The sequence below is a fragment of the Caretta caretta genome, chromosome 2, assembly GCF_965140235.1.
Source record: "Caretta caretta isolate rCarCar2 chromosome 2, rCarCar1.hap1, whole genome shotgun sequence".
Lineage (NCBI taxonomy): Eukaryota > Metazoa > Chordata > Testudines > Cheloniidae > Caretta > Caretta caretta.
In genome coordinates, this window is record NC_134207.1 from 257,591,971 (window position 1) to 257,664,059 (window position 72,089).

The following is a 72,089-nucleotide window of genomic DNA, read 5'->3' on the forward strand; positions in this document are numbered from 1 at the left end:
AGTGCTGGAATGTTTAGCACAAGTTGGCATAGTTTTCCCCTGTGCTGATAACTTGAGTATCCACTAAATATATCATTGTTTTTTTCAAGTCCATGGGAATTTTGCAGGTGTGAAAGAGTTTATGTAACCTTGTGCTGTGTCATTAGCTGGTTATCATTTTTTTTCCATCTGTACAAAGACCATTTCCATTTTTATTCCTAGTGGGTTATCATGAGACAGTGCAGATAAATAATATTAATTACTAGTTCAAACAGAGCTTCTTATCAAATGGTTCAGTATAAAAATGTATCTCATTGGGAAAGTGTTGTCACTGCATTTTAAAAAATGATTCACTATTTGATCCTTCTTAGTTGCCTGGGTAAGTTATAATTAGAGGATTTGAGCTGGGAGAGGGAGGGTGGCTGGATTTTCTGAACAACTGCTGGAGCCTTAGAGCATCTTGTTTTTTCTTCATAATTTACAACTATCCTATGAGGTTTCAGAGTAGCAGCTGTGTTAGTCTGTATCCGCAAAAAGAACAGGAGGACTTGTGACACCTTAGAGACTAACAAATTTATTTGAGCACAACCTTTCGTGAGCTACAGCTCACTTCATCGGGTGCATGTAGTGGAAAATACAGTGGGGAGATTTTATATACACAGATAACATGAAACAATGGGTGTTACCGTACACACTGTAAGGAGAGTGATCAGGTAAGGTAAGCTATTACCAGCAGAGAGCAGGGGGGAGTAATAATCAAGGTGATAATCAAGTGATAATTTGTAGTGATAATCAAGGTGGGCCATTTCCAGCAGTTGAGAAGAACATGTGAGTAACAGTGGGGGGGATAAACATGGGGAAATAGTTTTACTTTGTGGAATGACATATCCACTCCTAGTCTTTATTCAAGCCTAAGTTAATTGTATCCAGTTTGCAAATTAATTCCAATTTAGCAGTCTCTTGTTGGAGTCTGTTTCTGAAGTTTTTTTGTTGAAGAATTGCCACTTTTAGGTCTGTAATCGAGTGACCAGAGAGATTGAAGTGTTCTCCTACTGGTTTATGAATGTTATAATTTTTGACGTCTGATTTGTGTCCACTTATTCTTTTACATAGAGACTGTCCAGTTTGGCCAATGTACATGGCAGAGGGGCATTGCTGGCACATGATGGCATATATCACATTGGTAGATGTGCAGGTGAACGAGCCTCTGATAGTGTGGCTGATGTTATTAGGCCCTATGATGGTGTCCCCTGAATAGATATGTGGACACAGTTGGCAACGGGCTTCCTGGGATAGGTTCCTGGGTTAGTGGTTCTGTTGTGTGGTGTGTGATAGGTAGTGAGTATTTGCTTCAGGTTGGGGAGCTGTCTGTAAGCAAGGACTGGCCTGTCTCCCAAGATCTGTGAGAGTGATGGGTCGTCCTTCAGGATAGGTTGTAGATCCCTGATGGTGCGTTGGAGAGGTTTTAGTTGGGGGCTGAAGGTGATGGCTAGTGGTGTTCTGTTATTTTCTTTGTTGGGCCTGTCCCATAGTAGGTAACTTCTGGGTACTCTTCTGGCTCTGTCAATCTGTTTCTTCACTTCAGCAGGTGGGTATTCTAGTTGTAAGAATGCTTGATAGAGATCTTATAGGTGTTTGTCTCTGAGGGGTTGGCGCAAATGCGGTTGTATCATAGAGCTTGGCTGTAGACAATGGATCGTGTGGTATGGTCTGGATGAAAGCTATCAGTTTCACATTTTAACTGAGCTGGGCTAGACAAGGATCCCCTCAGAATCTGTCAGACTGGTTATCTACCAGAAAATCTGTCTTTAAGCAAAGGGAGTCTTGCATCCCAAGGGATGAGCATGTTGCTGCTGTAGCATTATGCTGCAGAGGACTGTGGGAGGGAGAGACTGGGAATCAAACCAGGTCTCTTGTACAGGATGTTTATATGATAGAATTGAATTCAAGTGGGATGTACCACACGAAGACACTTTCATTGTGTGAGAAATCTCAGTATATCTGCTCACATTTCATAACTGAAAAAGTTACCTGAGCGTCCGTCTTGCTAACGTAACTGCAATGCACAGCACAGGTTTGTAGCTGACATTAAGCCAAACTGACTGATCCTGGTTAAGGATCCATATGACGAACTGCATTCATTTCTTTACACTTAGGGGCAATTTCTGGAAGCCCTCTGAACTATGCGGTTCACAATGATATGCTAACGGAGCGAGTAATTGGAGGACAGGAGGCCGTGCGAAACAGCTGGAAGTGGCAGGTAAAATTTGTATTTGAAATCTTTTGCTTAGGAAAAAAAAAGAAAAGAAGAAGGTTTGAGAACATGACAGCAAAGCAGAAATATGAGATATCAGATATGGATGAATTTTCTCTAGTGGTAGTCAAAGCAAACAAACATACAACTTTATTTAAATCTGTCAGTCCAGCACATTAATAAGGAACACAAGCTGTGGTTCACAAACTATCCCTTGACTACACCATCAGGGAGCTTCTTTGCTTGAGGTAGTTTGGTACCAAGAATTTAGAAAAACCGTATCTCCAAGATCCCATAATATAAAACTAAAATAATGGAGCTTTCCTTTGACTACGGTGCATTTTCCTAGGAGGGGATATTTTCTTCTTGTTCTTTTTAAAAAATATATGATTCTGATTAGAAGAGCGAGTAGATTTAAAATGGCATCTCCCTACTGACATGTCTGCATCTTGTATATCTCCAAAATAATTTCTGCTTGCTTCATTGTCAAAAATACTTTTTTGCTAAAAAAAATTGATTCTAGTTAGCACCAGAGAATTAATAAAGATATGAAAGAGTTAGCTGGATTCTATTCTGGATTTATGTGCCATCATAATTGTTAGCTACGTTCCAATATCTTTTATTACTCGCAGGCTTTGTCTCCACTAGGGAAAAGATGTATTTTTAACTCATGTTAATAAACACGTTAAAATCCAAGAATAGCCTAAACCCTAGGCTCCACTAATTTACCTCAACACATATTAAACTATTACTGTCTTGTCTATACTAGGGTTCTAACACATGTTAAAAGGCACCTTCTTTTCCCAGTTTGGACATGGCTGCAATTCAAGAAAGATATTGGTACATTTGGAGAGGGTTCAGAGAGGAGCCCCAAGAATGATTACAGGATTAGAAAACATGTTTTCCTGTGATAGACTCAAAGAGTGCTATATATTTATCTTAACAAAGAGAAGGTTAAGGGGTGACTCAATTACATTCTATAAGTATCCCCTCCAAGTGGGGAGAGGAAGGGGTGGGGCCAGAGCAGGAAGGGAAGGGGCAGGGCCAGAGCCTCTTCCAGCCATGCTGCCTGGGACACTGTCCAGTGCAGTGCAGCGGCTGACTGGGAGAGCGCCTGGCTGCAGCAGCAGCAGGCTGCCCCCCCCCCATCCCGGCTCAGCTTCTGGGGACAGTGGCCGAGCGAGCTGGAGTGCCCCCACCCTCCCCCATGCCCCTCCAGCATGCTCACAGTCAGTTCTGGTCCCCAGAAGTTGAGCCTGGTAACGTGAGGTGGGGAGGGGACAGGGAGAATGAGGGTTGGGCGGTGCGGGGAGGAGTCACGTGGGGAGGTCATATGGGGAGGCACCAGTATTCGGGGGCACCAGTCATCTGCTGAAGCTGGACAAATTCAGAGTGGAAATAAGGTGTAAATTTTTGACAAGGAGGGTAATTAACCATTGGAACAATTCACAAGGGTTGTGGTGGAGTCTCCATCACTGACCATTTTTAAATCAAGACTGGATGTTTTCCTAAAAGGTCTGCTCAGGGGACTGTTTTTGGGAAGTTCTCGGGCCTGTATTACACAGGAGGTCAGACTAGATAATCTGAATGATCCCTTCTGGCCTTGGAATCTATTAATCAATGAAAACCAGCGTGACTTTAAGATCCCACTTGAATTCACAGGTCCAGCATTTAGAAGAAAATCTTGTTTTGTGTCAACTAAGTTATTTAATATGAAAACTACCGAGAGACAATAAGCCTGGAATCTTTTGATGCCATTTTTACAGTCACTTTTTCAGAATATAGCCGCATTTTAACAAACTTAATTTCTCTTTAACAAACATTTGTGTTCAGTAGAAGGCTGCGACTCCCAACCTTTGTCTACATGCATAAGCTGCACTACTACAATGTGTTTTTAAATAAATTTAGTTAAACTACTACAAACCCCTGTGTGGACATACTGAAATCTATTTAAAACTACCTTATGTCTATTATCTTAATCCAGTAACTAACATAACTAGCCATTTTAGAATATCATCACAGAAATACAGATGAAATAGAACTTCTGGTATTGTGAGGCTGTAGCACTGTATATTCACATGAAAGATAATAGGCATTGTGTACAAATGTGTCTAGTATTTGAAGTGATTAGGTTGCTACCACTGATATCTCATACCCAGGTGTCACTGACAATATTTAGTCCTAAGATAAAACCAGAATGGGAAATATGTAATGCACTGTAGAAGCCAAAAATCCCCATTTTATCATAGAATCATAGAATAACAGAGTTGGAAGAGACCTCTGGAGGCCATCTAGACCAACCCCCTGCCCAGAGCAGGACCAATCCCAACTAAATCATCCCAGCCAGGGCTTTATCAAGCCTGACCTTAAAAACTTCTAAGGAAGGGGATTCCACCACCTCCCTAGGTAACGCATTCCAGTGTTTCACCACCCTCCTAGTGAAAAAGTTTTTTCTAATATCCAACCTAAACCTCCCCCACTGCAACTTGAGACCATTACTCCTTGTTCTGTCATCTGCTATCACTGAGAATAGACTAGATCCATCCTCTTTGGATCCACCTTTCAGGTAGTTAAAAGCAGCTATCAAATCCCCCCTCACTCTTCTATTCCATAGACTAAACAATTCCAGTTCCCTCAACCTCTCCTCATAAATGATGTGTTCCAGTCCCCTAATAATTTTTGTTGCCCTCCGCTGGACTTTTTCCAATTTCTCCACCTCCTTCTTGTAGTTTGGGGCCCGAAACTGGACACTGTACTCCAGATGAGGCCTCACCAATGTCGAATAGAGATGAACAATCACGTCCCTCGATCTGCTGGCAATGCCCCTTCTTATACACCCCAAAATGCCATTGGCCTTCTTGGCAACAAGGGCACACTGCTGACTCATATCCAGCTTCTCGTCCACTGTCACCCCTAGGTCCTTCTCTGCAGAACTGCTGCCTAGCCATTCGGTCCCTAGTCTGTAGCGGTGCATTGGATTCTTCCGTCCTAAGTGCAGGACTCTGCACTTGTCCTTGTTGAATCTCATCAGATTTCTTTTGGCCCAATCCTCCAATTTGTCTAGGTCCCTCTGTATCCTATCCCTACCCTCCAGCTTATCTACCACTCTTCCCAGTTTAGTGTCATCTTCAAACTTGCTGAGGGTGCAATCCACGCTATCCTCCAGATCATTAATGAAGATATTGAACAAAACCGGCCCCAGGACCGACCATTGGGGCACTCCGCTAGATACTGGCTGCCAACTAGACATGGAGCCATTGATCACTACCCGTTGAGCCCGACAATCTAGCCAGCTTTCTACCCACCTTGTAGTGCATCCATCCAGCCCATACTTCTTTAACTTGCTGACAAGAATGCTGTGGGAGACAGCGTCAAAAGCTTTGCTAAAGTCGAGGAATAACACGTCCACTGCTTTCCCTTCATCCACAGAACCAGTTATCTCATCATAGAAGGCAATTAGATTAGTCAGGCATGACTTGCCCTTGGTGAATCCATGCTGACTGTTCCTGATCACTTTCCTCTCCTCTAAGTGCTTCAGAATTGATTCCTTGAGGACCTGCTCCATGATTTTTCCAGGGACTGAGGTGAGGCTGACCAGCCTGTGGTTCCCAGGATCATCCTTCTTCCCTTTTTTAAAGATGGGCACTACGTTAGCCTTTTTCCAATCTTCCGGGACTTCCCCTGATCGCCATGAGTTTTCAAAGATAATGGCCAATGGCTCTGCAATCACATCCGCCAATCCCTTTAGCACTCTCGGATGCAACTCATCCGGCCCCATGGACTTGTGCACGTCCAGTTTTTCTAAATAGTCCCGAACCACTTCTACCTTCACAGAGGGCTGGCCACCTCCTCCCCATGCTGTGCTGCCCAGTGCAGTAGTCTGGGAGCTGACCTTGTTCGTGAAGACATAGGCAAAACAAGCATTGAGTACATTAGCTTTTTCCACATCCTCTGTCACTAGGTTGCCTTCCCTCATTCAGTAAGGGGCCCACACTTTCCTTGGCTTTCTTCTTACTGCCAACATACCTGAAGAAACGCTTCTTGTTACTTTTAACATCCCTCGCTAGCTGCAACTCCAGGTGTGATTTAGCCTTCCTGATTCCATTCCTACATGCCCGAGCAATATTTATATACTCATCCCTGGTCATTTGTCCAATCTTCCACTTCTTGTAAGCCTCTTTTTTGTGTTTAAGATCAGCAAGGATTTCACTGTTAAGCCAAGCTGGTCGCCTGCCATATTTACTATTCTTTCTACACGTCGGGATGGTTTGTCCCTGTAACCTCAATAAGGATTCTTTAAAATACAGCCAGCTCTCCTGGACTCCTTTCCCCCTCATGTTATTCTCCCAGGGGATCTTGCCCATCAGTTCCCTGTGGGAGTCAGTCTGCTTTTCTGAAGTCCAGGGTCCGTATTCTGCTGCTTTCCTTTCTTCCTTGTGTCAGGATCCTGAACTCGACCATCTCATGGTCACTGCCTCCCAGGTTCCCATCCACTTTTGCTTCCCCTACTAGTTCTTCCTGGTTTGTGAGCAGCAGGTCAAGAAGAGCTCCACCCCTACTTGGTTCCTCCAGCACTTGCACCAGGAAATTGTCCCTTACAGTTTCCAAAAACTTCCTGGATTGTCTGTCTGTGCACCACTGTATTGCTCTCCCAGCAGATATCAGGATGATTGAAGTCGCCCATGAGAACCAGGGCATGCGATCTAGTAGCTTCTGCGACTTGCCGGAAGAAAGTCTCGTCCACCTCATCCCCCTGGTCTGGTGGTCTATAGCAGACTCCCACCACGACATCACCCTTGTTGCTCAGGCTTCTAAACTTAATCCAGAGACTCTCAGGTTTTTCTGCAGTTTTATACTTGAGCTCTGAGCAGTCATACTGCTCCCTTACATACAGTGCAACTCCCCCACCTTTTCTGGCCTCCCTGAACACTTTATACCCATCCATGACAGTACTCCAGTCATGCGAGTTATCCCACCAAGTCTCCGTTATTCCAATCACATCATAATTCCATGACTTTGCCAGGACCTCCAGTTCTCCCTGCTTGTTTCCCAGGCTTTGTGCATTTGTATATAGGCACTTGAGATAACCCGCTGATCGCCCCTTGTTCTCAGTATGAGGCAGGAGCCCTCCCCTCTCACACGCTCCTGCTCGTGCTTCCTCCCGGTATCCCACTTCCCCACTTACCTCAGGGCTTTGGTCTCCTTCTCCTGGTGAACCTAGTTTAAAGCCCTCCTCACTAGGTTAGCCAGCCTGCTCGCGAAGATGCTCTTCCCTCTCTTTGTTAAGTGGAGCCCGTCTCTGCCTAGCACTCCTTCTTGGAACACCATCCCACACTTCCACAGTAAAAACAACACAATTAGGAACAAAAAGTGTCAGCAAGCAGTAATTTTCAGTCTCATTTTAAATAAAAATACAATCTGTGAATGTTAAATGGTTAAAGTGTGTTCTGACTTAGGCATTGATACAGCATGGATTATTCTACATTTGAGAAATATAGTTACAGAAAAATTATCCCCATCATTAGAGTAAATTCAGGCAAATAGCTTCCCTTAAAAATACAAGGAAAATATGAAGCAAGATATAAGCACTTACTAAATGATGTTACGGCTTATGATTTCACTCAAGATACTATTCTAACATAAATATTAAATAAACGGATGAATTTTAAATGGAAACTGCACTCTGAAGTTATTGATGATTCACTTTATTGGGCTATTTTGTACATGTTCTACATAATATCTTTTGATATTTTTGTACTCTGGACCTTAGTTATTTGTCCTGTAGTACAACAAAAACAGTTTGCAAGTTTGATATGAGTTAATATAAAGCCTAATCCTACTGAAATTATTTAAAGGGGTACTGTTGAAATTACAGTATTTTAAACCTGCCCTGCAAAACCACAGTTGTTGGTAATCCATCATTGTGAATGACTAACCCATTTGACCATCTCTGGTTTAAAGGTTATTGTGATGGGGTGTGCAGGCCTTCTGTAGTGACTCTGAAAACTCTACCCTGTCCAGTGGAATCCCCTGTAGGAGACCCGGCTGAGCTAGCCAACAATCTGGGGTTTCATGGGTTAACTTGCAGCCAGGTTTCAGAGCGAGCTCAGGGAGACACTGCTACCTAGGAGCTAATTAAGTACAGCTAAGCCTATTTAGACACATCTTTCGATTAAGGGTGTCTACATCTAGGTGATATCCTTATTTTATTGCTGGACAAAATGAGACACAAAGAGGTTAAAGTCATGGATGGTTCTCTGCAGACCCATGTGAGGGATTCCCATTACAATCCTCACATGGAAACTGTTGACCTCCCATGTGTAATTTTTCTTTGAACTTTCATGCCAAATAATGTTTTTCCAACCCCATAAAGTTTATTCACCCCTATTAATTATACACAAGCATATAGATCCTGCATATATTAATGATAAAGATGTTCCACATCCCAACATTTCACCTGCACACTAATCCTGAAGGAGTGGCTTTCTGTAGCATACTACTGTCAAGTGTTCAGATGCTAAAGAGTTAATGGTGGTGTTGTATTGCTCTGGTAATCTGAACCCTCAATCAGGCCTTGCTTCCACAAGGTAAAGTGTTTCTTTCAATCAAGTTAGCTCCTAAAGGTGTTAAACTTGGTCTACATTGGTGGTAAGTAAACAATTGAGTTAAGCCATCTTGATTGATCTGACTCAATTCAAAGAAGTACCTATTCTTCCTAGTTTAGACAAGGCCTTGGAGAAGACTTACTTTCTACCACTGGACTAAGGGCAGCAGACAATTAAGCAGACACAGAAAGCAAGCTCCAGTGAGGGGTTGGGTGGGTTGCGGGGTATGTAACTGATCGAAATAGCACTTGTAAACTGCTGCAGAGTCTGGAATGGAACACTGAGATTAAATATTTTGCCATTTGATTCAGGTGTCCCTCCAAATATCTGATGCAAATTATCCTGATTATTTTTCTCATATCTGTGGTGGCACCCTTATTCATCCCAGCTGGGTCATGACTGCTGCCCACTGCATTCAAATGTAAGTAAAAATAATATGAGACTTCTAACTCTTGCTACAAATCCCAATCTGCTTCTCACTTTGGACTGCTACCGGGCCTTTCAAACACTCACAGCCTTCAACACATTCATTCTCTGTGAGACAAGCAAGTGTGACTAACCCACAGTTAGTTTGTGACCTATGGTAAATATTATAAGACTGAACCATATTTACCCATTTCTGCCAACTTCCTGGAAGCAAAAAACAGCGGATTGCAGATTTACATAAATGCATATAAATGTGCATACATGTAACTATTTAAAATAAATTTAAATATGCATAAACCTGCACAAAGACAGAGTGAGGAAGGAAACCCTGCCTACCCCCTCTGCATGCCATATCTGCTTATATGATCCATAAAGCTCCTCGCACATTTTTTACATGCATCTGAAGAAGTGGGTATTCACCCACGAAAGCTTATGCTCCAATACGTCTGTTAGTCTATAAGGTGCCACAGGACTTTTTGCCGCTTTTACAGATCCAGACTAACATGGCTACCCCTCTGATACTCACACATTTTTGACACCATATAAACAATACATTATAATATTAAGAAGAAACATATCTTTAGCTACAGATGCCCTTAGCAAAAATATCCTTAAATAAAGTATCCACAATAAACACATCCTTAACATTCCACATATATATTCCATAATTTTATATATTAAACTTTAAATATAGATGGAACATGAACAATTCCAGATTCTGGTTTGAAAAGGTTATGAGCAGCTGAACAAGGAGGTCAGATACAACAGGTGCAGTTTCCCACATAGTAAAATGCGGATAATACTTCCCGAGCTCACAGGTATGTCTGTTAAAGCACTTTGAAGGTCCTCAGATGAAAGGCGCTGTAGAAATGACTATAACAAGAGAAAGATCCTACTGCTGCAGAAGCTATCATACAAAGGCACCAATGTGGAGCAAAGGGGGTGCTTTATGGTAATTATTTTTCAATTCATTTTCAGGCCAATAGGAGCAACTTACCGAGTGGCTCTGGGCGAGCACAATCTCTTTGAGTTGGATGGCACTGAATATTTTATTGGTGTGAACAAAATATTTATTCATGAAGACTGGAACCCCTATGATATTGCAAATGGGTAATTTGTTTTTGAACATGACGTTGGCATGGGAATGAATACTGATGTCCTTACTTAGGGGCCAGTCCTGCAGATGTTTATGTACATATTCTATTCATCACCCACTGAGGTTAAGGATGGCCTTGTAGAAAATACTGGACTGGGACTCAGGACATCTGGGTTCAGTTTCTAGTCTGTAGACTTTCCGTAAGACTAGAGCAAATCACTTAATCCCTCTGCACCTTCAGTTCCCCATCTGTAAAATGGGGTTAACAACACTTCCCTACCTCACGGGGGCATTTTAAGGGTACATTATTAATCTTTGTGAGGTGTCAGATACTATGGCAGTGGAGGCTATATAAGTGCCTAGATAGGTAAGTAAAAAGTGAGCAAGGGTGTTCGGGATTTGGTCATGACTAACTCAAGAATTTTGCCTTGTGGCATCTGAAGGGCTAATCTTTGTGTCCTATTTCAGAAATGACATTGCCCTGCTGTATCTCTCTACACCTGCCTATGCTAATGGCTTTGTTGAGGTAGCCATGCTTCCGGCTGAAGGAGACATTTTGCCTAATGATTATCCATGTTATATTACTGGATGGGGACTGGCTAGTGGTAAGTGGGAAAAAGTTGCTCCTCATTCCAGAAAGACTGACCCAGATCAGAGACCCAGCACAACTCTTTTTGTAAATAAAACCTGTGGCTATGCAACATCTTTGACAGCTCACGCAGGATGTAAGTGGTGCCGGGTCTTCTAATGGCTCTCTGCAGGGGGGTGAATGCCGGGATAAGCTCTTGTAATCACATGATGCATTTTCCCAGAGTAAACATTTCTTAAATAGCATGATGTTTGGCACCATTTAGCACTCAGTGTGGACAAGCACTGTCGTGTTTAACATGTCAGTGATAGTGGTTCATCCTGGGATCCACCCGAGGGTTGACCATGACCAGCTATCATGATTTAAGTGGTAAACACTTATTTTAATCACTAAACTCAGCAGATACGACTGACTAGACATGGAGGAGATCCCACGAGTGAGCAGGGGACATATTACCCTCATCCTGGGCCCAATCCCACTACAGTTCCGTTGGGCTGTACTTTGCTCAGTGAATAGTATTGTTGATCCCGATGGAACTAGTCATGCATAGTTCAGTACTATTCAACGTGAATAAGGGTGGCAGAGGTGGGCCTTTATTTTTAATTCTAGTGTCTCTTTGAGCAGAATATTGCCCTTTCTCCTTTAGCTGGTGGCAGCATTCCCGCTAGACTTCAAGAAGCGATACTCCCAGTGGTTGACCATGCCATCTGCTCTCAGAATCACTGGTGGGGCTCTCAAGCAAAGGAGAACATGGTGTGTGCTGGTGGAGATGGCGTGAGGGCCGGGTGCAGTGTAAGTGCCATATTTTCTCTTTTCCCCCTTAACTCTTTCTTTCTTATACAACCCTGTTCCTACAGGAATTGTGAGTTACTTACAACACACTCCCCCAATGCTTGCAACATCTCAGGAGTTCAGGCCTTCCTGACAAGTCAACTACTTCTTCTTGAGTACCATCCTCTTAATTATTATTGTTCCTGCTTGCCCCCTCCCACAAGAGAACCCATGGGAAGGGGATAAAGGAGAGGAAAGCTTCAAAGTTCTTCTTCAAGTGCTGTCCCTTTGGGTGTTCCACTTCAGGTGTCAGTGCGTCCTTGTGCCATTGATCAAAGATTTTCAGTAGCAGTGTCCATCAGGGATGTGTGTGCGCAGTAGTTGTCTCACAGCACTGGTGGCACCTTGACTACTGCGTGCACGACCTGAACCCCTCAATTCTTCTTTGAGTGCTGTCCCTGTGGGTTCTCCACTTTAGGTATCGATGCGCCCCTGCGCTCGTAGCCGGAGATTTATGGTATCAGTGCCCGGTTGGGTCTCTCATGTGTGGTCCCCATCTCGTGCTGTTTCAGGTGTTTAACTGGTGCTGTGTGACCAACCCCCCCTCAGTTCCTTCTCTACCACTGTTGGCTCAAGTTGGAGCACTCAGCAGTGCCTCGCAGCTTAGGAATACCCTTTCTTCAATTAGTCTTAGGTTATAGATTTTAGTGAGAACAGATTCAAATACATAACCTTCCTACTTATCCCCATCCCTTTAAAAAGAAATTATTTTAATTCTCCTCCTAGGACTGTAAGTTTCCATTCTGTTCTATCGCAGCAGCATGATATCCGTACCTCTCTCCATCTTACAGAGAGCGTATGCTCCCTAAGGGGCATGCCTGGCTCCCCAGGGTTCAAACACTGCACAATCTTCAAGCTGTCAATACCCCTTTCAGATGGGTATTCTCAGTGCGTCTTCTGTCTTGCTGAGGCACATATACCTGAGAAGTGCTCGCACTGTCACAACTTGAAAGCCCGCACCAGAAAGGCAAGAGATCTCCAACTAAAACTTTTCCTCATGGAGAAATCTCTTTGCCAGGCATCTGACCCTGAGGTATGCACCCCTCTTGCCAGTAATCGCCGACTGCAGCCTTGGACAAAGGCCCCTCTTCTATGGAAAGGGCTCCTGACCAACCTGCCAAGAAGGCAGCAAAAAAAATGGGGTACCATGTTCCTGACTCCAGAGTCAACCAAGAAAAGGTGCTCTGATACTGGTCAAACTCTTCCGGTATCAACCACTCTGGCCATGTCAATGGTTGACAAAATGGGTCCCCCTGGCACCATCGGTACCAAGAAACTGAGAGCTTCTAAGCAACCAAACTCCACCACAGACACCAAGGGGAAAGTGAAACCCCATGCTGCAGTACCGTCAACTGTGATCAAGCAATCGGTACCAAGTATACCGGTACTTCTGCCATGAATGCTGCCACCTAGTGCTGGTGTTATGCACTCCAGCCACACACTGTCACCAATGAGCACTCTCCAGCACATGGTACTGTTTCGTATCACCCCAATGGTACTGATCCTGGGCACTTCACAACAATTCCTCTCTCACAAAGATTTATCTGTTTCATCGGTACTGGAGTCTCCTCTCCTCGGCACCGATTGTACCTTGGCACCTGTGGTAATCAGCCAGCCCAGCTCCCCACATCTCTCAGCACCACAATTCTCTAGCGAAGAGGAATATAGAGAAGAGAATGTTGGACACTCTTCACAACATTCCTCTCCTGTGGCTACTCCCACCGCACATGCCCTTTCAGGCACGGGCTTCCCTGCAAACCTTCCGAACCAGCCCTGGTATGGGCAACCTTGGATGCCCACAGTGCCCTTCCAACCAAAATGGCCATTCTGGCATCCATGGACTACATACCACAACAGCAGCAACAGGGTGCACCTACTGGTCTGCCCATAACTCGCACACACCAACCACCTATATTAAAATCATAGGCACCGTCTGGCACCTCTGAACATGGGGCTCAAGAACAGGAGGACCCAGAGGATCCAACTGATTTTCATTTCTCATCATCCTCACTGGTTGACACAGTTATACCCCCACCTCCCAACACAGCTGATGATTTAAAACGATTTCAGGATCTCTACAAGAGAGAAGCCACTTCACTAGACATCTCTCTGGAAGAGGTCCAGGAATCTCGACACAAATTAGTGGACAAATTGCACACATCCACTTCTTCCAAAATCACCCTTCCAGAGAATGATGTGATCATGGACCCTGTGAAGTCGCTCTGGCAAACCCCAGCAATGATTCCGCCTACCTGTAAGAGGTCTGATGAGAAATATTATGTGCCAGAAAAGGGCACTGAATTCCTCTTCTTGCCTCCAACACTGAATTTACTAGTTATTGATGCAGTCAGCGAACGGGGTAGACAACAATACTACAGGAACATCCCATATGACAAGGACCGGAAATGGCTCGACCTGTTAGGCCAAAAAGCATATTCAGCAGTGACCTTACAATTAAGAATTGCCAACTATGCTGCCCTATTGGCAAAGTATGATCACAATAATTACGCAAGTCTCTCTGAATTTATTAACTTTATTTCAGAAGACAAAAAAGAGCAGTCCAAAGCACTCATCACAGAGGTCCACCTCATCAGCAGAACAGTGCTACAAGCTGCCCTTGAGTCCGCTGATTCCTCAGCAAGATACATAGCAACAGTGGTTGTTATGAGGAGAGCCTCCTGGCTTCACCTATATGGTTTTCCAAAGCCACTACAGTCCACTGTAGAGGACTTACCGTTCGAAGGCTCCAAACTCTTCGTGGACAAAACAGATGAGTCACTGCACACTCTAAAAGACTCGAGGGCCACGTTACAATCGCTGGGCATCCACACACCTAAGAACAAGAGATGGCAGAGCAATTGTCAAACTCCTCAAAGATTCTGACCCCCTCCGTACACACAACACAATAGATACTACGATTAACGGGGCGGAAACAGAAAACTTCAAGGAGACGACAATCTGCTCCTTCGCCTACTACCTCTCAGCCATCAACCTCTAGACAACAGATTTGAAACCTTGGTCAAGGGCTTGAGAATCCCATGTCTCTCAGTGTTGGCACCATCTACAACTGGCAAGAATTCTGGAGATTGCCTACTTCCATTCTACCCAATCTGGCAGTCCATTACCACGGGCAGATGGGCATTAGAAATCATCAAAATTGGTTACTCTATCCCCCTTACCTCCAAACCCCCTACCCACCCCACTTCCCTGCCCCTCTTCTGGGACCCCTCTGACGAGCATCTGCTGTGAGAATAGGCAAACCATTTCATATCTCTGGGAGCAGTAGAACCTGTACCAACCAAGTACAGAGGGAAGGGGTTCTATTCCCACTACTTTCTCACACAGAAAAAAACAGGATGTTGGAGACCTATTCTCAATCTCCAGCAATTCAACAAGTTTGTGAAAACACAACTATTCAAAATGGTCACACTAAGCACCATAATCCCAGCATTAGAGACAGGGGACTGATTGTCAGTCCTCGACCTCCAGGACACAATTTTCATATATCTATCCATCCCTCACACTGGAAATTCCTATGGTTTACAATAGCACAGGACCATTTCCAGTACAAAGTTCTGCCCTTCAGCCTTTCCACTGTGCTTCAGGTATTTTCAAAAGGTACTAGCTGTAGTAGCTGCCTACCTATGCAGAGAGAGAATCATGATATTCCCCTACTTAGACAACTGTCTGCTGAAAGCACCAACACTACAGACAGCCATAGACTCCACCCAATGTACAATAAATCTGTTCACCAGCTTAGGACTTCAAAGAAACATACAAAAGTCTACTCTAAAACCTGTCCAATGCCTGGAATTCATTGGAGTGGACCTCAACTCCCTTGAAGCAACTGCCTTCCTACCAACAAAATTCTTTCTGACTCGAACCACCTTGATCTCAACAGTGCGGAACAGCCTGCAGGTGTCCGCCAGAACTTGTCTACAAACTTCTAAAGAAAAGGAGTACTTGTGGCACCTTAGAGACTAACCAATTTATTTGAGCATAAGCTTTTGTGAGCTACAGCTCACTTAATCAGATGCATACTGTGGAAAGTGTAGAAGATCTTTTTATATACACACAAAGCCATGAAAAAATACCTCCTCTCACCCCACTCTCCTGCTGCTAATAGCTTATCTAAAGTGATCACTCTCCTTACAATGTGTACGATAATCAAGTTGGGCCATTTCCAGCACAAATCCAGGGTTTAACAAGAATGTTGGGGGAGCGGGGGTAGGAAAAAACAAGGGGAAATAGGTTACTTTGCATAATGACTTAGCCACTCCCAGTCTCTATTCAAGCCTAAGTTAATTGTATCAAATTTGCAAATGAATTCCAAATCAACAGTTTCTCGCTGGAGTCTGGATTTGAAGTTTTTTTGTTGTAAAATAGCGACTTTCATGTCTGTAATCGCGTGACCAGAGAGATTGAAGTGCTCTCCGACTGGTTTATGAATGTTGTAATTCTTGACATCTGATTTGTGTCCACTTAGTCTTTTACGGAGAGACTGTCCAGTTTGACCAATGTACATGGCAGAGGGGCATTGATGGCACATGATGGCATGTATCACATTGGTGGATGTGCAGGTGAAAGAGCCTCTGATAGTGTGGCTGATGTTATTAGGCCCTGTGATGGTGTCCCCTGAATAGATGTGGGCACAGTTGGCAACGGGCTTTGTTGCAAGGATAGGTTCCTGGGTTAGCGGTTCTGTTGTGTGGTATGTGGTTGCTGGTGAGTATTTGCTTCAGCTTGGGGGGCTGTCTGTAGGCAAGGACTGGCCTGTCTCCCAAGGTTTGTGAGAGTGTTGGGTCATCCTTCAGGATAGGTTGTAGATCCTTAATAATGCGTTGGAGGGGTTTTAGTTGGAGGCTGAAGGTGACGGCTAGTGGCGTCCTGTTATTTTCTTTGTTAGGCCTGTCCTGTAGTAGGAGACTTCTGGGAACTCTTCTGGCTCTATCAATCTGTTTCTTCACTTCCGCAGGTGGGTATTGTAGTTGTAAGAATGCTTGATAGAGATCTTGTAGGTGTTTGTCTCTGTCTGAGGGGTTGGAGCAAATGCGGTTGTATCGCAGAGCTTGGCTGTAGACAATGGATCGTGTGGTGTGGTCAGGGTGAAAGCTGGAGGCATGTAGGTAGGAATAGCGGTCAGTAGGTTTCCAGTATAGGGTGGTGTTTATGTGACCATCGTTTATTAGCACTGTAGTGTCCAGGAAGTGGATCTCTTGTGTGGACTGGACCAGGCTGAGGTTGATGGTGGGATGGAAATTGTTGAAATCATGGTGGAATTCCTCAAGGGCTTCTTTTCCATGGGTCCAGATGATGAAGATGTCATCAATATAGCGCAAGTAGAGTAGGGGCGTTAGGGGATGAGAGCTGAGGAAGTGGTGTTCTAAGTCAGCCATAAAAATGTTGGCATACTGTGGGGCCATGCGGGTAACCATAGCAGTGCCGCTGATCTGAAGGTATACATTGTCCCCAAATGTAAAATAGTTATGGGTAAGGACAAAGTCAAAGTTCAGCCACCAGGTTAGCCATGACATTATCGGGGATAGTGTTCCTGACGGCTTGTAGTCCATCTTTGTGTGGAATGTTGGTGTAGAGGGCTTCTACACCCATAGTGGCCAGGATGGTGTTATCAGGAGGATCACCGATGGATTGTAGTTTCCTCAGGAAGTCAGTGGTGTCTTGAAGGTAGCTGGGAGTGCTGGTAGCGTAGGGCCTGAGGAGGGAGTCTACATAGCCAGACAATCCTGCTGTCAGGGTGCCAATGCCTGAGATGATGGGGCACCCAGGATTTCCAGGTTTATGGATCTTGGGTAGTAGATAGAATATCCCAGGTTGGGGTTCCAGGGGTGTGTCTGTGCGGATTTGATCTTGTGCTTTTTCAGGGAGTTTCTTGAGCAAATGCTTCTAAAGATCTTCCACATATCTTCTAGGTGCAAGATAGCACTGCCAATTAATAATACAATAATGGAGCTGGCAGAAATAGTATTGCAAACACCGGCCACTGTTCCTCCGGCATGTAAAAGAGCTGATAGAAAATATTATGTTCCTACTAAAGGAATGGACTTCCTCTTTTCACTCCCTCCCCTAACTCAATAGTGGTAGATGCAGCCAATCACACAGGAAAACAACACCAGTACAGGTCCACCCCACAAGACAAAGACTGGTAGAGGCTAGACTTATTCATCCGCAAAGTATATTCGTCCACAACTCTACAATTCTGCAGAGCTAATTATGCCATGGTCCTCCAAAACATGACTACGACAATTACTTGAAACTCAATGAGTTCCTTACTGACATCCCCAAAGAGAAGAAGGAACAATTTAAGGCAATCCTTAACAAGGGACAGCTTGTGGCTAGAATAGCACTATAGGCATCCTTCAACGTGGCAGATATGGCCACATGAACGACAGCCATAGTGATAGTCATCGCAGAGCATCATGGCTACATTCATCCAGAATCCTGAAGGACTTACAAACAAAGGTTGAAGATCTTCCCTTTGACAGAGACAAGCTGTTCTTGGCCAAAAAGGATGAGGTCCTTCACTCCATGAAGGACTCCCAGGCAACTCTCCATACCTTAGGCATATACACACCTTCAAATAGGTGGAGAAGACAAAGACAATGACCTTACGACTCCCAGAGACCAAGACAATGCCCACAGAGATGCTGAACCCCACAGTCTCAGCCTACAGTGTCACAGACATCATTGCACAAGACACAATTTTGAAACATTGGCTGAGGGTTTGAACGACCTCCCCTGACAACCAGTGCCATCTGCACATACCCAGGTCTTTGGCCACTGACTGTGTCCATTCTATCACACTTGGGCATCCATCTCCATGGATCAATGAGTCTTGGAAATAATACGATTGGGTTATGCCATCCCCTTTACCTCTAACCCACCCACCCAACCGCCCGCCCAGTACCTCTTCAGGGACCCTCCTCATAAGCACCTTCCACAGCAAGAAGTGAACTATCTTCTACAATTAGGTGCCATGAAGCAAATCGACAGGTAGGAGCCTGTTCTCATTCCCTATGCACAGAGGCTATAAAATTATGGAACTGGTGCATAATTCATGACAGCATCATCACTGCTTCATACCTCCCAGGCTGCCAGAACATGACAGCGGACACATTAAGCAGACACTTTTCCCAAGACCATGAATGGGAACTGAAGAATAGTATCGCACAACGCATCAACCTATTTGTGACAGCACGAAACAATAAATCTCCACAAATCTGTTCACAAACAGGACTGGGAACACGATCCCGTGGAGGCGCCTTTCTCATCAGATGGAACGCTCCTTTCCTGTACGCATTCCCACCGATACCACTAATCTCAGAGTAGTACACAATATATGGACTGACAAAGCCAATGTCATACTTATAGTTCTGACATGGCCCAGGCAGACCTGGTACCCATACCTGAGGTGCATGGTGATTTGTGCACCACACAATCTCCCTCTGTGATGGGGATCTCCTCGCACAAGATGGAGGTCAAGTCCTCCACCCAAACCTGGAAAAACTTCATGTGATGGGGCATGACTCACTACTGCAGCACCTCTTGCAGGTTGTGCAGGGAATTAGCACTGCTCCCTCTTCTGGTGGTGTCTCGCCTGCTGTCACCTCTGTTCCTGGTCCCACGTCACTCCCAGGACCACAGCATCCTCTTCAGTGACACTGTCCTCCGGCTGTGCCACACTCTATGTTCCCTGCCTTCTGGAGGGACCTGCAGTCCACTGTCTAGCCACTTCCTTCAGTGACAAACTGCAGTCCACTTCCTTCAGGGGCTCCAGCACCCTCTTTGCCCTTGCATCAGAGCCTCAGTCTGCAGATCCCTGTAGCCTGACAGGAGCTGCCTTTAGCCTCTGAGTCTCTGCCTACAGCACTGCTCAGTCCAGGGTGCTTGCTGCCTTCTGCCGGCAAGGCAGCCAGTCCTCCTCCCTTCTCAAGCTCCAGGGAATGACTCCCATTGTTCTGTTCTGCAGCCCTTCTTATATGGGTCAGCCCGGCCCTGATTGGCTGCTCCTATAAGCCCTTCTGTGATTGGCTGCCTCCTGCGCAGCCTCCCTAGGGCTGCTTTTAACCCCTTTTCTGCCAGTGTGGGACAGATGCCCCATCACGCTTCACCTGAAGGCCTGGCTCCTCCATGGCTCCAGCATTATGAGTTAACCTGCTTGGAACAAGTAAAACAGGTATTAGTAAGCAGCAGAAAACCAATCACATGTACCACTTACCTCCAAAAATGGAAAAGATTCTCCTTATTATGCCAGAACAAGCACGTATCTGCGTTCAAGGCACCACTACAATTGATCTTGGGATACATATTAGAACTAAAGAACTCAGGACTCTCCACAAGCTTGTCTAGAGTACACCTAGCAGCCATTACTGCCTTTCACCATAAGGTCAATGGCGTATCAATATTGGCGCACCCCATGATGAAACCTTTTCTCACGGGCATACAAAATATGTACCCACAAATACATGAACCCACCCCACCATCGGACTTAAACTTGGTGCTCTAAAGCCTTACCAGAGCCCGATTCAAGCCACTAGACACCTGCTCCCTTCTTCACTTATCAATGAAGGTGGTGTTCGTGGTTGCAATTACATCCACATGATGAGTAAGCGAACTAGGTGCTCTTGTGGCTCATCCCCTGTACACCATATTCTTCAAGGACAAAGTCACATTGAGACTACATCCAAAATTCATACCAAAAATATCATCCTCTTTCCACCTCAATCAATTGATTCACCTGCCTACATTTTACCCCAAACCTCATGTGAATACACAAGAGACTGCCCGACATACATTGGATGTCCAACACGTGTTAGCATTCTATCTGGACAGAACAAGACCTTTCCGAAAATCCCCAAGGCTTTTTATTTCAATGACAGAGCTTTCCAAGGGGTCTGCAATATCCACACAGAAACTGTCGAAATGGATCTCCAACTGTATCCAGATGTGTTATGAACAACTCAAAACAGCATCCCCATCAGGGATCAGGGCCCATTCAACAACATTAGTATCTACCTCAATAGCCTTCTTAAATAATGTACCAATAATAGACATATGCAGAGCGGCCACCAGGGCCTCTGAACACACATTTACGAACCATTACGCAATTACTCAAGATTTGAGCTCAGACACAATGCTAGGTCTAACAGTGCTAACCTCCATTATGAATGCAACTCCAAAGCCCCTTCCATCACACAAGGGCACTGCTCTACGATCATCTGAAGTGGAGCACTCACAGAGATAGCACTCAAAGAAGAGAAGGTTACTCACCTTGTGCAGTAACTGAGGTTCTTCGAGATGTGTGTCCCTGGACGTGCTCCACTACCCACCCTCCTCCCCTCTACTTCAGAGTTTGCAGTCAGGACTCTATGGTAGAGAAGGAACTGAGGGGGTTGGGTTGTGTGCACACTAGTCAAGGCACCAACTGCGCACACACCTGAAGTGGAGCACCCAGAGGGACACACATCTCAAAGAACCTCAATTACTGCACATGGTGAGTAACCTTCTCTTCTCATTGCACATATTTCTCCCCAGCTGTTATCAGGGTGGGCAAGGTTTGCTGTCCCACCAGCAAGCCCCATTGATCAGATCCTGGGAATTAGTGCTAGGCCAGGGCCCCAGGCCGCCATTGCAGCTATGCAGTCAAGTCAAGGAAATGGTGCAAAACCCTAAAAACAAGGGGCAATACATTTGGCTTTGACTATATTTTCAGTATTAATTCATTATAAAGGAACCTGAAAAAACCCAGGGCTTTAAGACCCAGCAGGAGCCCATGGTCTGTTTATCTTTCACTTCTGTTGTTTTAGTTAGAGCCTCTCTTGTGCTGCTATCTCTTTAAATTCATGAGCTGTAGCTTTCAGTGATCCTTTGAATTTGTCTCATCTTGGGAAGAATTAGAACATTCCTGGTTGAATATGGGAGCTGCTAGAAGCTGAAGCTTCCTGCAGGGTCCAAATACCTGAAGAGTGTTCTGATTTATTTAGAGTCTAATCTTTGAATTGAACTCACTAGGAGTCTTTTGATGGACTTCAATAGGCAGTGGATAAGTGCCTTAAACATCAATTATATTGAATAGGAGGGGGCAGAAAGAGAGTGTGTTCAGTACTCCTGAGAGAATTCTGCACTTCTGCGAGGGCACAGAATCCATATGGCCTGCATATTTCTGTGCCCCCCACACACAAAAATACAAAAGAAATCTTTGGGGGGACATGTCTCTTCCCCAGCAGCCCAGGCAGTGCATCTGTTCCAGCATGCCTGGAGCAGCCTCAGAGACACAAATCACTGCAGGGGGAGAGAGGCTGGGTGTACATGCTTGTGGGGGAGACATTGATCACCATCAGGGGGCGGTGCTGGCCAACAAGCAAGAGAGACTCTGTTCCTCTTGCTTGATACTGTGGCTCGAGGAGGGTAGGTCTTTTCATTACGCAGGAGGAAGGCTCTGTCCCCGAGGCAGAAATGTAGCAGCCTACCTGCCTAGTAAAATGTCTGTAACTTCTTGAGAATTGTAAAAAACACTTAATTAAATATTAGTATCATGTTACTGAAATTTTTTTGTTTTCCAGTTAAAGAAAATAGCTTTTGAACAAAACAAAACACATTTTGTTAATGTTGCTGGTTAATTGATTTCATTCTCTGAACAGAAATGTAGCCGCCTGTCTGCAGATCTTTTTGTTTGTTAGTTAACTGTTCCCATTCTCAGTCTGTTTTAATTTTTTATGTGCAAAATTTTTAATTTTTTGGTGCAGAATCCCCCTGGGAATAGTTCAGAGAACAAATAGTTATGGGCCTGATTCTGTAATATGTCACGTACCTTCTGGGAGGTGCTGAGCACTCTTTGCTCCCATTGACTTCAGTAGGCATTGGGAGTACTCAGCATCTCTCAAAAGATCCTCAGCACGTCACAGTATCGGGCCCATTGATTGGAATGTTCATGAATTAATCAGCTGTCACCACTTTTTCCAGTTTTTCTAAACTGCTAAGAAAATTTGGGTGTAACTGTGTGTCACTTCTCTCCACTCTGATTGCAGGGCGATTCAGGGGGCCCTTTGCAGTGTAACAGATATGGTTCCTGGCAAATTCATGGGATTGTTAGTTTTGGGATTGTCCCCTACTGCAACACCTATCAGAAGCCTACAGTCTTCACACGGGTATCTGCGTACATCAACTGGATTTACAACGTAAGTTCCTCCCAAAGTTAATGGTTTAAATTCATCTTGGATGTACTCCCATACAATTAATGGAGTTATATCAGAGATAAGTTTGACCCAGTACATTCATTTATTATTATACTTATTACATTAAGAACAGAATTAAGAAACGTTGAGAGTTTAAAATCCAAAATGCTTTGGCCTTATTTTTGGCACATTCAAATAAATCTAATGAAGGAGAATGAATTCAGTCACTGTCTGGAAATACTAGGATTGAAGTACAGGAACTCCTCACTTAAAGTTGTCCTAGTTAATGTTGTTTCATTGTTATGTTGCTGATCAATTAGAGAACATGCTCGTTTAAAGTTGTGCAATGCGCCCTTATAATGTTGTTTGGCAGCCACCTGCTTTGTCCACTGCTTGCAGGAAGAGCAGCTCGTTGGAGCTAGCTGGTGGGGGGTGGGAACTAGGGTGGACCGGCAGCCCCCCTATCAGCTCCTGGCTCCCCTAAGTTCCCTGTGCGGCAGCCGACCAGCAGGATATCAATTGCCGGGCATTTAGGTGTCCCTCCCTCCACTGCCGTGTGCTGCTCCTGCCCACTGCCTTGGAGCTGCTCCCGCCCTCTGCCTTGGAGCTGCTCCCGGGAGCCTCCTGCTTGCTGTGCAAGGGACGGGGGGAAGAGGGGTGCTAATGTCAGGGTGCCCCCTCACCCCGCTCCTGCCTCCAGCTCCTGTACCCCATTTCCACAGAGTGGGGGGGGACACAACATGGCTCAGGACGGAGAGAGCTTGCTGGCAGCAGCTGCTGTCTCAACTTGCTGATCTACTTAACAAGGCAGTGTACTTAGAGTGGGGTCAGCATACTTAAAGGGCCAATGAGCGTCTCTCACACACACTGTGTGTGTCTCTATCTCTCTCTGCCATGCTGTCTCCGCTCCCTCCATTCCTGCTTCCTTGTAGAGTGTGAGGCTATATTAACAACAATGTGTTAACCCTTGAGGGCTCAGTCGAGTGCTAGTTTATCATTTAGCAGTAAGGCATTCCCTGGGAAATATCCCACCCTCTGACTTCACCACCTCAACCAAGCTTCACAATCATCATTGCTGTGTACAGTATTAAATTGTTTGTTTAACACTTATACTGTATGTGTGTGTATATATATATAAATATAGCCTTTTGTGTGGTGAAAAAAATTTCCCTGGAATCTAACCCTCCCATTTACATTAATTCTTATGGGGAAATTGGATTTGCTTAACATAGTTTCACTTAAAGTAGCATTTTTCAGGAACATAACTACAATGTTAAGTGGGGAGTTACTGTACAACACGTAAGGCTGACAAATCCGACTTGGCCATAGGTATGAAATCTGATCAGTTAGACTTTTCCTACATAAGGCAAAAAGACACTGCAACAAACCATTGGTGTAATTCTATGGCCTGTGTCATACAGGAGGTTAGATTAGCTGATCATACTGGTCCTTTTTTGCCTTAAGATCTATGAATTACCTGGTATATTTTGAGACTGACACCTGTACAATGCTTTGTGCACACATACAGCAGCCGTCCCAGGTGATTATGACAAGCATGGTTGTACCAGTTGGTTATAATATCTGGGACGATGTCTTTAACTCATGTCCCTCAGGAATCCATGCAGTCTACTATTGTATCTCTGAATCCAATCTGGGGCAACACAGTTGTAGACTGTATCTACAAATGCACAAGTGCGGTAGCTGTCCCAGTTCAGCTGATTCCCACAATGCAGTCAATGCCCAGGGTATGGAAATGTCCAAAGAGCCCTTGCTCCCAGCAACATTGTGCACCACAATGAGGCATCTGCTTCGGGGGTCACAGGAAAATGCTGTAGTACAATCATGTCTGTAAGATGTGGTGTGTACCAGACTTCCATAGAAACAAGCTAGATGTTCTAAACCATTACGAATAAAAACAGGACTTCTTCCATCTCTTCTTCCATGAGATGGCGGTCTCTGCAATACATCCCTCACCTAGTAAAAATAGGCCCTGGGGAGCCAACTTTCAAAGGGTTTAATGGAGTTTTATGTGCACTACACCAATTACAGTCAACAGGAAATAGGACAAAACCCAATGGATTCATCTGAAGTAACTTACCCTTTAGTTGGAAAGTGCCCATGACTAACCTGAACTCTCTATATTTGGAAAGTTGTTGTCTTATTATCAGATTTTTAGCCCCACTTCAGCTGCAGTTGGAAGCCTGGTGGATCCAGCCAGCTGGGAATTCCCCTAGTATGGGAGAACCCCTTGCTGGTATAAAGCTAGCATAGCTAGCCATCTTCTGGCCTCCCTCAACCCTCTGGCACAGAGGACGTGCCAAAGACATAACTGTGGTGAAGAGGGCATGGCTGAAGTGCTGCTGTACTGAAGCAATTCCCGGCAGGTGGAACAGCCCTAAAACTGCTCTAATTTGCACCAGGAGTTGAACCAGCCCCATCAGCTCCGTATGGGGAGAGCCCAGGCATGGAATATAGCCTCGTTTGTTCCCCACTCTCCGGAGCTGTGCTGAATGGAGGTCTGGCACAGCTGAGGATTGGCCTATTCAGTCATTTAAAAATAATGTAAGATCAAAACTGAATATATTCTGTACTGAATCCATTTCTCTGTTGTTTTTCAGATTATAGAGAATAATGGTGGATATTAAGGAAGGATCAGTTTGTACATGAATATGAACTACTGTTTGAATGAAAAGATATGCCTGTTAATTACATTTCTCTCTCTCTTATGGTCACAACCCATTCTATGGTAATAGAATGGGTTGGCTGCAATAATAATAAGGCGACAATGAATTAAAAACTTGTAGTATTGTGCATTCCATAGTCAATGTTGATAAATGCAAAGTAATGCACATTGGAGAACATAATTCCAACTATACAAATAAAACTAGCTGTTACCATTCAAGAAAGGGATCTTGGAGTCATTGCGGCTAGTTCTCTGAAAGCATCCACTCAATCTACAGCGACAGTCAAAAAAGCTAACAGCATGTTGGGAATCATTAAGAAAGGGATAGATAATAAGACAGAAAATATCATATTGCCTCTATTTGAATCCATGGTATGCCCACATCTTCAATACTGTGTGCAGATGTGGTTGTCCCATCTCACAAAAATATATTGGAATTGGAAAAGATTTAGAAAAGGGCAACAGAAATTATTAGGGGTATGGAACAGCTGCCATATGAAGAGAGATTAATAAAACTGGGACTTTTCATCTTGGAAAAGAGATGAGTAAGGGGGGATATGATAGAGGTCTATAAAATCATGACTGGTGTGGAGAAACTAAATAAAGAAGTGTTATTTACTCCCTCTCATAACACAAGAACTAGGGGCCACCAAATGAAATTAATAGTCAGAAGGTTTAAAATAAACAAAAGGAAGTATTTTTTTCACACAACACATAGTCAACCTGTGGAACTCCTTGCCAGAGGATGTTGTGAAGGCCAAGACTATAACAGGGTTCAATAAAGAACTAGATAAATTCATAGAGGATAGGTCCATCAATGGCTATTAGCCAGGATGAGCAGGGATGATGTCCCTGTTTGCCAGAAGCTGGAAATGGGTGACGGGATGGATCACTTGATGATTACCTGTTCTGTTCATTCCCTCCGGGGCACCTGACATTGGCCACTTTCAGAAGACAGGATACTGGGCTAGATGGACCTTTGGTCTGACCCAGTATGGCCATTCTTATATTCTTATGTCCAAATGTAACCCTTCTTCCCGTCAGAGTTGGCAGCAACAAAGCCCGGGTTCAGTATCTAGGGGTTCCGTTTCAATAACACAATGCAAAACCGGCTCGAGCCCCCACCCAGTGATCTGGGACAATTAGATACCACCCCCCTGGGCACTTCCAAGAGGCAATACTTCCCCTCTTGCAAGCACAGAGTCTGAGTGTAGCACAAGCCTTTTAATAAAGGAGGGAAATAATGCGGCATTATGTTGGGGAAACACCACAAACAGGATTCATAACACCAAGCATGAGCAAAAGTAAGTTTGGCAGTGTCCTTTTCCACTCAGGGTCTTAAGTCCAGCAAGCCAATAGTCACACACACACACACCCCACCCACAGTTTCTGTCCTTGGTCAATGCAGCCCCCCAGAGTTCAGAAGTTCATCTGCAGAGTTTACCTCCCAGCCCAGGTGGAAGTGGAGGGAGATATGGGGGGCATCTTACATGCTCCACTGCTCGGGTCAACGGCCAAGTGCCATGCCTCTCCATGGGGTTCTGCTGCAGTCTTCACCACCAGCCTCACCTCTCCATCAGCTGCCCTGCTATCCACTCCATGCCACTCCCTGCCAGCCACCCACGCTGCTCTAGCCATCCTCCTGTCTGCTCACCAACTCAATGATTTTTAGCTGATAGTAGGGGGAGCCTCAGTGCTGGTGCACCACTAGCCCAAAGTAGGTCTAATGCTTAGACCTAGGTATCAGTGATTTCAGCTCTGCAGCATGTAACAAGGCTTCTAATGGAGCCAAAATTAGCTCTATTATTACACCATGGTGGGGGTGTGTGAAAGTAATATTTAAGGCCTTGAGAAGAAGCCCACACACCCAACCTCTCTCAATTCTCTAGGTTTTGGAATCCATGTCCCTTGCCAAGCAAGTGCTACTTAGTTGAGGGCGAGTCCCTCCATCATAAAATGCCAAGTACAGTTCTACTGTCCTTGATTCACATAACCAGGATAACAACCCTTTATTACTCCTGCCCCAATAGCAGAGAGACTGGGGATCCCACAGCAGCCAAAGTGATCATTTGGGCAAGCAGTCCATCATGCTAGGCAGGGTGGGTGTGCCCATGCAAACAAGATCAGCCCCTGAAGTCCTTTTCCACAGCTCACCACCAGATGTCAGGGTAGAGCTCATTCTGACTCTGCTTACATCTATATATAGTGAAACCCAAAATAGTGCAGATGGGATGGGATAGGGTAGCTGTTGTACTTGTCACATGGATGTCACGTAACTAGACATACATACTAGTGCTTTATTAGGAATACTCATAGCTTAGAGACACTGGATGGTTCCTGGGACTTTCGGAGTAAGGAGGATAGGGCCTGGGGCTAAGGCAGGCTCCCTGCCAGGCCTAGCTCTGCGTGGCTCCCAGAAGCAGCCGCCAGATTCTTGTGGCCCCTAAGTACAGGGGGCAGCCAGGGTAGCTCTCCGTGCTGCCCCCGCCCTAAGTGCCGGCTCTGCAGCTCCCACTGGCCGTGGACTGCCACAAATGGGAGCTGCAGGGGCTGCTCCTGCTGCAGCTCACGGAGCCTCCCTGACCGCCCACGCCCTCGAGGCCGCAAGCACCTGGTGGCCGCTTCAGGGAGCCGCAGTAAGCCCTGCCAGGACCCAGCACCCAGTACCCCCTCCCGCACTCCAAACGCCTCATCCTTGGCCCCACCCCAGAACCCTCACCCCCTGCCAGAGCCATCACCCCCCTCCCCAACCCTAACCCCGTGCCCCAGCCCAGTGAAAATCAGTGGGATGGGGGAGAGCGAGTGACGGAGGGAGGGAGGGGGGATGGAGTGAGGGGGGGCCTCGGAGACGGGGTGGGGCAGGGGTGCACATGGCCCCCAGTTTTGGGCAGGCTTTGCTGCCCATGTGTAGAGAGGGTCTCAGGGTATGTCTACACTGCAGTTGGAGGTGTGATTGCAGCACATGTAAATATACTCATGTAATATACTCATAAATCTAGCTAGCTCGGGTACCAATAGCATTGAAGCTACGGCAGCATGGACTTTGGCCCAGGCTAGCCACCCAAGTAGGGTTACCACCTGGCCGGTATTTCCTCAGCCTGGCTGGGTTTTTTATGGATTTGCCAGGTGCCAGAAAAATAATTTAATCTGCCAGGTTTTTTTTTTATGTGGGTGTAAAGATTTGCATTATTATCACAATACACTGGGATATCTAATGTTAAAAGTTCCTGTGTCCAGCTAAAGATCCTGCAGTGTTCCCACTTCCGCAATTTAAGTGATAACAGATCAAAACTGTTGAAAATACAGCAGCTGTCTGCCCATCAACAGGCAAGTGCACCATGCGTGTGTGTGAGAGAGGCTTTGAGTCACACGAGAGTGAGGAGACATGCCATGTTATGAATCTGTTCTATGTGTTATCTCAACCTGGAGCAGGAGGGGAAACATGACACTGCTTCCAGGAGCTGCTTGAGGTAAGCACCAGATGAAGCCTGCACCTCTGAGCCCTGCGCCCCAACCCCCTGCCCCAGCCCTGATTCCCCCTCCCACCCTCTGAACCCCTTGTTCCCAGCCCAGAGCACCCTCCTGCATCCCAAACCCCTCATACCCAGCTCCACCCCAGAGTCTGTACCCCCAGCCAGAGCCCTCACACAACCCCACCGCAACCCCCTGCCCCAGCCCAGAGCCCCCTCCCATACTCCGAACCCCTCAGCTCCACCTCCCATCCCGGAACCCCCTCCTGCACCCCAAACCCCTCATCCCTGGCACCACCCCAGAGGCCCACACCCCCAGCTGGAGTCCTCACCCCCCCTGGCATCCCAACCCACTGCCTCAGCCTGGAGCCCCATCCCCCACTCTGAACTCCTCATTTCTGGCCCCACCCTGGAGCCCGCACCCACAGCTGGAGCCCTCACCAGCCCCCGCACCTGAGCCCTCTGAGCCAGCCTGGTGAAAATGAGTGAGTGAGTGAGGGTGGGGAGAGTGAGTGACAGAGGGAGGCGGGATGGAGTGAGCGGGGGGGTGGGGCCTCGGAGAAGGGGTGGGGCATGGACGGGGCCTTGGAGGAGGGCCAGGGCGGCGGGGGGTGGGGTGGGAATATTTGTTTTTGCAAGTAGAAACTTAGCAACCCTACCACCATGTAGCAGCTTCATGAGGCAGAGGAACCTGCCTGCTTTCCTGAACACAGATGGACCCTCCAAGGATTCCCAAGGAGAGGGTGAGCTAGTGAGGGGCAGAGCCGTTAGAATGCTTGTTGTTTGTTAAATGATCTATACTCTCTTGTGCTTTATATGATTAAGCAAAGGAGAAAATGTGTTAGACTTCCTTGCAAAGAATCTGTTCTGTTCTATGTGGGCTTTTCTTACCAGGCTCATCACCATAGTATCTGAGCATCTTCCAGTACTGCATTAAGCAATGTGGCTATACAACTGTCACATGTTGTTTGTTCTTTCTACCTCGGCCCAGAAGGAGAAGCGTGTGGAGTGGCGTGTCCCACTTTGGAAGGGTTCTGAGGGGTGTGGTTTTTGTGTGTGTTAAATATACCATTTAGAGAAGGCACGGTCAAAGAAATGAGCCTTGCACTTGGGGCGGAAAATGGTGAAGTTTGTGATGGTTCTTAGTTGCCAGCGAAGTTCATTCCACAGTCGCAGATCGCCCCCCCAAAGAAGGTTCTGTCACCTACACATACAAGCTTTACTCTCGTTATTGAGTTCCATTGTGCCAGAGGAGTGAAGTTGTTGACCACAATCTTCGTCCCAGAGCTTGAGATGATCTTCTAGATACCCTGAGCCGAGGCCATTGAGTGCGTTGAAGATAAGGGCCGAGACCTGAAACTTGATTTGAAATTCTGTGGGAAGCCAGAGCATGGCGGACAGGTTTGATGTGTAGCCCATGTTGCTGAGGAGATGCACTGCAACGTTTTGAACTAAGTGGAGTTTCCTAGGTGCTGAAGGCTTCATGCCCAGGTGTATTGCATTGCTGTAGTCCAGCCGAGAGGTGATGAAGGTGTGGCCAAGTCATCACCTGCCGGCAGGGCCGGCTCCAGGCACCAGTGTTCCAAGCAGGTGCGTGGGGCGGCAGTTAGAAAGGGGCGGCAGTGTTTCCGCGGTGGCAATTCGGCGGCAGCTTCTCTGTTCTGCCGGTCGCGGCGGCAAATCGGTGGCAGCTTCTCCCTTTTGCCATCCGCGGCGGCAGTTTTTTCACTGCTTGGGACAGCAAAAACTGTAGAGCCGGCCCTGCCTGCCAGGATGGGATGGAGTCCCCAAGACAACCAGAGATTGTAGAAGGCATTACTCCTGGCCATCACGATGTGAGAGATCACTGTCAGACTACTGACTGAACTGACCAGTTGTGGATGTGAAGCTTCAATCAAAGGAGATTACACTGGGGTTGCACTGTGGATACATATGTGTTATATACCTCACCTCTACTAAGTGCCTCCTGAGAGTTAAACTCATAATATAGAAGGCTTGCACCTTCCGGTGGGATTCTGGCAGAGGGTGTGTGTAAGCAACTGGGATATCTTGGGGGTCAGCACTGGTCCTAGGGGCCTAAGGCATGTGGGCTGTAGGGCTCCATTTCTGTGACATAGTAGACTGAGAGTTGGTGCCTAGAAAATGTACCAAAGACCAAGGGAGAGAACTGCTACAGTTTGCTTAGACCAAAGGAGGCTGTCACCATCCAGGGGCTTGGATTCCCCTCACAGCAGTTTAGTGAGAGACCGCAAGGGGACACTCTACTCAAATCTGTGACAGAAACAAATGAGCATTTTAGAGTATTTTCCCTGAGCTTCCAGTTGATCCTTTCTTAGTGATCATTGAGATTCATTAAAACATGTGAATGTAGGTAGGAATAAACTTCACGTGATGCTTTACTATCAGACTCTGCATAAAACTGCCACTGCTGTTAGAGAACATTCTGTTCGCAGAATTGGGATAGAATATGGTTCCCTTTATGTATTCCCACAAACAAAAAGCTTCATTTAGGTGAAGTTAAAATTTACATGACATGACATGAAGATAAAAATCCTTACAAGAACACTGTAGCTAGTAAAACAAACACACACCATTAAAAAGCCAGGGAATTCAGAGTTAAAAGTTCTCTGTCTTGGGTACTTCTATAACCCTCATTACTGGAGTATCTGAGCACCTGAAAATCTCAAGGTCATTTCTCCTCACAAGACCCCAGTGAGGTAGGGCAGTGCTATTAGCCTGAGGCTCAAAATAACAACTTGATTTGCCCAAGATCACACTGTGGTGAAGCAGGGCATTGAACCTGGGTCTCCCAAGTCCCAGGCTAGGGCCCCCCCAAGTCCCAGGCTAGGGCCCTGATCACTTACAACTAGCATACTCTTAGCTAGATTTACAAGAAACCCAAACATGTGAGAGAAGCCCTGTCCTTGGAGAAAATCTGAAATTCAGACCATTTTACCCACCTCCTCAAAGGCTGGAGCACTTTTCTGTGTCATCGCTGAGGTTCCATCCATCAAAGAGACACCTTGAAAACAGCACGGGGTCAATGCCCGCTGCCATCCTGACAGAACCAGTAGCAGCAGATGCAGGCAAGCTACCAGAAAGCACATCTGTGTGCTGGCTACGCGCAGCTGTCCACAGGCTGCTGCTGCTGGTGTTGATGCTCTGGCACAACACAACCCATGTCAGTCCGATGTGTTAACTTAAATCAAGACTTCATGTCTTTCTAAGAAAATAGTCTATCGCTCAAATGGTAGTTGTGGGCTTGACGCAGAAATCAATGGGTGAAGTCCAATGGCACGTGTTAGGCAGGAGGTCAGCCTAGATGATCATGACGGTCCCTTCTGACCTTCACCTCTCTGAAAGTTAGACCTTGTCTACACTATGGGGGAGATCGATCTAAATTACACAACTTCAGCTACGTGAATAACGTAGCTGAAGTCGATGCACTTAGATCTACTTACTGTGGGGTCCACACTACGCTATGTCGACGGGAGACACTCTCCCGTTGATTCCCCTTGCACTTGTTCAGGTAGAGTCTGGGAGTCGACGGGGGAGCGATCTGCGGTCGATTTAGCGGGTCTTCACTAGACCCGCTAAATTGACCAGCAATGCATCAATCACCATGTGACGAACCCCCAGTAAGTATAGACAAGCCCTTAGCTGGGATAGGGATCCATTAGAGAGGAGAAAAGTGATCCCTTTCTCTCCCCTTATCTCGTGCACTCATGTTTCTCTGTGAATAGGAACTGATTCCCTTTGTACTCATACTTCTGAAACAATAATGCAGATGAGAAAAACTTTGTGTAGCCTTGGCCAGCCGTTTGTGCCTGTTTTCATGCAATTTATAGACGAGATGTTTTCATCACCAATTTCCATTGCCTTGCCAGTGCAGAATGGCTCCCTACTGGAGTCCGTGGGATCATGCTACTATAACTGAGAACAGAATGTGCCCCCGCCTTTATTCCCAATCAAGTGTATAGGAGAATGAAACGAGGAGGCATGTCATGCTCACTTACAAATTCAAGCGGTTTAATTTTCTCAGTGGTTCTAGGTTTTAGGAAGGGAATCTTCTTCTAGAGAAGGAGGGTCCAATGGCTAGCATAGTAGTCTGGGGCTCTAAAGACATTTCCTTTGTGACCTTGCACAAGTCATTACTTCTCTCTGCGCCTTAGTTCCCCATCCCCATTTAAATACATTAACTATTGTGAGGTGCTCACGTGCTACAGTAATGCAACCATATAAGTACATTAGATGGACGGCTCTTGATGACAAAGACACATCAGAGATAAATCCAGCTAATTCATCAGTAGAAGAAACACCATTTTTTTTAAACTAGTGAGTTAACATCATGTAGTTCATTATTGAGAATTGAGAATGCAACTTCAGTTACACACGCTAATGCGGAATAAATCAATTTGTCCTTGGTACGGTTTTCAGCCAAATTAAGGTTCATTATAAGTTCTGACAGTGCGCTTGGGGCTGTACAAGACACAAAATGACAATGGTCTCTGCCCCAAAGAGCTTACAATGCAAGCCCCTAGTCCTGCAAAGATTTACACACACGCTTCACTCAAAGATTTACACACATACTTAACTTGACGCACTGGGAACAATTGCATGGGACTCACTGGAGACTACTCACAGCCTGGAAAGTTAAGCATGTCTTTAAGGGGCTGTCTGCACTAGCAAGCTTACGGCGGCAGAGCTGTACCAATGCAGCTGTGCCGCCGTAAGAGTGTCCGTGTAGCCGCTCTGTGCCAGTGGGAAAGAGCTCTCCCGTTGCCATAATGAAACCACCTCCGTGAGTGGTGGGAGCTAGGTCAGTGGGAGAAGCTGTCCCACCAACATAACACAGTGCACTCCGGCGCTTCTGTCGGTAGAATTTATGGGTTTGTTTCCCTCTCTGGTGTGACATTATGTTATACTGAAAAAAGTGGGTGTGTAGACGTGGCCTAAGTCTTTTCAAGATTGGGGCTTAAATCCCCAACCCCACAAACACTTTGGCATATGAGCGACGCTACATCTCGGCATCATCCCTCTGACCCCAACCTGCTTACGTGCCTTGTAAAGTGGTTGCAGGACTGGGCCTTAAAAGGCAGACACAGAAAACTAACTTGGCATTGGGAAATCCAGCAGAAAGAGCTAGCTTGGATTTTTAAAAAATCATTATTAAATCACTTGTTGTGGAAAGGGCAAAAGAGGTCAGATTTTAGGCGGCATTTGAATGAGAAGGTGGTGGCTTGGGGCCTGAGCCTGCTCCACTGAACTCAATGAGAGCTTTGTCACTGATGTCAGCAGGATCAGGCCCTTGCTGAACTGGAATGGAGAGGGAGTTCCATGCAGGAGGGGCATGGTGATAAAAGGCTCAGAGACCAGCGTGACAGAGGGAGACGAATGGCTTCTAGGCTGGAATTGCTGGTGGAGTGGCGAGGGCAGGCCTAGGGCAAAGGCTGCAAGAGAAGCTCTTGTTTCAGTCCTGTGATAATGAATAATACACACTGAGGTGTTGGGATGTGAGAATTCACCATCCCCGATAATAGGAGCTGTGTAACAATATGTATTCTTACCAACACAATACTTCTGTGAACTGCTTTAAACAGCTTAAAGGATGAGTCAGAACCAATCAGGGGTGATATTGAGTTTATGAAACGAGCAGAAAAAAACAATCAAACCCTGTTACTGGAGTTGGAGGTAACAGATTCATTTTCTGATGAATTACACTATAAACAGTGGAGCTTGCTGGAGTATGTGGGGAAGCTACACACCCACCCGTAGCCAAATCCCTTTCTGCTGTATAGGAGAGGAACATTTTAAAACTGCAGAATTGCTGTTTAATTTACCAATACTTCCATTCCAGCTCATTAACTTCTTTGTGCACTCTCCTATTCTGTCCAAATCTCATAGCTGCTTGCGTAGCCCCAGGGCATGATGTGAACCTTTGTGTATTCCACCCAATATCTGCATTACTCATCTGGAACTGTATAACAGCATTTATACTTGTAATTAACCAAACGAGCCACTGAAGGGCACCATTACATCAAAGAAATATTTATTTTTGCTCAACTATACAAAGGCCAAATCTCGAAGAAAATACTTTGGATCTAAATGATGAAAGAGTGCATGCATATCCTGCATTTAATTCACTCACAGCTATATAAGGGAGCTGCTTTTTAGATACAATTATTATCAATGAGAGATCATTTCTGATCTGCAAATAGATAAATCTTGTATATTATGGCAAGTACAAATGAAGATGAAGAAGTGAAGAAGTTTTGCAAGAGTTGCAAGAGCACTGGAGAGCATCTGTAGTGATGGATTTTAATTTTAAAATCATGAAGTTATTTGATTGCACTTGATAATATTTTCTAGGTTCTCCCATATATTAACTGAGTCTGATGACCCGGGCTCCGAGACTCACTGCAGCAGGGTTTTTTACCAGGTAGACACACTCACCGTGGTACATTTTTTTTGGTCAGTTATGTCTTTCTAATATAAAGATTAGAGGTGAGAGCCTCCTATAGTCCACATCTAGGTAAAATGTCATACTCATTACTATATTAAACTGCATGTTTTGCTGTTTTGATCTGGAAACCAATGGGGTTTTCCCCATATGTTTGGCTTTACAAAAATACACTTTAATTTTCTGATTTTTAAAAGGATTTGAAGGGAACTGCAGGACTGTCTTCACCCACCATGTACAGCCACTTCTGGTGAGGAACACAGCAGCTGTTCAACAATCCACACCAACACTGCACAAGCAATTATGTAGGCCCCTCCTACCCAGTGACACCAGCCCCACCCCCACACCATGAGCACCCACCTAGCAGCACCAGCTCACCCTCATCACACAAGCCCACCTGCAGCTGCATCAGCTTACCCTCCCTCCACAAGTCCATCCCCAGCAACACCAGTTGCCCACCCCACAAGTACCCCATCTGGCATCACTAGTCTCCCCCACCAACACCCAAAAGCACCAGCTGACAACACCAGTCTCCCCCACCCCACAACTGCCCTACCTGGCAACACCAGCACCCCACCCAGAATAACCAATCCTTCACCCCCAAAGCCCACCCACAGCAACACCAGCCCTCCACCATATAAGCACCCTCATCCAACAGCATAAGCTCCCACACCACATGCTCCTCAACCAGCGGTATCACCAGCCCACCCCAAAATGGCTCAAAAAATCTTGCTGTTACCCAAATCCCACAATCCTTTACAGCTTCTGAGTCATAGGAGGATTTTTTGGTCTCACTCCTCCTTCATAGAATCATAGAATATCAGGGTTGGAAGGGACCTCAGGAGGTCATCTAGTCCAACCCCCTGCTCACAGCAGGACCAATCCCCAATTAAATCATCCCAGCCAGGGCTTTGTCAAGCCTGACCTTAAAAACTTCTAACGAAGGAGATTCTACCACCTCCCTAGGTAACGCATTCCAGTGTTTCACCACCCTCCTAGTGAAAAAGTTTTTCCTAATATCCAACCTAAACCTCCCCCACTGCAACTTGAGACCATTACTCCTTGTCCTGTCCTCTTCTACCACTGAGAATAGTCTAGAACCATGCTCTCTGGAACCACCTCTCAGGTAGTTGAAAGCAGCTATCAAATCCCCCCTCATTCTTCTCTTCTACAGACTAAACAATCCCAATTCCCTCAGCCTCTCCCCATAAGTCATGTGTTCCAGACCCCTAATCATTTTTGTTGCCCTTCGCTGGACTCTTTCCAATTTTTCCACATCCTTCTTGTAGTGTGGGGCCCAAAACTGGACACAGTACTCCAGATGAGGCCTCACCAATGTCGAATAGAGGGGGATGATCACGTCCCTCGATCTGCTCGCTATGCCCCTACTTATACATCCCAAAATGCCATTGGCCTTCTTGGCAACAAGGGCACACTGTTGACTCATATCCAGCTTCTCGTCCACTGTCACCCCTAGGTCCTTTTCCGCAGAACTGCTGCCTAGCCGTTCGGTCCCTAGTCTGTAGCGGTGCATTGGGTTCTTCCGTCCTAAGTGCAGGACGCTGCACTTATCCTTATTGAACCTCATCAGATTTCTTTTGGCCCAATCCTCCAATTTCTCTAGGTCCCTCTGTATCCTATCCCTGCCCTCCAGTGTATCTACCACTCCTCCCAGTTTAGTATCATCCACAAATTTGCTGAGAGTGCAATCCACACCATCCTCCAGATCATTTATGAAGATATTGAACAAAACCGGCCCCAGGACCGACCCCTGGGGCACTCCACTTGACACCGGCTGCCAACTAGACATGGAGCCATTGATCACTACCCGTTGAGCCCGACAATCTAGCCAACTTTCTACCCACCTTATAGTGCATTCATCCAGCCCATACTTCTTTAACTTGCTGACAAGAATACTGTGGGAGACCGTGTCAAAAGCTTTGCTAAAGTCAAGAAACAATACATCCACTGCTTTCCCTTCATCCACAGAACCAGTAATCTCATCATAGAAGGCGATTAGATTAGTCAGGCATGACCTTCCCTTGGTGAATCCATGCTGGCTGTTCTTGATCACTTTCCTCTTATGTAAGTGCTTCAGGATTGATTCCTTAGGACCTGCTCCATGATTTTTCCAGGGACTGAGGTGAGGCTGACTGGCCTGTAGTTCCCAGGATCCTCCTTCTTCCCTTTTTTAAAGATTGGCACTACATTAGCCTTTTTCCAGTCATCTGGGACTTCCCCCGTTCGCCACGAGTTTTCAAAGATAATGGCCAATGGCTCTGCAATCACAGACGCCAATTCCTTTAGCACTCTCGGATGCAACTCGTCCGGCCCTATGGACTTGTGCACGTCCAGCTTTCCAAAATAGTCCCTAACCACCTCTTTCTCCACAGAGGGCTGGCCATTTACTCCCCATTTTGTGATGCCCAGCGCAGCAGTCTGGGAGCTGTCCTTGTTAGTGAAGACAGAGGCAAAACAAGCATTGAGCACATTAGCTTTTTCCACATCCTCTGTCACTAGGTTGCCGCCCTCATTCAGTAAGGGGCCCACACTTTCCTTGGCTTTCTTCTTGTTGCCAACATACCTGAAGAAACCCTTCTTGTTACTCTTGACATCTCTTGCTAGCTGCAGCTCCAGGTGCGATTTGGCCCTCTTGATTTCATTCCTACATGCCCGAGCAATATTTTTATACTCTTCCCTGGTCATATGTCCAACCTTCCACTTCTTGTAAGCTTCTTTTTTATGTTTAAGACCCGCTAGGATTTCACCGTTAAGCCAAGCTGGTCGCCTGCCATATTTACTATTCTTTCGACTCATCGGGATGGTTTGTCCCTGTAACCTCAACAGGGATTCCTTGAAATATGTCCCCTTAAGTATGGTTAAGGCACGTGTCAAAAATACATTGACCATGTTGTGCCCTCTGAAATTTCCAGGGGCTCTGATGATTGCAAACATGCTGACTCTGAGACTTAAGATTTGTCGGCATAGCGATGTTGGCAAGGCAAGCAAAAAACCCCACACCTGCTAGCAGGCGTAGCCCGGGCAGCAAAGCCTCCATCGTAGGTGCAACTGTGCTGACACAGAAGAGTGCTTCTCATAGGCTCATAGACTCATAGATATTAAAGTCAGAAAGGACCATTATGACCTCCTGCACAACGCAGGCCACAGACTCTCACCCACCCACTCCTGCGAAAAACCTCTCACCTATGTCTGAGCTATTGAAGTCCTCAGATCATGGTTTAAAGACTTCAAGGTGCAGATAATCCTCCAGCAAGTGACCCATGCGCCATGCTGCAGAGGAAGGCAAAAACCCCCCAGGGCCTCTTCCAATCTGCCCTGGAGGAAAATTCCTTCCCGACCCCAAATATGGCGATCAGCTAAACTCTGAGCATATGGGCAAGATTCACCAGCCAGATACCCAGGAAAGAATTCTCTGTAGGAACTCAGATCCCACCCCATCTAACATCCCATCACAGGCCATTGGGCCTATTAACCATGAATAGTTAAAGATCAATTAATTGCCAAGATCATATTATCCCATCTTACCATCTCCTCCATAAACTTATCAAGTTTAATCTTGAAGTCAGATAGGTCTTTTGCCCCCACTGCTTCCCTTGGAAGGCTGTTCCAGAACTTCACTCCTCTGATGGTTAGCTAAAGTAGTTCAGGGAGGTCGTGTAGCGATGCTATCGAAGGAATTCCTTTTGTCAGCTTATGCTGAGTCTCCACTAGAGCAGTGGTTCTCAAAGCCAGTCTGCCACTTGTTCAGGGAAAGCCCCTGGTGGGCCGGACCGGTTTGTTTAATCTGCCGCATCCACAGGTTCGGCCGATCGTGGCTCCCACTGGCCGCGGTTTGCTGCTACAGGTCAATGGGGGCTGCGGGAAGGGAGGCCAGCACGTCCCTTGGCCCGCGCCGCTTCCCACAGCCCCCATTGGCCTGGAGCGGCGAACTGCAGCCAGTGGGAGCCGCGATTGGCCGAACCTGTGGACGCGGCAGGTAAACAAACCCGTCCAGCCTGCCAGGGGCTTTCCCTGAACAAGTGATGGACCAGCTTTGAGAACCACTGCACTAGAGGGCTCTCCCGCCATAGCTATGCTGTGAAAGTGAAGTGTAGACAACCCCTATGATACATACAGTTCCAGGCTGACTGAAAGGATCTTAAAGGCACCATATTCTCTGCTCTCTGCTAACTCCTACGCTTCTCACAAAAGGGACCAGTGTTTACAATACGGTTATGCTGGAAGGTTTTAGTAGCTTCCAGCAAGCATGTCTTTCATCTAAGAAATCACAGACCTGGTTAAAGCTGATGGGCAGCATGCTAGTCACCCTTCATTCAAGCTACAAGGGAGAAGCAATTAAGCTCCTTCCTGGAATAAGATAGCTGAAACAATAGAAGCCACCTCCCAAGACACTGCACCATGTAAGAAATCCTGAGTAAGAACTAACTCAGGGAAAGTAAGAGAGGGTTCCCTGAGGACTGGAAATGCAGGGGCTGAGGAACTGATTGGTTGCAGCTGTGTTTTGTCTGTGAAGGTGTCAAAGGCAGAAAGCAACCGGAAAGGGAAGAGAAAATCAGCAGAAAGCCAGAGAAGCAGTTGTGCACGTGGCCCAGAGTGCGAGCTCAGACAGAGCACCTCGGAGCACAGAAATGGCTAGAAAGGCAGGTTTGAAAATTGTGAGCAACTTCCTGCTGTGTTCTGGGAAGCAGGACTTTGTGTACATTCTCTGTAAATAAACAGCATTGCACCAAAGAAATATCTGACTCCATCACCAATTTCTCCACCTAATGAAAACAACCTGGCAAGACCCTAAATATTGGCCAGCTGCTTAGGTCAGGGGGCATCAATATGCATTGGCTTACAATGATCCCTTGATAATGCCAGCCCCTTGTAATGTCAAGGGAAATGATTGTTATAGTGAAGAGAGAGGTAAAATGGGAAGATGTTCAGGGTGAGCACAGTAAGTTTCCAGAAGACCATTTTCCATGTGTTCAAACAGGACTACTTTTCATGTGGCCCTACATGCGCAAACCTTGGATTTGTGTGCGTGCATTAGCTAGACAGTTGCCCGGCTACCCATGCATGTACACAGAGCAGGGATCTGCTTGCACGTGTCTGCTAGTGCATGTGGAAAGTCTATCTGAATGTGCATGCATGCAACTGTGGATCTACAGTGAATGCAAGTCATGCCCCCTGAGCAAGACAGGGCACATGATAACCGGGGCTGGAAAAAGAAGGCCCTGCAGAGTCTGTGTCGGGTTGTAGGACACCAATTCCGCAGTGTATCCGATGAAGTGAGCTGTAGCTCACGAAAGCTTATGCTCAAATAAATTGGTTAGTCTCTAAGGTGCCACAAGTCCTCCTTTTCTTTTTGCGAATACAGACTAACACGGTTGCTACTCTGAAAAGTGCCATATATGAGTCTGTGTGATGTGTTGACATGACAATGCTGAGGCCCTCTGTCTCCATAAGTATCTGACTGCTTGGAAAGTCAGTAATCATGCTACATTTCTGTTGTGTGAGGTCATCCAAGGTTATGTCCTGCCATCTGACAGACTGCCATGTTGTGGAATGCAGATCTGGTTTTCTCCATCTGTTCTTTCCCTTCAGATTGTGGCAGTCTTCTTGCCAAATTGCAGAAAACTATTTTCCCCGGTAGTTGACGAAGCCACCTGTTCTCAGCCTGACTGGTGGAGCTGTTATGCCCAAGGCAATGTGGTGGATAGTGGGAAAGATCGTCTGAAGCCTGGATGCGAAGAAGAACTGCATTTATTGGGCTTTCTTAGCCCCCGGCTATCGTTATTGTCCCATATCCACTCCACTTTGTCAGTCACTACTACGGATGAGCTGAAGAGGAGACTTGGGCGTCTCTAAAACAAACTTTTCCTGGGTCCACGTAGGGCCACGTTACACAGGCAGCAGCTTTAAGAGCATCCCCTATGCTCGGCTGGGACAGCAGCAGTGGCGGGGCCAAGTGATTCTCCAGTTGGGCCATGCCCCAGGTCAGCCAGGACAGTTTAAGCCACACTGTCCCTTTAAGGGCACCTCTCCCCTCCCACTGCTGATAGTTGTTACAGAGATCATGCCAGGAGCTGACACATTAGCATGACTCCTGCCCAGACTGGCTACTCCCTTCCCACCAGCCAAGCAAGTTCTGGGAAGGAGAGTGTCCCTGTAAGGGCATCCTTACTGCCCTGGGTAGCAGCAGCCAAGGGCACCAAAATAGTTAGCACAGGTCCTGTGAGACCTCATTGGAAACCAAGGCAACCATCAGGCAGTCAAGGAAGGTACCTGCAAGTCAATAGAATTCTCTCCCGCTGCCCCTGTTTATTGCTTGAGGCAGAGCTCCTTCTGTCCATTAAGCATCACATTAACATGCAGTACTGTAAAGGGGCAGCAGGCCTGGTGTCATCATGGACAATCTGCATCAGTGCTAGCCAGCTTTTCCTCTCACCTGCTACGACGGGGTAGCCTACATAGGTGGCAGCTAATATGGTGAGTGCATTCACCACACCCCTAATAATGGGTGTAGATCATATGTTCCTTTCACAAAGACTAACAGAGCTACTGGAAGACAAGCTGCTCAACCTAGAGGCTGCCCTTGGTAAGGACATACATTTCCACGTGCTATCTGATGCAACACAATCCTGGGTGCACCGTTTTCTCGTTGTATACACTAAAAAAGATGATCTGCGAGGATAAAACCAGATTGACTGGTGATACACTGGTGAAAGATGATATACACAAGCCAGAAATCCCCTCGAAACTGGCCCTCAGTACTTGGTATGGGAGAACATTCATTAAAAAGGGCTGCAAAGCTAATTGTTCAAATCTCTGCAACATCCCATTGACCGCAGAGAGACCCTTGTTATATCACATCCATAATGTGTCAACTTCAGCTCTGATCACAACCTGCTGCAACGGGCAGGCTGGGGCTTTGCACAACTCCTGCTATGCTTAGGATTACAGAGTTCATCTGACAAATGATCCCTGAATACCAGAGGTGGGATATTCATGGCACAGTGGTAACATGACACCATTTGACTGTTAAAAAAAAAAAAAGAAAGGGCTTGACTTACTAAATAATTAAATGTGGTACAGAGCATTAGCCCTGGAGCCTGACTTTGTGCCCTATAGCATGGGCCAGGCTGCTTAGCCTCGATATGTGGCATGCATAAAGCCTGTCCTATATAGAAAGGAAATCAGATGTTGCTGATGAGGAAGATGTCCCCATTGCCTATAGCAAGGGATTACAGCTCCCAGGAGCCATTCCTTTCTTAAAGGATGGTACAGGATGGAACTCTACCGTTGAAGCTGTTGTGGCTTACATAAGCCCTGGAAGCTGTGCATTTGTTCACGTCCGGGACATGCATGCGTGTTATTCTGCTTCTGTGCTAGCTGCTTGTTTATTTGTTTAGCTCTTAATGTGCTGACAGACAGCTCAGTGGTGTATCGGTGTGGTGAGTTACCTCGGAGCCTGCCTAAACCTGAGTCAGGTTACCTCTGAGCTCAAGCTTGTTTAAACCCAATGACAGGTTTCAGAGTAGCAGCCATGTTAGTCTGTATCCGCAAAAAGAACAGGAGTACTTGTGGCACCTTAGAGACTGTTAGGGGGCTTATTCCTTCACCCGCTTACTTCCCTGGTCCTTCTCGCATGAACAGAGAGCAACAATACCCAAAGTCCAAAGGTGCAAACAATTCGATGTTTATTGGGGTGAACTTCCAGCAAGCATGATTCCAGTTTCCTTCCTTAGTGTCCCCCTTCCCAGCTCTGACACCACAGAGCCTTACACCTGTGTCCCTGTTCCCATTCCTACCCTTAGCCAAACATGATTCCAATTCCGCATCCCCATTCCCATTCCCCCCCACCCACACACTTCCTGATTGACTGCAGACTATATAGTAAAACTTGAGTTCTGCTTAGCTATACCTTAACCTATCATTTTACTGAAATTTAACTAACCAATCCTAACATATTGTAACATGATTATGTAACCAATTATATCCCACCACCTTAATTAGTTTACACCCAGCAAAATTAATTATACAGCAGACAGAAACAATCACAGAACCAGACAAAGATTATACAGACAAACAATAGCAAAATGGGAACTATAATGACAAAACAATACAGAAGTGAGGATTTCATATCCCAGCTATTGATAAGTGAGTTCTTGGCAGACAGGATGCTATCAAACTAAGTTTCCTTTTACATTTTCTAGGCACTTCCCTTTCTCTGGAGGTGATAGGCACTATCAGGACAGGATTGTATTCCTAACAGCCCAATAGCACCTTATTTCAATGTGACTAGTTTGGAATGTGAGGATGTGACCGGTCGCTTCCCAGCTTATGGCTGCCTCTGTTGCTTAGCCAAAGGCCTTAGCCTAAGAATAGGGCCTCAGACTATCACAGTAAGAGAAGGCTCTTACACCGGGAGACAGTGATTTTGATTGTTTCTTTTATACCTCTATAACTAGCCAAGTGATAAGAATACACTTAAATTCTTAGAGTATAGGCCTTTACAGACAGGCCTGAATATCTATATCCTAACAGAGATTAACAAATTTATTTGAGCATAAGCTTTCATGGGCTACAGCCCACTTCATCGGATGCATAGAATGGAACATATAGTAAGAAGATATATATATATACGTACAGAGAACATGAAAAAGTGGAAGTATCCATACCAACTGTAAGAGGCTAATAATTAAAATGAGCTATTATCAGCAGGAGAAAAAACTTTTGTAGTGATAATCAAGATGGCCCATTTAGACAGTTGACAAGAAGGTGTGAGGATACTTAACATGGGGAAATAGATTCAATATGTGTAATAACCCAGCCACTCCCAGTCTCTATTCAAGCCCACTTTAATGGTATCTAGTTTGCATATTAATTCAACCTCAGCAGTTTCTTGTTGGAGTCTGTTTTGGAAGCTTTTCTGTTGCAAAATTGCCACCTTTAAGTCTGTTACTGAGTGGCCAGAGAGGTTGAAGTGTTCTCCTACCCTTTTTTGAATGTTATGATTCCTGATGTCAGATTTGTGTCCATTTATTCTTTTGCGTAGAGACTGTCCGGTTTGGCCAATGTACATGGCAGAGGGGCATTGCTGGCACATGATGGCATGTATCACATTGGTAGATGTGCTGGTGAACGAGCCCCTGATGGGGTGGCTAATATGACTAGGTCCTATGATGGTGTCACTTGCATAAATATGTGGACAGATTTGGCATCGGGCTTTGTTGCAAGGATAGTTTCCTGGGTTAGTGTTTTTGTTGTGTGATGTGTGATTGCTGGAGAGTATTTACTTCAGGTTGGGGGGCTGTCTGTAAGTGAGGACTGATCTGTCTCCCAAGATCTGTGAGAGTGAGGGATCATTTTTCAGGTTAGGCTGTAGATCTTTGATGATGTGCTGGAGAGGTTTTAGTTGGGGGCTGAAGGTGACAGCTAGTGGCGTTCTATTATTTTCCTTGTTAGGTCTGTCCTGTAGTAGGTGACTTCTGCGTACCCTTCTGGCTCTGTCAATCTGTTTCTTCACTTCAGCAGGTGGGTATTGTAGTTTTAAGAATGCTTGATAGAGATCTTGTAGGTGTTTGTTTCTGTCTGAGGGATTGGAGCAAATGCGATTGTATCTTAGAGCTTGGCTGTAGACAATGGATTGTGTGGTGTGTCCTGGATGGAAGCTGGAGTCATGTAGGTAAGTATAGCGGTCAGTAGGTTTCCGGTATAGCATGGTGTTTATGTGACCATCGCTTATTAGCACAGTAGTGTCCAGGAAATGGATGGCTTGTGTGGACTGATCTAGGCTGAGGTTGATGGTGAGTCATCCCAATGAGTCATCCCTGAACCAGAGAGTGTGATGAGTCATTAAAGACAATTACCTGCAAGTCTTGCGATAGGCCATTCAACCAGGATTCAGCAAATCCACAGGCGAAGATCCACCCAGGTGATCCCAAGGCACATATAGAGGCTGCTCAGGGAAGGAGTCTCTCCAGTATGTTCAACATCACTACCTGGCCAGGAACACTCTCTTTGCCAGTACTTTCAAAAGCCTGCTCCTGCTTTAGCCCATGGCCGCTTCCACACTAGCCAGCCCCTGTTCCAGCCTCCATCTGCTCCTGCCTCAGCGGTTTGCCCTGCAATTCTGACAATGGAAAACAGAGACAGGCCCTGCCCCGAGGAATTTACAGGCTTAAAAATAAGACTTGTTCTGGACAAAGCATTGACTGAGATTCACTAGGTTCCTGGTCTCCAAGGGTATGTATGTCTACACAGCCTGCAGCAGTGAGCCTCCCAGCCCCAGGGGATAGACTTGGGGTAGTGGGGCTCATCCTAGTGCTCTAAACCTAGCTGTGTAGACAGAGCTTTGAAGGTGCAGCTCAGGTAGGGTTTCTGAAGCCCACCCAGGCTTCAGAGCCCGAGCTCCAGCCCAAGCTGCAACTTCAAAGCACTGCCTACACAGCTATTTTTAAGTGCTAGCGTGAGCCTTACTCCCCCAAGTCTGTCGAGCCGCTAGCTCAATAGACGTACCCCAAGTGCTCCAGTGACCTGCCCTACAAAAGTTTTGCAAAACTGATGCCACTTGGAATCCTTAAAGGAATGAATTCATTTCTCCCTCCTTCCCTTTGGTCACTTAGGCCCAGATTCAATGGTATTTAGGCACCTGACTCCCGTTGATTTCAATGAAAATTAGGAGCCTAAATACCTTTGAGGATCTGGACCTTAGTGGGTAGATACACTGGTGGAAGGCTGATAGAGAGAGGATGAAACATAATGAATTCCTCTCAGCCCATGCTGAGGCAATATTACAGACCCAGAGAACCTTCCCCTTAGCCTCCACTGAAGCTGCCAAATCCTGCCCAAAGGAGCTAATCAGGATGGTGAATTGTTCCATCAATGCCAAGTGCCTACAGCCTGCAACAGAACCCAGCACCTAGTGAACTGAACCGTTACATTGGCACAGTTACATCTGTCCAGGGGTGTGTGAAAAATCCACATCCCTGAGAGGTGTAGCTATGCTGACCTAACCGCCAGTGTAGACAGTACTAGGCTATCGGAAGAATTCTTCTGTCAATCTATGTGCTGCCTCTTGGGGAGGTGGATTAACTACAGCAATGGGAGAACCCATCCCAGTCCTGTAGTGAGTGTCTATGTTGAAGTGCTACAGTGGTGTAACTGCAGCTGTGTCACCACGGCATTTTAAGTGTGGACATAGCCTAAAAAGTTCACAGATATTCAGCAAGGCTTCCCAAACAACCTGGATCCACCCTGCCTACTCCCACCAACCCATAGTCTGCCTGTGTTCCCAGAATTCAGTACATTCACTTATCAAGAAGGTCTGAACACCCTAAATGAGTCTCAGTCCAAGATTTACGAACCCAGCTTGGCCCCTTCCTGGCTTGTGAAAGAGAATCATGAGTAACTGGTGAAAACTCCTGACCAAAATAGCCAACATATCATTCAGGGAAAGAATCTTTCATTCCTCCTTCAAACACACAATTGGCCAATAGACACTGAAGAAAATGACCTTACATTCATCGGTTCTAGCCAGCTACCGCCCAATGTCAAACCTCCCGTTCCCGAGCACACTCATAGAGAAGCTAGCGAAAGGGTGACTACAAGCTCATCTAATTGAAGCCAAGACTCTAGAACCAGCATAATCTGGATTCAAGCCACGATATGGAACTGCAACCACTTTACAGGTACTGATGGAGGATCTCCTCCTGTCAATGGACAGAGGGCAGACATCCATGCTCATCCTCCTGACCAAGCTGCAGAAAGCAGCAGTGCTTTCTTGCTTAAAAAAGGTGTCAAGGGTGCAGGGTAATGATCTAAAATGGTTTGAGTCCTTCCGGGAAGGATGCACCCAGTGAGTGGTGATGGGAAACAGCACTTTCATCACTTAGACTCCTCACTTGAGTCCCACAAAGATCAAGTCTCTCTCCCATCCTTTTCAACAGCTACATGCAGCTACTAGGTGAACTGGTCAGATGACATGGACTCAAGTGCCAGCAATATGCAGAGGATACACAGCTCTAACTATCCTTCACCACGTATGACCACGTTACTAACGCCAAGACGGCCCTGCTCAGTTCCCCTGGATGCTCTGGAGTTATCTCACAAGCCCTGCAAAATCACCCAGTAGCCATTGGAGCTGAGAGCGGCTCCAGGAGCTTTGGGGGGCTACCTGAAGGGCAGTGCAACTGATTCACTGTAGCTCAGTGCAAGTGAGGATGTGAAGCAGAAGTACAAACCTTCTTAAAGTGAAAGAACCTGGCTAGGCTGGATTAAGGCATAAGGTCTATGCCTAGGGCCCTGGCTCTTGAGCTATGTGATTACCTCAGAATCTCGGCGTTCATTCAAACAAAATTAAGTTTGTAGCTCTCATAGACGTGAACAAATGTGACTCCAGTGTAACCAATGCAGGGACGTCTGCTTGGGTGCAGATAGCCTGAAACAATAGCTCTGAGAAGTGTGAGCTACTTCAATGGGGGATTATCTCCAAGACTCACATCTCTCGGGGTGGGTGGGGAGGGAGCTGAGAACATCACCCCAGCAGAGGACTCCGTGTGGCTGAAAGAGCAGATGGGCAGTAACCTTGGTGTACCCAAGCAATGGCTCCTGAGATAAATACCGGTGCCCACCTTCGCTGCCAATTCTGCTGCTCCTGGCAGATGAGGGGTCTGCCCACTGCCACTGTAGGTAATGGCATGGACATGGGATTGTGTGGGTGGAGCCCTGGGGCATCCTGTGTTTTGGTGTGCCTGAGGCGCCAGGTTTCCTTAATCCAGCTCTCAGCCTGGGTAATGTGAACGCATCAGTGCAGTTAGGTTGTGAATGGTTCAGGTTGTTTGGTGTAGACACCCCTCGGTTCTCACATTTTTTTCAGTTCCCCTGTTCCGAGGTGTCAGTGGTTCTGTCTAGTCTAGTCTGGTCAGTCTGTCTGCCTATCACTGTGGTATCTAGGTGCTGGCCAAAACAATGGTGCACAAAAGCCCAGAACAAAAAGATCTTTCCCTGTCCCTCTGGGGCTGAGGAGCACAGAATTGTGAGTGTGGAATATTTAGCGCCTTGCTGGCTCTGGGGGAAGCTTTCCTGAGATGGTATTTTAGTCCTTTCATGGATTTTAAAGCCAGGAGGGACCATTGTAACATCCTGCATCACACACGCCATAGAATTTCACCCAGTGAAAGCATCTAGCCTTCACCTGAACAGTGTTAGGCCACAGGGGGCTCAGGCTCTTTTCTGATGAAGGATCCTATGTGCAGGGCCCAGGGCCAAGAATGCTGTGTTCCCAGTGCCTGACAGACTGGGCCTATCCCAGCCTGAATAAATTAACGGACGTCTTGAACCAAAGCCTTGGGTTGGAACCCAGTGAACTCTGGACCTTTCAGATTTGGGGATCTGAATGTTGCACTGTGAGCCTGTCTCTGATATTAGCCTCTCATGACTCCTAACAAGCTCTGTCATCAGCTCGAAATAAGGGTGCCCTGGGACAGCTGTCCCGTAGATATAATGATTGTGATCAGTTTGCTTAGGGCAACAGCCCTGACTGTGCCGTTTTAAACCTGTTATCACAAGTTGCTTTGGATGTTGAGCAAGTTGTTGCTTCTTTAACCCCGATGGTCAGATTCTAATCTCAGTCATGCCGGTGTCAGTGATTGAAGCCAGTGGAGTTATTCCAGACTGACTGAGATCAGAATCAGTCCCTGGAACAGCCAGGAGCAAGTATCACAATGCAAGTTTCATGGCAGAAGAACCAAATGTTGTGAGAAAGTAAACCCTAATTCAGGGCCATTATCTTGTCATCATTACAAAGAGGATCATTGCTTCTCAGGCTCCTTTGACAGGAACATCTTGTGCTACTCTGCCATAGTTTATTACATGGGATAAGAAGAACCATTAGATAAAATTACAGCCTTGCACCGCCTTTGTAAGATGTGCATTATTCTTCATGTTATACGCTTCATATGTCTCTCAGCACTGAAGAGTCTTGTTGGAGCTACAAACCCCTCATCTTTCTACAAGCCCCAATCACAAACCTGTAATCATGTTACTCCCAAATCACAGTTAAGAAAGGCTGTCAAAAAAGCTCATCTAAAGTGACCCTTCTAATCATACTGTGTGATGATACTCTGATGGTGGTAATATCAAGCACCTTTTCCAAAGGTGGCAGACAGTGGGTTGAGATAAAACAGGGGATCCCACTAGATTTTGGAAAGTCTGCATTCCCATCTTGAAGGGGTGTGGCAAGACAATGGCTGGCTTTAAAGAGATGGATCCCCAAGATACTGGACATGCCTGCGAGGAGCTAAACACCCTCCACTCCTGTGGATGTTATTTGGAGCTGACGGCACTCCACACTTCAAAGGAGTGCTCAGCACCTCCCAGCATGAACTCCCTAACTACACAGCACTGTGGAAAGAGCAATGTCCGGCTGCACTGCCTGAAATGCAGTGCCTTAAAGTGCATGAGGAATATCCTATACTGCCCTGGCTCTGGTCACTTCTGTCCCTGCAGTGTTGTGACTGATTGAATAGCCTTCTGGGTAGGGAGTGGTCTCCAAAGTCTCTAATAAAGTTTGCCTCTTCTTGTTCACCCATCAACCACTGACCAGCAGGCAAAAAAGATGGGCATTAGGAGGGATGAAAATAATAAACTCTGTTCTCCCATGAGAGCAATTCAGTCTTCATTACTGGAAAGCACTTTGGGATACTTTGAGCATGAAAAGTACATAAGGCCCATTAAGTTCTATTCTCTATTAGTCCAAGAAGGTATAATAGTTAATAGTTTGTAATGCATTGCAACCTATTGGACCAGACCTATCTATAATTTAGGCCTGTCTACATTATTCATCATCTTTGTTATTTTCCGGGCATACACACAGGGAAATTAGATAAAAACATAGGTACTCTTGCTGGAAGCTTGGACTGCAACACTACTTTATTTCTTAGAATTCAGAATGATAATCTATACAATGAGCAAAAAACAGAGAGAGACAAAACAGGCTGCTCCCTAAAAAACATTAAGGCACAACTTACTTAATATTATTGCACGGTGGCTGAGTGTAGACTGCCTGCTACTAGGCCCAGATTGTACAGAATCCTCTACCCAGCAAACAGCACCAAAAAAACCCTGAAATGTAAAGTGATGATTTACAATTTTAAGTACACCACAATCACTGTTTTACTTTGTAATGCTTTAGGTCCTGCTTCTGCTCCCATTCAAGTTATTGGCATATGCTTATTGACTCGTGGTGCAGGATCAGGTGCTTAGGCCAGGTCTATACTAAACAGTTTGGCTGAATCACTCTCAGGTTCTCTCTGCGTCCAGACTAGTTGCAATGCCCTGTGAGCACCTACTCCACAATTCCTGGCTCAGCTCCTACTCTAGGAGGTTTTTCCATTGGACTGCTGGTAAACTGTGGGATGGTAACAAGAGGATGAGTTGAACTATTTCAGCTAATCTGCATCCATCCTGGCACTGAACTGGTTGAGCCTTTACCTGTTATTAAATCTGCTGACAGGTGGGCTGTTCTAGACCACTCCACCATTTGGGGCCCTTATGTAAGAACAAAATGTTCTTACCGACATTGCACCTCTGTAGCGTAGAACAGGCACCAGGGCTTGTGAAAGGTGACATATCTACTCCCATTGCCAGGTAGCCCACAGAACAGCAGCAGCAGGAGAGTGCTTTCCACCCCTCTCCCCCAGCAGGACTCAACCCTGATCTAGGGACACCCTCTGCCTCAGAAGTATGCAGTTCAGTCTCTACGTCTCTTCAGTCCCTTGCTCTTGTTTGAGACTGCCAACAAGGATGCCAATTAATGCAGTTCTGGGGTGGGTCCTGTGCTCTGACTAATTGCCCACCAAGAACTGGACTGAGACCACTGGACCTCATGTCATACAGTCCCCCCAAACAGCCATCAGCTTCTGACGACCAACAGCCACAACTGGATTTGAACTGTGACCTCAAAGGCAACAGCTCTGTACCCCAATTACCAATGCCCTGAGCCTTCATGAGAGGATCATGCTGGTCCTTTCTGACCTTGAAAGCTCTGAGTCTAATTACCAATGCCCTGCACCTCCAATACACCCAGCACCTTTGCATGTCCTGCCATAGGGTGTGGTAGAACCCCTCACAGACATCCAGCTTAGGCGGCAAAGGGAAATCGCTCGCTTAGGAGAGGACGGGGTCAGCACACATGTTGCTATTCTTTTAGCTGCAGTCTTCACATCTATACTCGAGATATAAAATAGATCCGTTCAAAAATGTTTTAACATATGTAGAGGCATTCACGTTAAAAAGGTCATCGGAAGAGTTGCTATCTATGAAGGAAACAAATTAACCCTTCCTATTAATCATTTAAATTGTGATTTCTTCCTTTAGCCTACACTCTGGTAGGTGTGTGATTTTTATCATCTGTTGCAGGGAAAACTCTAAGACCAAAATGCTCCATCTTGGGAGCCTGAATTTCTTCACCCAAATATATATTTAGGGTCCTACATTTTCTGAGGTGCTGAGCACCCACAGCTTCAGTTGACATGCATGGAAGCGGTTGGTGCCTCACACAATTGAAAATCAGGCTGCTTTGATTTAGGTGCCTAATTTTAGACACTCAAATTAGGGGGAAAAAATGTCTTAAGGGTTTGAGCCTGTCTCCCATTGAAATTAATGGAAAAATCTCAAGGATTTCAGTGGGAGGAGAATAAGGTCCAGAATCCTGAATGTAAGTCTCCAGAAGTAAGAAAAGAATGTTTGCTTTAAAATTATACCTGGATCTAAGTTCCCTTTGTGCCTCTAGCCCTTAGTGCTTATCTTGCACTACCTTGAAGTAAAACTGCTCTTTCCTGGGGTGCTTTCCTTCTGATCTTTCTCATTTTGTTTCTTTCTCACCAGAAGATAAAGTCCATCGCTGCTGGCAGGGGGTGTTGGATCCCAGCCAGAATAGTTCTGAAATATTTGTACTGTTCGCTTCACTGTGCAGTTCCAGGCCTGTAATCCATGAAAGTGGAATGCTCACTACTCACATTTAACTTAATTGGTAAAATATACCTTGAAATTGATACAGAATAAATTACCAGCATCGCGTTCAGGCTGATGGGCCATCAGGAGCAGGCAAAGACAGACCTGGAGATTCATACATGCAAAGATAAGTTAGGCCCCAATCCTGCAGTGAGTAGTGTGTGTGTGCAGACCACTGAACGCCTGCAGGATCAGGCCCTTAGATCATTAGCTCTTTGGGGCAGGGACAGTGTCTTTATATATTTATATACAGTGTCCACAGCAATGGGGCCTTGATCTTGATTGTGGCCCGTAGGTCCTACTGTAATACTAATAACAATGCAGAATGAGAGGAGCTAAAATAGCACATTTTTCATCCCTATTTTAAGTGCAGACATTAACTAATTCCTGCTGTAGCTTCTGTTTCCACACAGAGCAAATCTCCGTTCATCTGGAAGTTATCATGAACTATGGCCTGGTCAGAGCAGAATGAACTGGACTGGAACATTTAACTACTGCCTTCCAGGTGAAGCAGTGGATTTTTCAGGTGCCTTTCTGGGACCAGGAAAGGTGCCGGCGTGTTGGTGAGAGGTGGTCACTGGGGAGAACTATAATGGCTAGGGGTCTACTTAAGTGGCAGAGAAATTACACAATTTTCACGGGTCGGTCATGGCATAAATAGCAAATTTTGTGACTGTGTAACACATCTGTGAAATTTGCTATGTGACCAGCCCATGAAAAATGTGTGATTTCTCTGCAGCGTTTCTCAGACTAGGGGCCCAGGCCCAAAAATGGGGTCACAAGTCTATTAGGGGGTCATGATATTGCCACCCTTCCGTCTGTGCTGCTGCTGGCGGCAGCGCTGCCTGAAGTTGGGTGGCAGGAGGGCAGCAGCTGCTGCCTGGGTGCCCAGCTCTGAAGGCAGCGCCGCCGCCAGCAGCAGCTCAGAAGGCTGACAATACCGTATCCTGCCATTCTTACTTCTCTGCAGCTGCAGGCGGTGACGCCGATTTCAGAGCTGCCACCGCTCTCCGCTTTGCCTTTAGAGCTGGGCAGCTGGAAAGTGGTGGCTGCTGCCCGGGCACCCAGCTGTGAAGGCAGCAGCCCTGCCGCACAGAAGTAAGGGTGACTAGACCCTGCCACCCTTACTTCGGCGCTGCTGCTGGCGGGGGTGCTGCCTTCAGAGCTGAGCAGCTGGAGACCATATTTCACAGGGGAGACCGTATTTTATGGGGTAGACCAGATTTCACAGTCTGTGATGTGATTTTCATTGCTGCGAATTTGGTAGATCCCTAACCAGGGCTGCCTCTCTGCGGAGGGGAGGGGCCGCAGAGAAGAAAGAAAATAAAGGTGTAGGTCAGTGGTTCCCAAACTTTAACCACCTGTGAACCTCTTTCACTAAAATGTCAAGTCTCGCGAACCCCCTCCTAAAAATGAATATTTCCAGGGATTTTCTCCTTTACCTGAGTATAAATTATAAAAGCAGTGATCTTGGAAATATACAATTTGTTTGTATGACATGCTTATTACACACTATTTATTATTAATTATTATTTATCATTATGAAAACGACAACACTCTTCCAAGATCTCACTTTGGTAGCTTGTATCACTTTGAATAAGCCTGTTATATGACAAGGCTCCTATGTTTCATCAAGGAGTATCAGATGTGAAACAGCATGAAAGTATTTAAAAAGCCAACTCAAACAGCATTCAGGTCTTGAGCAGTCCAGGCAAACAACGCATGTTACAACAAAGCTTAAACTTGTTCTTCATAATCATTTTAAAAACAATAGTAGCTGCCTATTTAATTTTAAAAACAGCAAAAAATATGCACCTCCCTTTCCATTTCTTATAAGGAGTCTTGAAGTTTAAATCTCCTCAGTGTGATAGATATGCTTGCTTTGATCTGCTTAGCTCTTGGAAGTCCAGGGGCTCCAGGCTGCTGGCCCCTTGCTGCCCAGGTTTCCTAGGTACAGCTCTGTCTGCCATTAGGGAATTTTTTCCTGAGAACCCCCTGTAACATTTCGCGAACCTCCAGGGGTTCATGAACCTCAGTTTGGGAACCCCTGGTGTCGGGGATGGAGGTGATGTCAGTTGTGTAATAAACACCTGGCAGTGGCTGATGTTTCAGGGGCGTATATCAATAGCTACTTGCCCGGCTGTGCAGTACGGTCCATGATGATGGTGGCAGTGAAATGTTTTCCTGAGCGGAGCCGTTGGCACGCTGAATCATGACAGCTGGTCAGCACTCGGTGGGCTGGTTTACATTCTAGTATGGGGCCACACTGGGTACATCTACACAGCAAAGAAATACCCGTGGCGTTGGCCCATGCCAGCTGACTAAGGCTCACAGGGCTCAGGCTGTGGGGCTGTTTCACTGCTGTGTAGACTTCCGGGCTCGGGTTGGAGCCCAAGCTTGGGGACTCTCCCACCCCAGTGGGTCCTCGAACCTGGGCTGCAGCCCGAGCCCAGAACGCCACACAGCAATAAAACAGCTCCGCAGCCCAAGCCCCATGAGCCCAAGCTGGCTGGCCCAGGGCAGCTGCAGGTTTCTTTTTGCTGTGTAGACACACCCATCCTCATCTGGTGCACACGGGCACTGCTCTGTTGCAGTCAGCGGCGCTACTATGATTTATGGCATTGAGGAACTAGCCTGTCTATTAGCAGAGATGTGTCCAAACCAAAGGCATTGATCCAAACATCCTTGATCTGAACTCGGCGTCTCTGGCCTATGTGTAGTTATTAATGGTCATAAAACGACACAGCCCCTTTTGAAATCCTGCTCTGTGACCTAGAGGAGAAAAGCTCTATAGCCTAGTTGCTAAATGTGCTGTTTAACTCTTGTTTTATAGGCCCGCACAAACTGAATATGAAGAAAGGAGGTGAGAAATCCCATACCTCTGAGTATTAAAAGAAAAACTCACGTGATGGCCATGCCCAGAAAAAGGAAAGCGCTAAAAGCCCTGAGCAAGAGGTGGCTAGACAAGGGAGCTTGCAAAATAGAATGGGGCAGAACAAGAAAGAAGCAAATGCCAGTGATCAAGCACAGCTCTTCCTCCCCACAAGTGACAGTGAAGGCAGCAATGCATTCATTTAACACCCCATCCCAAATTCCAACCAACATGAAGATGAACCTCCTGCTGTCAAATGATGCATAAATTGTGTATGTAGTGGGCTTAGGTGATGTGTGTGAGTTGGTGCGTGTAAGCTGTCATTGGTTCCGATTCTGCTCTCCCTTACACCAGATTAAATCAGGAAGCGCACCAGTGATTTCCATGGCACTTCTTTCCATTTACACCAGAGAAACTGACCTCAGAATCTGGTCTAACGTGTATGAAGCACATGTAACAGGTAATCTAGCATTAATGGCATGGCAGAGTTTGCAGTGGCTCTAATTGACAGCGAGAGACAAGCACAGCAGGACTTTTCCACTAGAATAAAAGACAGAAGGTTGATTCTTTTATTTCAAAGCAGGAGAAATAAAAAAATTAAAATAAAACAGGCAGATTTGTGGCCTTTTAAAATTCAGTCTTATAAAAATTAAGGGTCTGTCACTTTAAAGTTACAGCCTTGCAGAGACATGATACTGAATCCCTGAAGGAAATTCCTCCAGGGCCTTCTCTTGCATGCTATTCAAATCAAACATAAACTTCTCTTGGCACAAAGCGGCTATTATGAAGTCTGCTATTATTCTATATGCTGCCAACTTCTGCTGCCACAGTCTTGGAAGAGTCAGAGAAAGAAGGGGCGGGAGGGACGAGGTTCTGAGAGCATATTTATCATCTGGCATGCCCAAGCCACCCGGTGGCTGACTTTAGGTGGAGCCTGAAGGCCTACAGCCACTGAACAAAATGGCAGTTCTCCCATTAAGTGCAAAGGGAGCAAGATTCGGCCCAGTGCACTCTTCCACACTGTAAAAGAAACTGTAGCTTTGGTCACCTGAAAAGACAGGCAGCACAAGCTGGAATTAGAAGACTGCCTGTGCACCATACTTCTGTGTGATGCCTTTTCACTGGGAGCCAGCCGCAAAGCCCACTGAAATCAACAAGAGCCTTTCCACAGACTTCAATGGGCTTTGGAGCCAGCCTTGGGTCTCTGATACCATGGTGATGGGCATGGCATAAGAACATGAATAGAACAGAATTCTCTCTCAGCTTTAGTGTACACACTGCACATACCCATCATTACCGTTCTCCAATCCCTTTGGGGTTTAAACCCATTACTCACAGTTCATATGGCTGATGGAGCAATACAATGGGGTCTATTCTTCTCGCAGGGGGAGCACAATCAACCTAACAGGAAATTATATGCATAGATGCAATCAATTAAAATTATGACTAAACAGATCCTTATGCGTAGAGGAAATACATGCCATCCGCCTAGCTAACTGTGTATTACATAATAGCTATTGGAGGAGGGGGGTTTAAGCAATTACTATTGCTTAAACAGATGAGGAAATAATTCATAACAAATAGTTTATTTGGTGAATTTAGCCTCTTCCTCTGTTCTGGCAACTGATCATGTTTGAAATTACGCAATGGAATTTTTCATGAATTTCATTTACTCTCTGGCTTGCTATTGGATGGTCAATTTTTATTATTGTTTATTTGTATTGCTGAAGTCCTTAGAGGCACCAAATGAGGACCAAGGCCCATTGTGCTAGGCACTGTATAGACACACAGTAAAGATAGGGTGAGATCTGTATTCCTGCTCCAGACCTGCTAGATAAAAGGACCGAATCAGTGGAAAGGGGCCCTAAAATGTAGATTTTTTTCATATTTAAAGCCAAATCAGCCTTTATTTAATCTAAAAGTTTAAGTGGTGAGGGTGGGGGTGGGGAATGGAATAGATTTGGCAATGGCTCTGATTTCTTGCTGGAATGAGCTGATGTGCGTTGTCAGTTACATCTTCAGTACCTGTTCCATCCTGCTGCTTTGTTCAGGGACTTGGACAAAATAGAAGCTGCGGCATGCTCCATTGTACTACCTGCTGTAATGGCTGGAAGCTAAAGGGTTAAGGGAGTGCTGTGCGTGAAGGGGATCTGCTGTATGTGGTGTAGGGGGGCAATATGGTGCCATTGATTTCAGCATGATTTACACTAGTCGGACACCTTGTACTGGAAATTACACACCCATTAATATAGGAATGGGTTACTGAATTTAGGTTTCTGCTTGAAGGAGCAAATGAAAACATTTGTAAAAGAAAATGATTCATTGGTTCAGAGTTCAAATCTGTGCTTTGCCGCTTGGGTCTAGCTGTCTGCTGGTTGTTGGCTTGGTGAATGTAAACTCTTGATTTCCTTGTCTTTGTCAAGTTAGAACCTAATGTTACTTCAATGTAGTCAGACAGGGACATTTCTGTATCCAACCCCACCTGCAAAACAAGGACACTTTTATTCAGCCTGAGTGAAATTTACCACAGTGCAGAGACCTGGCATAAGGTCTATGTGCCACTAAAGTCCCACTGAGCGCCTCAGATGGGGAAAAAGACAGAACTGATGCCTTTGATGTTCTCTGAGCTAATCTTATTGGTAGGCTTGCTACTGGCCACTTATTCTCCAAGAGTGCTACTTTTCACTTGGTGGCGTCAAGTCATGCCCCTCCATAGCAGAAGTTTGTGTAACCCCTGCTCTGCACCACGCCACCTCATACTTCAGCACATCTGTCAGTCTCTTTGCACAAGGGTGAGCCAGGTTTGGTTGTTGGAGGCCGTGTTCGGGCGAACACCATCAGGCATGTTGTGGTTGTTATTATTTGTATTACAGTAGCACCTCGAGGCCCCAACCAACTTTGAGTTAGGTGCTGTACACGCCATGAGTGAGAGGCAATGCCCCTCCTCAAAGAAGTCACACTCTAAAAAGACAAGACAAACAAAGGAGGAAAGAAGAAACTGAAGTGAAGTGACTTGCCTTCAGCCACACAGTAGATCAGTAGCAGAGCTCAGAACACAAACCAGGGTAAAACACTGGCCCCCGCTGAAATCAATGGCAAAACTCCCATTGTGTTAAGTGAGGCCAGAATTTTTTCCCAGGTCTCCTGAGTCCCAGTCTAGTGCCTGACATACTGGGCCTACAATGCCTCTCTGGACAAGTTTCCCCAAGCCTGTCCACAGATGTCCCAGTTCTAACTCTTGTCATCCATCCCACATCTCCCGCATGCTTGTTGTCTTCTCCCAGACAAATAATAAATACCTACACCAAAGGCTGGCTCTCTTAGGCTACTATAGTCCAGTCCACATTCAGAGAAACAACCTTTAATTTCCCTTCACTAGATGGTGACCCTAACCCAGCCAAATAACACCAAAGGACAACATTTGATAGAGCTTGGAGCTTGCTGCCTTTCTGCTTTTCACTAGCCGAGGCTACTGTCTTCATGCACTTGCCATTGAATTCTCCTCACTCAGCTGTATGTTTCAGAGCGAGTGCATTTCTCGCCGGCTGCTTTAACCTGCTGCTGGGCCAGACAAGTTTCAGCGAGCTGCCCTGTTCCTAACAGTGCTTTCGGAGAGAAAGCAACACAGTGTGCAGCACATCTGTTCGTGGTTAGTGGATTTCTTCACAGGGCATCATTTAAAAAGAAAATCTTTCGTGATCCTCACAACAGAAGGGTGGGCGTGTCTTAAAGCTCAGCTGGGATTCATCCAGCACTTTACCAGGGTAAGGATATCAGCAAATATAGCTTGTTCCCATGGTTACTAAACCGAAGAAATGTTTACATAATAGATACAGGAAAGGGTTAAGCCTTGTGTTTGCCAACGTGTACCGCTTCCTGGGCTGTGTATTGTTCGTTATCACATCTTAGCTAGGTAGAATGAAAAACATATTTGTAAAGAAAATGCATTTATCTCACCTCCAACCCAACGCCTGTGATACCTTTAATCTGTTCAATTAATTTTTTGAATTGGGTGAAGAATGAGCATGATGTGCACATAACAAGAATTACCTCCAGTTGTTCTCTAGCCCCACTGCTCACTCCAGACAAATAACCCACTGATCAGACTGTATTGTGTCCCATTCTGCACCCAATCCACAGCGGGAGAAGACTGTGTGGCTCCTAGCTACAGAGGTAGTGCTTTAGCTTGGTCTACAGGCATCTGGTGTTTCAGTCCTGGAGCTCCCTCATTCAGTTCCCCAGTCATGGCCAGGATGGTGAACATCATACAATCCTCTTCCTTCACCCTTTTCCATCCCTTGTGCTATTACATCCAATTTAGATCGTAAATGCCACAGAGAAGGAATCTAGCATTTTTATTGGTCCATAAAGCCATGCCCCTATCCCCCATCGTGCTTGAGAAGTTGGAGCTCAGATACTAGGGTCATGAGATGCCTTTCCTACGTGGGGAAATTGACCTGAATAGCTATTCTGGAACAACTCCCCTCTATAATGGGGCTTTGCAGAAGTAAAAAGCATTAAAAACTTATTTTTGTCAGTAATTCAACAGATCTGATGCCGAACACAGACACAGAACTGATTGGTTCCATAAGAGGATACTATTTTCATAGTTACTTTTCTGACCAAGCCTTAATGTTACAGTGCTCTGGAGAAAGATGGAACATTTCGCCTACGTGTTTTCTGTCTTTTCCCCCATCAGCACTTGGTTCAGAGGGATTTCTCAACATCAAGCTGAAGATAACATTTCTGCAAAATGTTGGCATTTCTGAAAAGACCTTTTGAGCCATGTAAACTCTTTTCATTTGTATATACTTATTTTTCTAGGATGCTGTTTTCCTTTGGACAGTCGCACTACAGAGCACAACTCTCAAACTCAGATGCCTACATCCACCTGCTGCCTTCTGAACTGGCACTGTATATTGGCTCATGCCAAACTCAGGCAATGTGGCAACCTGTAGGCCTAATTCTGCTCTCTCTGACACGGATGCAAATCCTGAGTAACTCCATTGGGCCTGATTGTCTTTTTTCTTACACCGGTGTAAATCAGAAGCAACTTTATTGAAGTCAATGGAGTGTAGATATGGGTGTGAAAAAGAGATTCAGGCCCACTGACCTCAGTTTACACTGGTGTAACGTCAAATAGGGTTTTGAACCTTACACTCGTCTGCAGGAGAAAGTTGCACTGATTGAACTTAAGATGCAATCTTAAACATTTGTTTCATTAAGCTAGTGGACAAAGCTGTGTGGACAGTCTTATGTCCATCTAGTTTAAGTCAAGTAGGGATCAGTTTAAGCTAATCCAAAATAGGGTACTCTTAAACCGATATAAACTGCCACCCAGAGATTTGCACCAATTTCACTATGTTTAAAATCACACCCAAGTGTCCCTTTTTGCTGTCTCTTCACTCTAAATGGTGTGTCATTGTATCAGCAGTCCTGTGTGCTGTACACACACACATACAAGTGTGCAACAATTTGGTTACAGTCTGATTTCACACCCTCTCCTCCCAGGCAGCTATTTTGAATTGGGAGGCTGTTACACATTAGCCTTTGAAACGCACAAGCATCGTTTCTGTGATGCATCTTAGGGGACCAGTGAACGTTCCTTAGCACTATATTCCGCTGGCCGCCTCCGTGTTGCTGTATGTCGTTAATCTGGAGCGACCTGAATGCTCCATTCTGCGAACCGTCAGAAGGCGCCAGGAAGTTCGTACATAAAAAGCTTTGTTAGCAGGAATGCTTGTTCTCTGGGGCTGGCCACCCAGAAATAATTATAGCACCTGGCTTGCTTTCAAGAAGCGGCCTTCTTGTCTGAATGAAATATGGAGGAAATAGGAGGAGCTTACACAGCCCCCAAATTCTTCCTTGTTAGGGGAAACCAAAACCTCAGGGGGGTAACCGGAAGCCTCAGCTTTGATTTTTCTCTGCAAAAATCCCACTCAGACTACATTGAAAAACAAACATTTCATGGTGCTGGCCTCCACACCAACCAAACTATTTTTCTTGGGCTGTCACATAGCAGCCTGGTTGTCCCCTAACCTGGCTTCCCTTGTCCAGGAAGCCCGCCCCTAAAGCTTTAGGTTTTGCAAAGCACAGCTCATTCTATTGCACTGCGACTTCTAGGACAACGCTGCAGCCTATGGCAGAACAAGCCAAAAAACGTCCCCTAAGACAGTCTCACCAGGACTGGGTTGGACTTGGACTTCTGGCCGTCAGCATCTGCTTGGTCTTTCACCTTTCCAAAGTTGCTGAGCTGAGTTTCGTGCAGTTTACAATGTGCCAATCTTTCAGATGGGATGGTTGGCTCTCTGCCCTATCAACAGAGCAGGGGTTTGGCCTGCTGACCTTGGATCTGTACCCCAGTTGTGTGGAATTCTGCCCTTCGCACAAGTGGCCCCATGGCAGTCACTCACATGGGGACCGTCTACATTAAGATGAGCACTGTGGAGCTCATTGCCCAAGTGACAGGAGTGAAGATGGCTTTAAGTCACCTGTGCATTCTCCTGAGACTGAGTGGCTCTGTGGATCCCATATGTCTTAGAGCACCCTGGGGACCCAGGTAAGTTAGTGCAGCTTTCCTGGGCTGCTCTATTGGCCAGAGCAGTGATTCCCAGCATCTCCGCGGCACACCACTTCATCATGCCCCTTCTACACCCAAAACTAGGGCTTGCGAAGGGTCCTCTGATGGCAGCCTTACAGTATGTCTGTGCTGTGCTAATCCTCCCCTGGTGTGAGGCCTTTAGAGATCCTTTACACTGCTCCAGCCTGCTCCAGTTTACAGGGGCCAGTGTGGGGGTGAGGATCTTACTCCATATGTCTTGCAAATTTTCTTTCACCTAAGGGGCCCTTTGTCCCCAAATGCTTATCAGGCATTGAAGTTAAACAGGCATTAACCACTAAGAACGGTGACTTACCTTACAGTAAATACGATTCATCAAGATGTTTTCTCTGTGTAGAGCTCATTCAGGATACCACACCCCCCCTCCCCCGGCATGCATGAGGGATTGGAATCATTGACTAGTAGTGTCAGCTGAAGCCATGCCTGTACCCAGCATTTCAGCAGGGGCTGTCACTCCGTTCCCTCACTAACTCAGAATCCAGTAAAGAAGGTCTCCAGAGAAGCAGGGGTGGAGGGCAGCTTGTGGGATCCACATGGTTAAAACATCTCGAAGAGCCACAGTTGCTGCAAGGTGGGAGGCATGGAGCAGCATTCATGTCGTGCTCCCCATTAGTACCCAGCCTGGGCCTGGGAAGCCACTGATCCCACCAGCTGCCTAAATTCAGTGATGATTCCTGGTCGGCACGTGGCACGTAAGACTGCAAAGTAAGTAACTGTTCTTTTGTCTTCAAGTCTTTGGATCCCACTTATGATGACTTGCTCGCTACAGCTGGCTAAGTAAGGATTGCAGAACTGCTCACGTGAGTTTGACATTTGATCTAGTTGCCAAATCAGGGCATAATGCTTAGAAAAGGTTTGGGCGGGGTGCCAACGGGCTGCCCTGCAGCACGCTGACATAGGAATATTTCTTAGTCTGGCTGAAGAAGTCACCTGGGATCTCATGAAGGGAAGGGGCATATCTGCTTGTTGGTTATAGCTTGTAATGCACTGAGTGAGCCACTTGGCTGAACTCTGGGAAGAGGTGACCTGACCTTTCACAGCCTTCCCCGAAGCCACAAATAAATGGGGTGATTGCCAGAATGGCTCTGTCCTGGCTCAGGAATAAAGAAAGGGCTCTGAAAGCATCTGCAGTGTGATGCTTGGGCTCTCCTGGAGCTGAGTGTGGCTTGGTGAAGAAAACAGGGAAGTTGCTGGTTTGGGTCAAGTGAAACAGACACCACCAGGGCGACACATAAGGTCTCAGCCCCAGGAAGGCAGTTTTGAATGTGAGGTGACGAAAACACTTGGATGAGTGTTCAAAAGGAGGAGGGGCTCCCAAAGGCTCGTCAGAACTACATTAACGTCCCTGAGTGCAGGAGGGTCCCCTTCTGAAGGGAGAGTGTGTGCATGGACCAGTCTTCGAGAGGTTTTGGAAAAGTGGGCTGAGAGAACACTGTATGGGGTTGGACAGGAGGGTGGAGCACGGAAAGGGCAGCAAAATGGAACCGGAGAGTACAGCTCCTCAGCTGAAGAAGACCTCCAGCAGCGCCTCTCAAAGCCCGGGGTCAACTGCCTTTAGCATGTGGGGCTCAGGCTGTGGGGCTAAAAACATCAGTGTAGACATTTGGGCTTGGGCTGGAGCGCAGGCTTGCAAATTCAGCAAAACAGGGAGGCTCTCAGAGCCCGGGCTTCAGCTGAGCCCAGATGTCTACACTGATATTTTAGCCTGGCTGTGCATGCCTGAGTCAGTTGACCTGGGCTCTGAGACTCACTGCTGTAGGTTGTTTTGGTTTGTAGCCACTCCCGCGAGAGCTGATGGTGACGCCCCATGACATGAGCTAGAGGACGTAAGCCAGACTCTTGGGAATAGGGTCTTGCACTGGAGCTAGACCATGTGACGCCCAGACGGAAAAGCTCTTCCATGCTGAGCTGGTGGAGGGTTTCCTGCTCCGTATCAGGAGCTGCTGGACAGCCATGGAGCAATCCTAGGCTGTGATGCTCAGCCAGCCAATGTCTGATCAGTCACTTGTAGCACCGTGGGCTCTGGGTGGAGAATTTGTCCTCAGTTCTGGGAGTGTAAAGCTGGTAGATTGGGGAGAGAAGTTAGTGGCTGGGTGGACAAAGGCAGTTAGATCTGGGAGCCAACACCCATTGTTTCATGTTCTCTGTGTATATAAAAACTCCCCACTGTATTTTCCACGGCATGCATCCGATGAAGTGAGCTGTAGCTCACGAAAGCTCATGCTCAGATAAATTGGTTAGTCTCTAAGGTGCCACAAGTACTCCTTTTCTTTTTGCAAATACTATCTGGGGAGCTATCAGAATCACAGTGGCTGCAATCTGCCTGATCTTCCTTATCACCCCTTGGGGAGCAGAGAGGTGGGTGGGAAAGCATGCAGGCTTTGGCCCATAGCCTAAAGGTACCATTAAGGCACCAAGGACATTTTCAAAGTCACCTCTCAGTTGCTGCCCGACCCCCTAGGTGCCTTAGGTTCTGCTGCTCAGCATTGACAAAGCCGCCTAAGCCCTGCCCGGCCCCTGCTGTTAATGAGCAGCTCAGAGCCCTCGCGCAAGCTGATGTCCAGGGCATGTCTACATTGTAATCAAACACCCACGGCCTGGCTGTGTCAGCCAGCTCGGATTCAGGCTGCGGGGCTACAAAACTGCGGTGCAGATGTTCATGCTTGGGCTGGACCCTGAGCTCTGGCACCCCACAGGCGGGGGAGGGTCTCAGAGCTTGGGCTCCAGCCTGCACAGCTACCCTGCAATTTGACAGCTCCACCCCCTGAGCCTGAATCAGCTGATATGGGCCAGCTGTGGGTGTGTGTGAGTGGTGCAGACATGTCCCCAAAGCAGGATTCCCAAATGACCTGGGAGGCGGGTCACCAGCAGGGTCTGATCCTGTAGGCATGCTCTGAGCGCACCCAATACCTGCCAGTCCCTGCAGCAGGTGGGACATATACATGCCACCAATAGGGTGCGGGGGAGCACAGCACCCTGCACACAAGACAGCTGGGGGCACAGAGCAACGTCGGCCACATGTGCGCAAGAGACAGCGAGAGCCATCGTTCGGACGCTCGGGCACGGGCTGCCTGCCAACAACCACTTTGGTGCCTATTCCCCTCCCTACTCCCAAGCCCGTTTCTGCAGCATTGCACTCCAAATGCATCTTGCTGGCTTCTGAAAAAATCCCTTCATTAGGCACCCCCTCCCCATGCACTGTAGGGGATCCTGGGTACCTAACGCAGGGGTGTGAATTCCACTGGGCGGCAGGGCACCTGGGAGTTAGGTGTTGCACTGCTGAGTGATGCAATGCCTAAGCACCTGGGGCCTTGAGAACAGCCTATGAAGGACCCTGGGCTAGCACCTGCTCTGGAGCAGAAGCAAGGACATTTGCTGTTGGTAAACAGCTCTACGGAGCGGAGCCCCTATCTGTGGAATATAGGCTTGAGAGTGTCCGTCAGGGACCATTCATAGGAGAGAGGCATCTTCTGGGCCTTCCTCCTGAGCCTCTGCCTCCTAATGTTATTCTCGCTCTCGTTGCCTTGGGAGGTCTAAAAGTCACAGCTCGCGCAGGGGATCTAGGAGGAGCCACTCCTAGCGGGGCCTGGACCAGGGGACCCACAATGGCAGGGCTAGAGCTAAAGGGATAGGATAGAGACAGAAATGTCTAACAGGGATATCGGGGGTACTTAGGCATTCTGGAAGGGATCTTAAGGAGGATCCCTAAAGTCTGCTGGTGGTGATCAAGGATGTGATCTGAGTTGCTCTCTCTGTGGGATCCCTGGGAGAAGGATGGGGATGGATGTCCGGAAGAGGGTCCCTGCTAGATTCTGGAGAGAAAGTGTTGTGGGCAGAGGAGGAGGAGGAATAAGTCTGTTCTGGAGGTGATGCTGACAGACTCTCCTGCTGCTGAAAGTTTTAATTCTTTCTGGTGCCAGAGAAATTGGTGCAGGTGGCATTGGAACCAAGGCTGGTGTCCTGGTATGACTCCGATACCCCTACAAAGCGTGTGGGAGCTGGTGAGAAGTCTCTGCCAGCACTGGGCTTCAGTGCTGGAGTGGACTTAGTTCTGCTCACAGCAGGGTGACAAATAATTGGCCCTGCTAGCTTGCCCAGGCTGCTCAGGTCTCAGGGGAAGGGAGCTCTTCTGGTTTAGAAAAGTCAGAAGGCCCATGACTCAATTTCTTTGGTATCTACTGTTCAAAGGAAGAGGATCAGCACCATGAGTTTCTCTTAGAATAGTGCTAGCTCTGCTCTGCCTGTGTAACTTCAGTGGGAAGCTCCCAGCTGGTGCCAAATTTGCTGTGAAGGACCAAGTATGTCTGACTGAAAGGGGTTGCAAATCCCCTTCTTGATACCAGCAGTGAACCTTCACATTCCAGTCCCTTCTTACTACTACAGAACATTGTGGTTTACCCTAGAACGAATGTTTGGAGAGTTTCCAGAGTAGCCTTCATAAATGCCAATTAGCTCAAGCTAGTTAACACAATCAATTAGCTAGAGGTAAAAACTCTATCATGGACATACCCATAGGCCTTGTCTTCACTAGAAAAAACAAAGTGAGTTCTTAGTTAACACATGGTTTTAGCTAGTAGGTGGTAACTAACACCAGATTAAGGCAAGGTAGCTTGTAATTTTAACATGTGCTAGCAGGTCAAGGTAAACCTGGCTCCCGCCCGTCTTTTACATCAACCTACTCCATGTTAAAACTACAAACTTCCTGGTCTCCACTAGGATTTTGCCTTGTGTTACCACATTTGCGAACATCAGTTAAGAATGCACCCTTTTTCCTAGTGAGGCTGTATCCTTATTGACACAAGGGTGTTATGAAGGCTAGTTAATATTTATACACTTCAAAGGACCTGTCATTACCTGCAAAGGTTTATCTAATTCTGGACTGTTTTAAGAAAGGTAAGCGACACTGTAGGCCTGGGATTGGCAGCTTTCGCTCACAAACCTTTTGACTGGAACGAGTTAACACATTTCAGCAAACACTTGTATTGAAATAGCCAGGAAAAAAGGCAGAGGCACAACCATATTCAAACAAAATTGTTTTATTGAGCGTGTAAATGGAAATTTCTTCATATTGCTTTGATGAAATGACAGACAGCAGCTGTAGACAAATATGCTTTTTTTTTTTTTTAAACAAATGAAAATGGATAAGGTAAAAATAAAGCTTTTTTTACTTGTACCTTTAAGCAACATAATCACAATATATACACAAGGAAAGCTAAAATAAAGCTATGTTGAAACCAAAGCGTTTCAATCAATACATTAGATAATTACAGATTGTGTCAATAAATACCCAGTTTTTAAACTGTTTGATAGGCAACTTTTTACACAGATACGGAGAGGGGGGAAAAATATATATATTTACAGTACAGTGCCCTGAAGGAGGGGAAAAAAAGAACCTCTCTCTCTCTCTCTCTTTTTTTTTGGCACCAACACAAATAAAATGAATAAATTATAGAAAAAAAAATTCATGAAGGCAGGAATCTTTATCCCCATCATTCACTTCTAAAATGATAGATATGCAGAGAAACCTAGGAATGTTCTAAAACATAATCTTACATTAGTGCCAATAAATACAGAATGGTACTGGACACTTTTTGTCAGTATTTTTGATGCTGTCTGAAGAATAGAAACGACCACCAATTAGATAACTGAATGGGATTTTCAGAACAACAAAGAAAAATTCTTGAAATCCTCCATCTGCCAGTAGTTCACGTACAATGGCCCTCCTGCATGGCAGCCAAGTCCCATCCAGCAACTCTCGCTAGGTAAGGCTTGTATGAAAGTGTACTATTGCTCTGCACGGCACAGGGCAGGGTCCTCAGTCAGGGTTCCAGTGTGGAAGGAATGGTGGGGGCTCAGTCAGGGTAGCCGGGGCTCCAGGGGCGAAGATGCAGGGAGTCCCAGAGAGGCAAGTGGAGTCTGATGAAGTTAAATCAGACAGCACCAATGGACTCCTGAGCACTGCAACCTGCAGCTATACTGAAACCCAGCTATTAGTCACAGCTGCAAAGGGTCACAGTTCAATTTGGTTTGTTATAATATGTCCCATTTAAAAGTTGACCAGCTCAGTACAAGAGAAGATCTACAATTGACAAAATAGCTCTTCTGGTATGTGAGAATTTCCTAATTCCTGATAGCTGTGAACAACTTGCCATGCCAATTAGAATACCAAATAATCATTTATTAACAAGCAGGTACAAACCATTGTAATCTCTATAGTCTGCTATATTTATAGTTCAGCCTATGGAAGTGTTTTGCCTCAGCTTTTCATAAGGGTTTTTGTTTTAGCCTAAAATCAGTCAAACTGACACCATCTTTTCTTGCTTGGGAGTCTGCATACGCTGGCCTATTCAGCAAAGCAGACACCGCGGGCTTACATTCAGAATACGGGGTTGCTATAGGCACAGCTTTTGTTTAAAATAGCTCGAGCAGGACATTTAATGTACACCAGGCTTTAAAAAGAAAAATGTATTCCCTAGCCCCCCCTTTGGCTATTGCTCAAGTACAGGTATCACTCTGTCACGTACAAGAATTGAATCTTTTAAACCTATTTTTAAAGCTGGTAGATTTATACCATGATATTGGGATATACAAACTAGACCAACACACATCAGTACAGTTGGCATAGGCACTTAGTGTACTGCTAAAATACAGATTATGTCCAATTATACGTAATGGCCAGTGACCTGTTTTCAGACAGATTTAAACACACATGCCTGAGAAGGCCTCTAATACCCCTTAAAATGATACTATTTGATTTCTAATTTATTTCTTAAAAAGTTGCGCCAAGTTATTCAGCTTTAGTTTTTTATTTTAGGGTTTTCTAAAACATATAAAAGCAATAAATAATCCAATACCTTCATTTTCATCTAAATTTACTTCTATCAATTTATCTATAAAATGCATATAAATGGTCTGGCCCGCTGTGTTTCATAATCGTTAGACCCTTTACACTTCAGTGTCCTAAGGAGCACTTAAATCAGGAGCATGAGCAGTGTTGCTCTCATAAAGTTCTACCAGCTGGAAAGGTCCTCATTACATCTGCTGCTGCTAATGGTTCCTCTGCATATTCAGGCACCATAATAGATCACTAAAGATCTCATGGCCAAATCCTTAGGAAATTAAATAAAATTATAAAATAATTTATGAAAAAAGTTTTTTTTAAATATAGTTAGTTCATATTATTTCTTGAATAGTTTAGGGGGGTTGTTTTCCATAGCAGAATTATGGACCTCACACAACATTGTATAATCCCATCCATGAAAGGATTTTTAGCTACCAAGAGGATGTTTTTAATTATGAAAAAACCCCAACACCAACCCTCCCCACCCCCCCGCACAAACTTCACCTGGCTTAGGCTCTTTTAGAAATGTTATACAAAGACAGAAAAGGTATCTGACAATCTCTGAAGTTAACATCTTTCCGTCTCTTTTAAAAAACAGTGTTGTCGTCTTTAGGATCTGTGCTGCTAAAGACTTTATTGCACTTCCAGGTCATTAATAAACCACAGTGCTATTCATGTACTAAAAGGTAAAAAATAAATAAATACAGATATATTATGTAAAAAATATGATTGTACACATAATACATCTGAGGTATTACCAATTTAAATAAGGTTTCATACTAGTTCAAGCTTCGGTGGCTATTTAAATTCTGGAATTTGCAATAAATAGGTGAAAATGATTATGGATATAGTGTATGGATCTTTTCTGTAAACCTCTTCAGATTTAAACATAAGCACATGTCAGGCTCACTCTTATGCAAATCATTTTTCACAATAAATATGGATTCAAAAGTTGTTTTAAAAAGTTTCTGCAACACTGAATAGTTTCTAGAAGGGGCTGTTGTGTATGACTGGCAATGTTAACAAGGAGTATTTCTTAATAAGTCTTTTTGTACAAAACACAGGTAAATTCGTACTTGAAAGTCTTCTATTTTTTCCAAATTATGAAAGTTTATAAATTTTGCACAAACAGCAAGAGAACTGATTGTAGCTGCAGTATTTCAAAGTGTCCATGTTCTATAAAGACCAAAAATAATTTGTCTGCTTAGAAAGCTTTTTTTAGTATTTTCTCCTTCCAGTGAAAGTTTGCTCAGTACTTCAGTTTTAATTTCAGTTTTCCTTCTTTTTTTAAACTTTCACTGTTTCCATTAGCGATGACTTAATGGCATCTTCTAAAAGCTGATTGTCTGTGAAAGGGACTGGAGTTTCTGGGACAGATTCAGACAAGCCAATTAGAGACTCCAGGAAACAGGTGCTCTGGTCTCCTGCCTGGGGAAAGCCAGGAAAATTAGGCAACTGAAACTGCAATGCTGAAAAGTTATCAAGGTTCTCATATTCCTTTAACGAGTTATAAAGAGGTCCCAAGTTATAGTCGGAAAATGACTGAAAAAGATCCAAGGAGTCAGAGGAAAGGCTGAGATCTGTGTAGCTCTTTGAGCACTGCTCTGCAGAGGATGACATGCAGCACGAAAGCCCATCACAGTGTGTATCAGCAGTGTCGTCTAGAAAACAACCAGCGTCCTGATTGGCATTTTCATCCAGGCATTCGGAGATGTTTGACAAATGGCCAGAGTAGTTTCCAGTGCCGAGTTTTTCAGCAGTTGTACCACACTGGTCTTCAATGTTAGCACTAAAGAAGTCAGCAGGATGGAAACAGCTTAAGTTGTCTTGGCAATTATTACTGTTGTCTTCGATGTCAGAATCATTGAAATGGAGTATTCTTGCCAGACCGTCGTCATCAATATCAGACTGAGACTTATCTGACGGGACACTCTCATACTGTTCTTCCGAATCCTCGCTCTGAATGGATGAAATCGAAGAGTCTGTCATATCACTACTACAGCTATTCTCCCCAACTGTCTCCAGGTCCATGTTGAACTGAAATGCTGGAGTCAGTGGGACAGCTCTTTCCTCAAACACATTTTTCCCTGCTGAACAGCCAAATTGATGGAGTCTGTCCCGAAATGATGATTCGGGTTCTACATTCCTTTCACTGCTCTGCTGGTTCTTTTCCAGTTCCAATTTCATGATGGTGTGGATGAAGTGAGTTTGCACTCTAGCCTGGTTGAATTCTATTCTTCCTTCTGTATTTCCACAGCCATCTTTCGTGCAGCCACAAGGGAACGAAGTGTGATCCATCTGCCATGGAGCAAAGAAGACAACAGTGTTAGACCTCTGAGATTCTACCTCTGCCTAGGTGCTGTTAGGTGCGGGGCCCATAAACCCCTGCATAATGTGAAAGAAAGTGACTGCAAGCTCTGAAAAAACCCCAAATTTCAGTGATGCTGAGAAACCATCTTCATAACAGACCATACCAGCTAGTGGGTAAAAACAAACACTCTTTAGAAGAAGGATTGATCTTGGTACAACTTAAGACCAAAGGAGCTGAAAAGGTCTAATGGGTAAAGCATATACCCTTTCAAAGGAAACCTGTGTGGAAAGTTTTGGACAAATAGTATAAATAGTGATATACTGATTATATCATATGCACACGTAACAAGAGCTATCGTGATAGTCACTGGGGACTGCTCCCAGGACCCAGGCTGGTAATAAGCAGAGTTTCTACCGTTTGAAGTAAAGGAGTAACTGCCATAACTGGCACCTGCGGTAGAGTCACCCTCTGAGGACCAGCCACTAGAGGGGGATGTGTAAAACGCGCTGTACAGTAGGTTGCACACACTTCACACACTTCCATCCCCACAGCAATGACATATAATGAATTAACATTTCAAAATCCATGGAATGCATCTTGCAGAACACATTTCGAGAGGCAAGCATCTACAAGAAAAACCTGAACACAAATTCCTAAACGGAATTACACCAAGAGGGTGATACAGGCCAACTCAGTCTGAAGTTACCTACAGGCAGAAACTTGAGGTTGGCATGCCAAACTCATCTCTTGGGGTGGGGGTGCTTAAAAATGGAGGAGGACTCTTTGAAGATTGGGTGAAGCTATGCACGACATCACATGCTATAGACTGTCAGCCCAGC

General features: G+C 45.9%; 2 protein-coding genes across 5 annotated transcripts in view; one reads left to right on the forward strand and one right to left on the reverse strand.

Annotated features, from left to right (window-relative positions):
* The first annotated feature begins 324 nt into the window (after positions 1-324).
* On the forward strand, positions 325-25,837 carry LOC125631195 (elastase-1-like). The gene is made up of 8 exons (XM_048837508.1): positions 325-358; positions 2,136-2,239; positions 9,150-9,259; positions 10,243-10,374; positions 10,829-10,965; positions 11,596-11,741; positions 22,826-22,975; positions 25,591-25,837. The coding sequence occupies exons 1-8, from the start codon at positions 325-327 to the stop codon at positions 25,615-25,617; spliced, it is 840 nt and encodes a 279-aa protein (XP_048693465.1). The 3' UTR covers positions 25,618-25,837.
* Positions 25,838-67,118: 41,281 nt separating this feature from the next.
* The window catches only part of CSRNP1 (cysteine and serine rich nuclear protein 1), a 19,735-nt gene continuing 14,764 nt past the window's right edge, over positions 67,119-72,089 (reverse strand). For all 4 annotated transcript variants that reach the window (XM_048837507.2, XM_075126025.1, XM_075126026.1 and 1 more), the window contains exon 5: positions 67,119-71,237. In XM_048837507.2, coding sequence (XP_048693464.1) covers positions 70,227-71,237 — 1,011 coding nt within the window. In that variant the 3' untranslated portion in view covers positions 67,119-70,226. The remainder of the gene's footprint in view (positions 71,238-72,089) is intronic.

Coding starts and splice junctions, on each gene's coding strand:
- LOC125631195 (XM_048837508.1), top strand. CDS start 325: ATGATTCACTATTTGATCCTTCTTAGTTGCCTGG. Junction 9,260..10,242: donor GCTGCCCACTGCATTCAAAT/GTAAGTAAAAAT, acceptor ATTCATTTTCAG/GCCAATAGGAGCAACTTACC. Junction 10,375..10,828: donor CCCTATGATATTGCAAATGG/GTAATTTGTTTT, acceptor GTCCTATTTCAG/AAATGACATTGCCCTGCTGT.